The following is a 72,089-nucleotide window of genomic DNA, read 5'->3' as shown; positions in this document are numbered from 1 at the left end:
AAGTGGGAGTTAATCTTCCAGATAAGATAGTGATCGACAGAGTTCTCTAGTCACTATCGCCAAGTTACTAGAACTTCCTGATGATCTATAATATGCAAGGGATAACGGAAACGATTCCCAAGCTCTTCGTGATGCTAAAATCGACGAAGGTAGAAATCAAGAAAAGCATCAAGTGTTGATGGTTGGCAAGACCACTAGTTTCAAGAAAAGGGCAAAGGGAAGAAGGGGAACTTCAAGAAGAATGGCAAGCAAGTTGTTGCTCAAGTGAAGAAGCCCAAGTCTGGACCTAAGCCTGAGACTAAGTGCTTCTACTACAAAGGGACTGGTCACTGGAAGCAGAACTGCCCCAAGTATTTGGCGGATAAGAAGGATGGGAAAGTGAACAAAGGTATATTTGATATACATGTTATTGATGTGTACTTTACTAGTGTTTATAGAAACCCCTCATTATTTGATACTAGTTCAGTTGCTAAGATTAGTAACTCAAAACGGGAGTTGCAGAATGAACAGAGACTAGTTAAGGGTGAAGTGATGATGTGTGTTGGAAGTGGTTCCAAGATTGATATAATCATCATCGCACACTCCCTATACTTTTGAGATTAGTGTTGAACCTAAATAAATGTTATTTGGTGTTTGCGTTAAGCATGAATATGATTTGATCATGTTTATTGCAATATCTTATTCATTTAAAGTCAGAGAATAATTGTTGTTCTGTTTACATGAATAAAACCTTCAATGGTCATACACCCAAGGTGAATGGTTTACTGAATCTCAATCGTACTAATACACATATTCATAATATTGAAGCCAAAAGATGCAAAGTTAATAATGATAGTGCAAATTATTTGTGCACTGTCGTTTAGGTCATATTGGTGTAAAGCGCATGAAGAAAATCCATGTTGATGGGCTTTTGGAATCACTTGATTATGAATTAGTTGATGCTTGCGAACCATGCCTCATGGGCAAGATGACTAAGACTCCGTTCTCCGGAACAATGGAGCGAGCAACAGACTTGTTGGAAATAATACATACTGATGTATGCAGTCCGATGATTGTTGAGGCTCGCGGCGGGTATCGTTATTTTCTGACCTTCACAGATGATTTGAGTAAGATATGGATATATCTTCTTGATGAAACATAAATCTGAAACATTTGAAAAGTTCAAATAATTTCAGAGTAAAGTGGAAAGTCATCGTAACAAGAAAATAAAGTTTCTACGATCTGATCATGAAGGAGAATATTTGAGTTACAAGTTTGGTCTTCATTTGAAACAATGCGGAATAGTTTCGCAACTCACGTCACCTGGAACACCACAGCGTAATGTTGTGTCCGAACATCGTAACCGTACTTTATTAGATATGGTGCAATCTATGATGTCTCTTATCGATTTACCACTATCGTTTTGGGGTTATGCATTAGAGACAACTGCATTCACGTTAAATAGGGCACCATCTAAATCCGTTGAGACGACGCTATATGAACCGTGGTTTGGCAAGAAACCAAAATTGTCGTTTCTTGAAGTTTGGAGTTGCAATGCTTATGTGAAAAAGTTTCATCCCGATAAGCTCAAACACAAATCGGAGAAATATGTCTTCATAGGATACCCAAAGGAGATAGTTGATTACACCTTCTATCACAGATCCGAAGGCAAGACATTTGCTGCTAAGAATGGATCCTTTCTAGAGAAGGAATTTCTCTCGAAAGAAGTGAGTGGGAGGAAAGTAGAACTTGATGAGGTAACTGTACCTGCTCCCTTATTGGAGAGTAGTACATCACAGAAACCGGTTCTTGTGACACCTACACCAATTAGTGAGGAAGCTAATGATGATGATCATGAAACTTCAGATCAAGTTACTACCGAACCTCGTAGGTCAACCAGAGTGAGATCCGCACCGGAGTGGTACGGTAATCCTGTTCTGGATGTCATGTTACTCGACCATGATGAACCTGCGAACTATGAGGAAGCGATGATGCGCCCAGATTCTGTGAAATGGCTTGAGGACATGAAATCTGAGATGGGATCCATGTATGAGAACAAACTATGGACATTGATTGACTTGCCCGATGATCGGTGAGTCATTAAGAATAAATGGATCTTCAAGAGGAAGACGGACGCTGATAGTAGTGTTACTATCTACAAAGCTCGAATTGTCGCAAAATGTTTTCGACAAGTTCAAGGTGTTGACTACGATGAGATTTTCTCACTCATATTGATGCTTAAAAGTCTGTCCGAATCATGTTAGCAGTTGCCGTATTTTATGAAATCTGGCAAATGGATGTCAAAACTGTATTCCTTCATGGATTTCTTAAAGAAGAGTTGTATATGATGCAACCAGAAGGTTTTGTCGATCCAAAAAGGTGCTAACAAAGTGAGAAAGCTCCAGTGATCCATCTAGGGACTAGTGCAAGCATCTCGGAGTTGGAATATATGCTTTGATAAAGTGATCAAAGCATATGGTTTTATACAGACTTGCGGTGAAGCCTGTATTCACAAGAAACTGAGTGGGAGAACTACAGCATTTCTGATAAGTATATGTGAATGACATATTGTTGATCGGAAATAATGTAGAATTTCCTGGAAAGCATAAAGGAGTGTTTGAAAGGAGTTTTTCAAAGAAAGACATCGATGAAGCTGCTTACACATTAAGCATCAAGATCTATAGAGATAGATAAAGACGCTTGATAAGTTTTTTCAATGAGTACATACCTTGACAAGATTTTGAAGTAGTTCAAAATGGAACAGTCAAAGAAGGAGTTCTTGCCTGTGTTGCAAGGTGTGAAGTTGAGTAAAGACTCAAAACCCGACCACAGCAGAAAATAGAAAAATAATGAAAAGTCATTACCTATGCCTCAGTCATAGGTTCTATAAAGTATGCTATGCTGTTTACCAGTCCTATTGTATACCTTAGCATCTTTCTGGCAAGGGAGTACAATAGTGATCTAGGAGTAGATCACTAGACAGCGGTCAAAATTATCCTTAGAGGACTAAGGAAATATTTCTCGGTTATGGAGGTGATAAAAGAGTTCGTCATAAAGAGTTACGTCGATGCAAGATTTTTACATCGATCTAGATGACTCTAAGTCTCGATCTGGATACATATTGAAAGTGGGAGCAATTAGCTAGAGTAGCTCCATGCAGAGTATTATAGACATAGAAATTTGCGAAATAAATACGAATCTGAATGTTGCAGACCCGTAGACTAAACTTCTCTCACAAGAAAAACATGATCACTCTTTGGGTTTTAATCACATAAGCCATCTGAACTAGATTATTCACTCTAGCAAACCCTTTGGGTGTTAGTCACATGGAGATGTGAACTATTGGTGTTAAATCACATGACGACATGAACTAGATTATTGACTCTAGTGGAAGTGGGAGACTGAAGGAAATATGCCCTAGAGGCAATAATAAAGTTGTTATTTATATTTCCTTACATCATGATAAATGTTTATTATTCATGCTAGAATTGTATTAACCGGAAACATAATACATGTGTGAATACATAGACAAACAAAGTGTCACTAGTATGCCTCTACTTGACTAGCTCATTGATCAAAGATGGTTATGTTTCCTAACCATAGACATGAGTTGTCATTTGATAAACGGGATCACATCATTAGGAGAATGATGTGATTGACTTGACCCATTCCATTATCTTAGCACTTGGTCATTTTAGTTTACTGCTATTGCTTTCTTCATGACTTATACATGTTCCTATGACTATGAGATTATGCAACTCCCGGTTACCGGAGGAACACTTTGTGTGCTACCAAACGTCACAACATAACTAGGTGATTATAAAGGTGCTCTACAGGTGTCTCTGATGGTACTTGTTGAGTTGGCATAGATCGAGATTAGGATTTGTCACTCCGATTGTCGGAGAGGTATCTCTGGGCCCTCTCTGTAATGCAGATCACTATAAGCCTTGCAAGCAATGCAACTAATGAGTTAGTTGCGGGATAGTGCATTACAGAACGAGTAAAGAGACTTGCCGGTAACGAGATTGAACTAGGTACTGAGATACCGATGATCGAATCTCGGGCAAGTAACATACCGATGACAAAGCGAACAACGTATGTTGTTATGCGGTTTAACCGATAAAGATCTTCGTAGAATATGTAGGAGCCAATATGAACATCCAGGTTCCGCTATTGGTTATTGACCGGAGACGTGTCTCGGTCATGTCTACATAGTTCTCGAACCCGTAAGGTCCGCACGCTTAACATTCGGTGATGATCATATTATGAGTTTATGTGATTTGATATACCTAAGGTAGTTTGAAGTCCCGGATGAGATCAGGGACATGACAAGGAGTCTCGAAATGGTCGAGACGTAAAGATCGATATATTGGACGACTATATTCGGACATCGGAAAGGTTCTGAGTGATTCGGGTATTTTTCGAAGTACCGGGGAGTTACGGGAATACGGGGAAGAAGTATTGGGCCTCATGGGCCAAGTGGTGGAAGAGAGGAGGCAGAGCGCACGCCCCCCTAGCCCAAACCGAATTGGACTAGGGGGGCGGCCCCCCTTTCCTCATTTCCTCCCTCTCCTTCCTTCTCCCCTTCCCCCCTTCCTTTCATCCTCCTAGTAGGAGTAGGAAACGGGAGTCCTACTCCTACTAGGAGGAGGACTCCTCCTCCTGGCACGCCCTAGGAGGGCCGGCCGGCCTCCCCCCTTGCTCCTTTATATACGGGGGCAGGGGGCACCCTAGAACACACAAGTTGATCATTGATCCCATAGCCGTGTGCGGCGCCCCCCTCCACCATAATCCACCTCGATCATATCGTAGCGGTGCTTAGGTGAAGCCCTGCGTCGGAAGCAACATCATCACCGTCATCACGCCATCATGCTGACGGAAGTCTCTCGTGAAGCTCTGCAGGATTGGAGCTCGTGGGACGTCATCAAGCTGAACGTGTGGTGAACTCGGAGGTGTCGTGCGTTCGGTACTTGGATCGGTCAGATCGTGAAGACGTTCGACTACATCAATCGTGTTCTTATAACGCTTTCGCTTACGGTCTTCGAGGGTACACGGACAATACTCTTCCCTCTCGTTGCTATGCATCACTATGATCTTGCGTGTGCGTAGGATTTTTTTTTAAATTACTATGTTCCCCAACAACCCCTTCTCCCCGTTCCTCTTCAACATGGTTGTCGATGCCCTGGCATCCATCTTAGATAAAGCTAAGGCCGCGGGGCATATCAAGGGCATAGTACCGCACCTGGTTGGCGGGAATGGGCTCTCCCTCCTCCAATATGCGGATGACACCATTATAATGGTAGAAGGCTAGCGACATCACGAACTTGAAGGTTCTCCTATTCTGCTTTCAGCAGATGTCTGGTCTCAGGATTAACTTCGATAAGAGTGCGGTGATGGTCTTAGGCTAACCCCAAGATGAACGCGAGAGCATCGCGGACCAGCTTAACTGTCAGCTTGGGAGCTTCCCCACGACTTATTTGGGGATCCCCATTAGTGACACGCGGCTCACGGTGTCCGAGCTGCGCCCTACGGTGGGCAAGCTCCAACACCGCATCGAGCCTTGGCAGGGACGGTGGCTTTCTAAAGTTTCCCGGATGGTGCTCATTAACTCATCCTTATCTAGCGCTCCTATTCATTATGAGCTTCTACAGCCTGCTTGAGATGCTACACCATGAGATTGCTAGAGTCCATGGATGCTTCTTTTGGGCTGGCGAGGGTGATAAGCAGAAGTACCACATGGTTCGGTGGACTGAGATCTGCAAGCCTCGTGATCAGGGCGGCCTTGGGATCATGTCCTCCAAACGCATGAACATTTCTCTACTTACTAGGTGGCTCTGGCGAATTGCCAATGAAGAGGGTGGCTTTGTTGGGGAACATAGTAATCTCAAAAGACTTCCTACGCAGATGCAAGATCATGGTGATGCATAGCAACGAGAGCGGAGAATGCCGTCTACGTGCCCTCATAGACCGTAAGCGGAACCGTTATGACAACGCGGTTGTGTAGTCGTATGTCTCCATGATCGACAGATCCTTAGTACCGAACGTACGGCACCTCCGTGTTCAGCACACGTTCAGCTCGATGACGTCCCGCGAACTCACGATCCAGTAGAGCTTCCAGGAAGAGCTTCGTCAGCACGATGGTGTGGTGACGGTGTTGATGAAGCTACCGACGCAGGGCTTCGCCTAAGCACCGCTATGATATGACCAAGGTGGATTATGATGGAGGGGGGCACCGCACAGGGCTAAGGGATCAATGATCAACTTGTGTTTATGAGGTGCCCCTTGCCTCAGTATATAAAGGAGGATAGGAGGGGAGGCCGGCCGGCCCTAGAGGCGCGCCCAAGTGTGGAGTCCTACTAGGACTCCAAGTCCTAGTAGGAGTCCACCAAGAGGAAGGGGGAAGAAGGAAGGAGAAGGAGGAAAGGGGGAAAGGGGGCCGGCCCCCTAGTCCAATTCGGTTTGGGCTAGGGGGGGCGCGTGCCCTGCCTTGTGCTGCCTCCTCTCTTCCACCACTTGGCCCATGAGGCCCAATACTTCTTCCCCCGTATTCCCGTAACTACCCGGTACTCTGAAAAATACCCGAATCACTCAGAACATTTTCGATGTTCGAATATAGTCGTCCAATATATCGATCTTTATGTCTCGACCATTTCGAGACTCCTTGTCATGTCCCCGATCTCATCTGGGACTCCGAACTACCTTTGTATATCAAAACACATAAACTCATATTACCAATCGTCACCGAACTTTAAGCGTGCGGACCCTACGCGTTCGAGAACTATGTAGACATGAACGAGACACGTCTCCGGTCAATAACCAATAGCAGAACCTAGATGCTCATATTGGTTCCTACATATTCAACGAATATCTTTATTGATCAAACCACATAACAACATACGCTGTTCCTTTTGTCATCGGTATGTTACTTTCCCGAGATTCGATCGTGGTATCTCAATAATTAGTTCAATCTCATTACCGACAAGTCTCTTTAATCGTTCCGTAATGCACTATCCCGCAACTAACTCATTAGTTTCATTGCTTGCAAGGCTTATAGTGATGTGCATTACCGAGAGGGCCCAGAGATACCTCTCCTACAATCGGAGTGACAAATCCTAATCTTGATCTATGCCAACTCAACAAGTACCATCAGAGACACCTATAGAGCACCTTTATAATCACCCAGTTACGTTGTGACGTTTGGTAGCACACAAAGTGTTCCTCCGGTAATCGGGAGTTGCATAATCTCATAGTCATAGGAACATGTATAAGTCATGAAGAAAGCAATAGCAGTAAACTAAAACGATCAACTGCTAAGCTAACGGAATGGGTCAAGTCAATCACATCATTCTCCTAATGATGTGATCCCGTTTATCAAATGACAACTCATGTCTATGGTTAGGAAACATAACCATCTTTGATCAACGAGCTAGTCAAGTAGAGGCATACTAGTGACACTTTGTTTGTCTATGTATTCACACATGTATTATGTTTCCGGTTAATACAATTCTAGCATGAATAATAAACATTTATCATGAAATAAGGAAATAAATAATAACTTTATTATTGCCTCTAGGGCATATTTCCTTCAGGCTTGTGGTGCCGGATCATCCAACAGAAATACCTATGTGGCCAGCCACTCGCCTTCTGTCAGCGGTCCGGGGGCTCCCAGTTCTGACAATCCATCATACAACTCCTCCCAGTCCTCCGCATAGGGACCTCGATTGCGGTTGGATCTGGCACCGTTACACTGTTTTGGTTCGATTGTTAGGCTGGGAATGCTCCCTTCGCGGCTCGCTTTCCTAGCTTGTTCGCCATTGCGGAAGAGCCGCGGATATCTGTCGCGGTGGCCCTTATTGACTTAGGGCAACTAGTGTTCCGGCGACCGTTCGGACCCGCAGAGACCGCCGATTGGCATGACTTGCTTGACTGCATCGCACTGCACGAGCCTGATTTGGATATGGGAGATGACTGCAGCAGGTGGCTGCTACCTCTTGAGCACTCGCGTTGGTTTTCCCTTGAAGAGGAAAGGGTGGTGCAGCAAGGTAGTGTAAGTATTTCCCTCAGTTTTTTAGAACCAAGGTATCAATCCAGTAGGAGGCTACGCGTGAGTCCCTCGCACCTACACAAAACAAATAAATCCTCGCAACCAATGCGATAAGGGGTTGTCAATCCCTACACGGTCATTTACGAGAGTGAGATCTGATAGATATGATAAGATAATATTTTTGGTATTTTTATGATAAAGATGCAAAGTAAAATAAAAGGCAATGAAAATAACTAAGTATTGGAAGATTTAATATGATGAAGATAGACCCGGGGGCCATAGGTTTCACTAGTGGCTTCTCTCAAGAGCATAGGTATTTTACGGTGGGTGAACAAATTACTGTTGAGCAATTGACAGAATTGAGCATAGTTATGAGAATATCTAGGTATGATCATGTATATAGGCATCACGTCCAAGACAAGTAGACTGACTCCTGCCTGCATCTACTACTATTACTCCACACATCGACCGCTATCCAGCATGCATCTAGAGTATTAAGTTCATAAGAACAGAGTAACGCCTTAAGAAAGATGACATGATGTAGAGGGATAAACTCATGCAATATGATGAAAACCCCATCTTGTTATCCTCGATGGCAACAATATAATACGTGCCTTGCTGCCCCTACTGTCATTGGGAAAGGACACCGCAAGATTGAACCCAAAGCTAAGCACTTCTCCCATTGCAAGAAAGATCAATCTAGTAGGCCAAACCAAACTGATAATTCGAAGAGACTTGCAAAGATAGCCAATCATACATAAAAGAATTCAGAGAAGATTCAAATGTTGTTCATAGATAAACTTGATCATAAACCCACAATTCATCGGTCTCAAAAACACACCGCAAAAGAAGATTACATGGAATAGATCTCCACAAGAGAGGGGGAGAACTTTGTATTGAGATCCAAAAAAAGAGAAGAAGCCATCTAGCTAATAACTATGGACCCGAAGGTCTGAGGTAAACTACTCACACTTCATCGGAGAGGCTATGGTGTTAATGTAGAAGCCCTCCGTGATCGATGCCCCCTCTGGCGGAGCTCCGGAACAGGCCCCAAGATGGGATCTCGTGGATACAGAAAGTTATGGCGGTGGAATTAGGGTTTTGGCTCCGTATCTGATCGTTTGGGGGTACGTAGGTATGTATAGGAGGAAGAAGTACGTCGGTGGAGCAACAGGGGCCCCACGGGGGTGGAGGGCATGCCGTGGGGGTAGGCGCGCCCCCCTACCTCATGGCCTCCCTGTTGGTTGCTTGACGTAGGGTCCAAGTCTCCTGGATCTTGTTCGTTCCAAAAATCACGTTCCCGAAGGTTTCATTCCGTTTGGACTCCGTTTGATATTCCTTTTCTTCGAAACCCTAAAATATGCAAAAAAAGCAGCAATTCTGGGCTGGGCCTCCGGTTAATAGGTTAGTCTCAAAAATAATATAAAAGTGGATAATAAAGCCCAATAATGTCCAAAGCAGAAGATAATATAGCATGGAGCAATAAAAGATTATAGATACGTTGGAGACGTATCAAGCATCCCCAAGCGTAATTCCTGCTCGTCCTCGAGTAGGTAAATGATAAAAACAGAATTTTTGATGTGGAATGCTACTTGGCATATTTTCAATGTAATTCTTCTTAATTGTGGTATGAATATTCAGATCCGAAAGATTCAAGACAATAGTTCAATATTGACATAAAAATAATAATACTTCAAGCATACTAACTAAGCAATTATGTCTTCTCAAAATAACATGGCCAAAGAAAGTTATCCCTACAAAATCATATAGTCTGTCTATGCTCTATCTTCACCACACAAAGTATTTAAATCATGCACAACCCCGATGACAAGCCAAGCAATTGTTTCATACTTTTGACATTCTCAAAACTCTTTCAATCTTCACACAATACATGAGCGTGAGCCATGGACATAGCACTTTAGGTGGAATAGAATGGTGGTTGTGGAGAAGACAAAAAGGGGGAAGATAGTCTCACATCAACTAGGCGTATCAACAGGCTATGGAGATGCCCATTAATAGATATCAATGTGAGTGAGTAGGGATTGCCATGCAACGGATGCACTAGAGCAATAAGTATATGAAAGCTCAAAAAGAAACTAAGTGGGTGTGCATCCAACTTGCTTGCTCACGAAGACCTAGGGCATTTTGAGGAAGCCCATCATTGGAATATGCAAGCCAAGTTCTATAATGAAAAATTCCCACTAGTATATGGAAGTGATAACAAAGGAGACTCTCTAATATGAAGATCATGGTGCTATTTTGAAGCACAAGTGTGGTAAAAGGATAGTAGCATTGTTCCTTCTCTCTTTTATTCTCATATATATATATATATGTATGTATATATTTATTTATTTATTTGGGCCTTTTCTCTTTTTTATTGCCTCTTTTTTTTCGTTCGGAGTCTCATCCCGACTTGTGGGGGAATCATAGTATCCATCATCCTTTCCTCACTGGGACAATGCTCTAATAATGATGATTTTTGATGTGGAATTCTACTTGGCATATTTTCAATGTAATTCTTCTTAATTGTGGTATGAATATTCAGATCCGAAAGATTCAAGACAAAAGTTCAATATTGACATAAAAATAATAATACTTCAAGCATACTAACTAAGTAATTATGTCTTCTCAAAATAACATGGCCAAAGAAAGTTATCCCTACAAAATCATATAGTCTGGCTATGCTCTATCTTCACCACACAAAGTATTTAAATCATGCACAACCCCGATGACAAGCCAAGCAATTGTTTCATACTTTTGACATTCTCAAAACTCTTTCAATCTTCACGCAATACATGAGCGTGAGCCATGGACATAGCACTTTAGGTGGAATATAATGGTGGTTGTGGAGAAGACAAAAAGGGGGAAGATAGTCTCACATCAACTAGGCGTATCAACGGGCTATGGAGATGCCCATTAATAGATATCAATGTGAGTGAGTAGGGATTGTCATGCAACGGATGCACTAGAGCAATAAGTATATGAAAGCTCAAAAAGAAACTAAGTGGGTGTGCATCCAACTTGCTTGCTCATGAAGACCTGGGGCATTTTAAGGATCCCATCATTGGAATATGCAAGCCAAGTTCTATAATGAAAAATTCCCACTAGTATATGAAAGTGATAACAAAGGAGACTCTCTAATATGAAGATCATGGTGCTACTTTGAAGCACAAGTGTGGTAAAAGAATAGTAGCATTGTTCCTTCTCTCTTTTATTCTCATATATATATATAGGACAGCACTATTCTAATCCCAGGACCTACCGAACTCCAGAGAAACAAAACGCGAAAAAAGACCCTGCATCCCCTACAACCCGCACTCTCCCACGATGCGCCGCTGCTCCCCGCCCCCAATCCCGCCTCCTCCGCTACGCTGCCGCGCACCCCTGCCCCAACCCCGCCTCCACCCATGCGCCGCCATGCAACCCCCCAACCACACCTCCTCCGCCGCGCCGCCGCGCATCGCCGCCCCCAACCCCGCCTCCTTTGCGGCACATCCCCGCGCCAAAATGCCGCCGACTCCGCCCTGCCACCATGCATATCCGCCGCCCGCCGCCTCCCCCAGTGCGCGGCCCACCTCCAGGCCACGCGGCCCGGTGAACTGCCGCCTATAGTCCCCTCCGCCTCTCCTACTCCGGCTCTGCCTGTTGATGCGTTCCACCACCAGCGACGCTCAGGTGCCTCCTGCGGTCCTGCCATCTTGCGATACGCGCCGCCCCTCCTTTTGTCCCTCCTTCCTGTGAAGCTCCACGTCACCATCGTCTGCCCACTCCGGCGACCAACACGCATCGGTTGTTCTTCTGGCGATGGCCACCTTGAACTTCCTGATGCAGGTTCTTCGTAGCGGCAACTCCTCACAAGAGCGACAAGGCCGACTATTCATTAGGAAATCCTCCATTTTTGGTGAAATTTCTTGCTATCTGGCATCGAGATCATGAACTTCCTTGGCGAGAAGAAGGTAGTTTCTTTTTTCTTGACCAGTCACACTCAGATCCACAAGCTTGACCAAACAAATCAGATCGTTGAGCTTGATTTAGGGGTTTTGTGATGCTTTGAGCTGGGCCTGTGCATAGAAAATGTCTTCTTCTGGCTTACTCCGCAGCAGAAATTTGCGGATAGATAGTCAAAATAGAAAATGACTTCTTCTGAGCTGGGCATGTGCATAGAAAATATCTGATAGTGTTGTATTTCATTCAAAAAAACGGAATGGACTTGTTTATAAATAGTTAAATATCTTCCACTGTCATGGCGAGATGTGCGTGTGCAGTGTGCACACATCTTACTTTCTGATTGATATGGCGGCACCGCATAATCAGTTGAGATTAGATGTAGCATCATTTGTGTAAAAAGCAGCGGATGGATAGGCTCGATGTGTGTGTGTGTGTGTGTTGTACATCGAGCCATGGATAGCAGATCGACGTCATCAACACACTCAACACCTGATGTATGTCATGTATGTCACTGTCGGCAAGCAGAAGCACATCGTCGCCATGGACATTTACCAAGGCAAGGTGATTGGGAGCTTTTCGCTTCAATACCAATACCATTCACTTACCATGTGTTCTTCCACCTTGGCCTGGATCAAGCCAGATCCCTACAGTGGGTAATCATTCACTTCCTTGTTATGTTTCAATTTTGCAATATCTTGGAGGCTTTGTGCTGTTGTGGATATATTTTCTTTGCAAGGTTGTACTTGTTAGGATTGTTGTTATTGATGTGCTTCCATAGTCTTGATGTAGATTGATAGTTCTCTGTTTGGTAGTCCAGTTCACTTAAGCAAGTGCAAAAATCATCTTTCCTTGGTACTTGCACCTGTTATTATTTTCACACATAATTTTGATTCTAGATTAGCACAATGGCACATTCTCTTCGTTTAAAATAATTCCCGTGCACACATGAACTAATTCATAGAGCAACATGTATGCATTATTTTAAAATCATATATATTTATGGTATTTCAACCATGTTGTGGCTGGAGCCTTCTGTATTTAGTTAAGTAGGAGCAGTCCCATACTATATGGTGTTTTTCTCTCTCATTTATGCTCAAAAGTTTTTGTCTCCAGGAACCTCCGCGCCACTCTACTGTTCCCTACCCATGTGAAGAGAGGAAGGAAGAAGGTCATCGTGTGGCAGGGGAGAAGGTCACACATGAGGTTCAGGGGACAAACTGTGTCTGAGTTGATGCCATCTACCTACTTGATGTTATACTTTTGACAACTGTGTGACCGTGCACGTGTGTTCTGTGTGTATGTTCATGCAAAAATTGGGTGGTTATATTTTCTTTTTGTGTATATAAGAGAAAGAAGTTCAAATATTAGAAATGGAAAAGTTTGGAACATGTAAAAGAATAAAAAAGTTCGTGTATGGAATTTGTGTGTAGAAATAAATGTAATTTCACAATGAAGTTCATATATATAAAAAGTTGAAGTTCACGTAGAGAAAAAATGTGCCTTTCTGAAAAGGCTGTATTGAAAAGTACATGTTCTCTAATTCCTGATGCTTATATGGTCGGTCCCCGAGGAGCAAAAATGCAAAGCTTCAGACACAACATAATGATAATTAAAAATATTGTTCAAGTATTGTCCTCCAGAAAAGTTCATGCATATAATAATATGAATTCGGGAGGTTAGAAAAAATCAAAACCGTCAATGAAAAATGTACCTAAAAAGGAAAAAGGTGAAAAAATATACCTAAAAGGGTTAAAAAAGTAGACCTTCAAATTTAAAAACAGAGTGGCTCGATGTTTAATAAAGCAACTTGGACCTTTTTTGTTATTAAAATAAATAAAGCAAGAAGTCCAAAAAAGGGGAGCAGTTCGATGATTATACAAAATGCGGATTTCCTTGTCATTAAAGAATGGAAACAAGAAGTTCAAAAAAATAATAATGTTGTTGTTCGATGTATAGAAGTCGGAAAATCCAAATCCACTTAACAGAAGATTATAGGAAGTTCAAACAAAAATAACAGAGCAGTTCAAAAAAGAGCACTTAAAAGCGGATATTTCACCGTTAGTAAAAATAAAAAAAGAAGTTCAAATATTAAAAATAGAGAAGTTCAAAAATCATAAAAAGGAACTTTCATTGTTTCTAAAATAAAAAACTCTAGAAGTTGAAATTAAAATAATGGACAATTCAATATTATCATAAAACTAGGATATTGTCTTTACTGAAATAAATAAACAAGGAAGTCCAAGTTACAAAAATATAGAAGTTTCATATTTATGACAAAACTCATATTTTCCTTATTACTAAAAATAAAATGAAGAAGTTCAAATTTAAAAAGGAGAAGTTCGATGGATATAGAAAAACTCAAATTCTTTCCGTTTCTTGAAAAAATAAAAGTACAAAGTCTATTTTTAAAAAAATGTTTGACGCTTATTTAAAAACATATTTGTTTCTACGAATAAGACTAAGAAGTTCAAATTAAAATAAAAAGAGAAGTCCAAAGTTTATGAAAAACTCAGATTTTTCTTGTTTCTAAAGTACAAAACAAAGAAGTTCAAATTAAAAAAGGGAACAACTAAAAAAAGTTTAAAACTAGATTTTCCCCATTTCTAAAAAAATAGAAGTTCAAATGAAAATAATGAAGTGGTTCGATGTTTATTTAGAAACTAAGATTTTACCGTTACTAAAATACTCGAATATCCCTTAGTATTGAAGAATCAACCATGACGTTCAAATTCAAAAAAGATTAAGAAATAAAACCAGGAAGTCCATATTAAAAAGATGGAGAAGTTCGATGATTATAGAAAACTCAGATTTTCCTCTTTATTAAATAATGGAAACAAGAAGTTCAAAAATAAAATAACAAGAAGTTCAGCTATTTAAAAATAGAGCGCTTCAAAATTTCGTAAAAAATATTAAGAAAAAACCTAGGAAGTCCATATTAAAAAAAATGGAGAAGTTCGATGATTATAGAAAATTCAGATTTCCCTCATTATTAAAGAATGGAAACAAGAAGTTCAAAAATAAAATAAAAAGAAGTTCAACTTTTTAAAAATAGAGCGCTTCAAAATTTCATAAAAAAGATTTAAGAAAAAGTAGATTAATATTAATAAACTCATATATTTTCACGTAACCGAGAGAAGTTCAGACTGATAGCTGCTAGAAGTTCACGTACTACACGGTGTGCATTTCGTATCAAAAAAAGAATGAAAAAGCAAAGGCTAAAACGTTTGTTGCTAGAAGTTCAAGTCCTCGGTCGGAGAAAGTTAAAAAAATTATTGTGAGAGGGGTTTGTACAAAAGGAATACCATTTGTGTAACACTAATAAATGGATGAGATAATTACAAACGAAAATATGTCACAGAAGTTCAACGTGAAAACAGCAGGAAGTTCAACTACTACACTGAATGAATTTCAGATGAAAAACTTTTAAAACCATCGTGAGTATGAGAAAATAATCAACACGGGAAAGTTGCATGTTTACAGCAGCTTTCCATCGGTATATCACTCATTGAATTTCGGGGAGTGGATGAAGAACTACGAGTAGTGGATGGAGATCTGCGAGCAAAAAAAAGCACGTCGAAAACAGAGTGAAGTTCAGGTAGATATGCTGAGAAGTTTATGTTCTTCACGCGGTGCATTTTCGAAGAATCTGTTTCACGATAGAGGCAGAACGAATGATCCCGCCGTTTTCGAAATTACTTGAAAACGGCTAAGAATCGGAGAAAACCATCAACATGAAAAAGTTTTGCATTTTCCGTAGCTTTTCAAAGGTATATTATTTGCCCAATTTTGATAAAGTTTGTAGAAATTACGGCGAAAATACGTTTTTCTCCATTTTCGAAACTGACTTAAAACCATAGAGAATTGGGAGAAACAATACATACCAAAAAGTTTCGCATTTGTTCAAGCTTTCCAACGCCATATCATTTGCTGCATTCGGACGCATGGTTAAAAAATTAGCTCGAAAATACGAACTCGGTAGGACTTGGACCATTTTCTAAATTACTCTTAAACCATTCAAAATTAGAAAAAAACTTTCAAGATGAAAAAGTAGCGCATTTTCATAAGCTTTCCAACGCCATATTATATGCCTCCATTGGATTAGCCGTTTAGAATGACATCGAAAAAACCAACTCAGCTGTTCGATTTACAAAATTTTACATTTTTTCAAATTACTCTTTAACCATAGGGAATTAGAGAAAACTTTCAACATGTGGAAGGAGCGGTTTTGCAGCAGCTTTCCAACGCCATATTATATGCCTCATTCCGATAAACGGTTTAGAAATGCGATCGAAAATACGATTCATGTTTTTTGTGCGAAGAAAAACGGTTTTCAAAACTGCTCTTAAACCACTTATATTTTGCCAAAAAATTAAGTTGGGTCATGACATTGGTGTCCATAGCTTTCCAACGGTATATCGCAAGCCCCATTTGGGCAATGTTGGCGGAAGTTCAACCTAGTTCACAGGGAAGTTCAACGTACTACTACCGGGGCAGGTCAGGTCGTGATCAGAATATTATTCTGATCCCGTGATCAGAATAGTGTTTATGTATGTATATATTTATTTATTTATTTATTTGGGCCTTTTCTCTTTTTTATTGCCTCTTTTTTATTTTTTATTTTTGGTCCAGAGTCTCATCCCGATTTGTGGGGGAATCATAGTCTCCATCATCCTTTCCTCACTGGGACAATGCTCTAATAATGATGATCATCACACTTTTATTTTCTTACAACTCAAGAATTACAACTCGATACTTAGAATAAGATATGACTCTATATGAATGCCTCCGGCGATGTACCGGGATATGCAATGACTCATGAGTGACATGTATGAAAGAATTATGAACGGTGGCTTTGCCACAAATACAATGTTAACTACATGATCATGCAAAGCAATATGACAATGATGGAGCGTGTCATAGTAAACAGAACGGTGGAAAGTTGCATGGCAATACATCTCGGAATGGCTATGGAAATGCCATGATAGGTAGGTATGGTGGCTGTCTCGAGGAAGGTATATGGTGGGTGTATGATACCTGATACGTCTCCGTCGTATATATAATTTTTGATTGTTCCATGCCAATATTATTCAACTTTCATATACTTTTTGGCAACTTTTTATATTATTTTTGGGACTAACATATTGATCCAGTGCCCAGTGCCAGTTCCTGTCTATTGCATGTTTTTGGTTTCGCAGAATATGAATATCAAACGGAGTCCAAACGGGATAAAAACGGACGGAGCTTATTTTTGGAAAATATGGAAAATTTGGAAGGAAAATCAACGCGGACCGGTGCCCGAGGTGGTCACGAGGCAGGGCCCCCCCCTAGGGCGCGCCCCTACCCTCGTGAGCCCACCGTAAGGCGGTTGACACTCTTCTTTTGCCGTAAGAAAGCTAATATTCAGAAAAAACTCACGGCAAAGGTTTCAGGCCAATCAGAGTTACGGATCTCCATATATATATATACGAAATGGTGAAACAGAGCCAGGAGAGAACGCAGAAACAGAGAGAGACAGATAGACATATCCAATCTCGGAGGGGCTCTCGCCCCTCCCATGCCATGGGAGCCAAGTACCAGAGGGGAAACCCTTCTCCCATCTAGGGAGGAGGTCAAGGAAGAATAAGAAGAAGGGGGGCCCTCTCCCCCTTGCTTCCGGTGGCGCCGGAGCGCTACCGGGGCCATCATCATCACCGCCATCTTCACCAACAACTTCACCGCCATCATCACCAACTCTTCCCCCCTCTATGCAGCAGTGTAACCTCTCTCTTACCCGCTGAAATCTCTACTTAAACATGGTGCTCAATGCTATATATTATTTCCCAATGATGTATGGCTATCCTATGATGTTTGAGTAGATCCGTTTTGTCCTAATGGCTATTTGATGATCAAGATTGGTTTGAGTTGTATGTTTTATTATTGGTGTTGTCCTATGGTGCTCTCCGTGTCGCGCAAGCGTGAGGGATTCCCACTGGAGGGTTTGCAATATGCTTATAATTTGCTTATGGTGGGTGGCGTGAGTGATAGAAGCACAGACCCGAGTAAGTAGGTTGTTTGCATATGGGATAAAGGGGACTTGATACTTTAATGCTATGGTTGGGTTTTACCTTAATGAATATTTAGTAGTTGCGGATGCTTGCTAGAGTTCCAATCATAAGTGCATATGATCCAAGTAGAGAAAGTATGTTAGCTTATGCCTCTCCCTCAAATAAAATTGCAATAATGATTACCGGTCTAGTTATCGATTGCCTAGGGACAAATAACTTTCTTGTTGACAAAAGCTCTCTACTAAAACTAATTTAGTTGTGTCTTTATCTAAACAGCCCCTAGCTTTTATTTTCGTGTTCTCTACTTTCTTGCAAGCTTACCCAAAAACACCTACAAAGTACTTCTAGTTTCATACTTGTTCTAGGTAAAGCGAACGTCAAGCGTGCGCAGAGTTGTATCGGTGGTCGATAGAACTTGAGGAAATATTTGTTCTACCTTTAGCTCCTCGTTGGGTTCGACACTCTTACTTATCGAAAGAGGCTACAATTGATCCCCTATACTTGTGGGTTATCAAGACCTTTTTCTGGCACCGTTGCCGGGGAGCAATAGCATGGGGTGAATATTCTCGTGTGTGCTTGTTTGCTTTATCACTAAGTAATTTTTATTTGCTGTTCTTAGTTGTTTTCTATCTTTAGTTATGGGTAGGAAATGCAAAATACCAAAAAAATTAGTTGTACCTACTGAACCAATGGTTGAAGAACCACTCAAAATCTATCACACTGCTGAAGCTTATTACTTGGATCATCTTCGATCCCTATGTGCTCGTGCTGAAACCCCAACTAGCTTAGTTGAGGGAAAATCTTTAGATGAGCATGCTTGTTATGTGCGACACCGAATATCTGAAAAAGGGAAAACTTTACTGGATCAAATTCATCGTTTGCAATGCTATGCTTGGAATTTATGTGAAATATATGATTATACTTGTTGTTCTGAAGACCCTAAGAAAAACCTTCCCTACCAATGTTTGTTTAGTGATAATGGAATCGTATCCTCTTATGCTAAGGGTGTTTATAGTTACTTTGATGTTCAACAAATTGAAGAATTTGTTGCTTTTAAGGGTGCTTACGAAATTGCTTCTTTTATTGAAAAGTATGATGCTACTCTTTACAAATCTGAAAATTTTGCCATATTTAAATATTTCTATGATAATTATGCTTCTAATGCCTATGTTGAACTATATATTGAGGACTACTCCGCTGTCCAAGAAGAGACTAATATTTTGCAGGAGTCTATGGAAGAAGAAATTGATGAAACTGTGAGCTCATTGGATGAAAAAGATGGTGAGGAGAGCGAAGAACAAAAGGAGGAAGAGCGGATTAGCTACCCGTGCCCACCTTCTAATGAGAGTAACTCTTCAACGCATACATTGTTTAATTTCCCTTCATGCTTACCGAAGGATGATTGCTATGATGACTGTTATGATCCCTTGGATTCTTTTGAAATATCCCTTTTTGATGATGCTTGTGGCCAAGATGCCAATATGAATTATGCTTATGGAGATGAACTTGCTATAGTTCCTTATGTTAAACATGAAATTGTTGCTATTGCACCCACGCATGATAGTCCTATTATCTTTTTGAATTCTCCCAACTACACTATATCAGAGAAGTTTGCCCTTATTAAGGATTATATTGATGGGTTGCCTTTTACCGTTACACATGATGATTTTGATGAATATAATATGCATGTTCTTGCTGCTCCTACTTGCAATTATTATGAGAGAGGAACTATATCTCCACCTCTCTATGTTTCCAATACGATAAAATTGCAAGAAACTGTTTATACTATGCATTTGCCTTTACTATGTGTGCATGAATTGTTCTTTTATGACATGTCGATGCATAGGAAGAGAGTTAGACTTCGTAATTGTATGATATATGTTACTTTGTGCTCACTACTAAATTACAAATCATTGTTAATTAAAATTGGCTTTGATATACCTTGGGATCCGGGTGGATTCATTACTTGAGCACTATATGCCTAGCTTAATGGCTTTAAAGAAAGCGTTGCCAAGGAGACAACCCGGAAGTTTTAGAGAGTCATTTATTTCTGTTGAGTGCTTTCATATAGTTTAAAAACAAAAAAAATAAAGAGGGGAACCCAAAACTTTTTCTAAAAGAAAAGTGAAAGTGAGAGAGACGAGCATTGTGAATGTGGGGGACGTCCTTGAAATTTGTTCATGCCCATGGGAACTTTGCGAATCTCAATTACAGAAACCTTTCAACAAAAATAATTATCCCCTTGTACAATTCCATTGTATTATAAAAATAATGTGCCAAGGTTTGCCTTTAGGATGTTTACATTTGCTTAATGGTTTGTACGGTGCAGGACAGAAACTTTGGCTGTAGTGCGCGAATTTAAATTTTTAGATGGAACTTCAAATGGTTCTGATTCTTTTTTAACTGTCTTCCTACACAAATTTTTTATTTTCCCTAATTTTGGTAGAATTTTTCAGTTACCAGAAGTATGGTGAATATTCAGATTATTACAGACTGTTCTGTTTTAGACAGATTCTGTTTTTGATGCATAGTTTGCTTGTTTTGATGAAACTGTCAATTTATATTAGTGGATTAAGCCATGAACAGTAGACACAATGAAAAAACAAAATATGAATTGGTTTGCAACAGTACTTAGAGTAGTGATTTGCTTTATTATATTAACGGATCTTACCGAGTTTTCTGTTGAAGTTTTGTGTGGATGAAGTGTTCGATGATTGAGAAGGTTTCGATGTGAGAAGAAGGAAGAGAGGCAAGATCTCAAGCTTGGGGATGCCCGAGTCACCCCAAGTAAATATTCAAGGAGACTCAAGCGTCTAAGCTTGGGGATGCTGGGAATGCATCCCCTCTTTCTTCAACAAATATCGGTATGTTTTCAGATTTGTTTCGTTCATGCAATATGTGCAATCTTGGAGCGTCTTTTGCATTTAGGTTTTCATTTTTCCTTTATGCACCATGCTGGTATGATATGGTCCTTGGTTGATTTATATAATGCTCATTGCACTTCACTTATATCTTTTGAGTATGGCTTTATAGAATGCTTCATGTGCTTCACTTATATCATTTGAAGTTTGCATTACCTGTTTCTCTTCACTTAGACAACCGCCATTTGTAGAATGCTCTTTTGCTTCACCTATACTTGTTAGAGCATGGGTATATCTTTTGTAGAAAGAATTAAACTCTCTTGCTTCACTTATATCTGTTTAGAGAGATGACAGGAATTGGTCATTCATATGGTTAGTCATAAAATCCTACATAAAACTTGTAGATCACTGAATATGATATGTTTGATTCCTTGCAATAGTTTTGCAATATAAAGATGGTGATATTAGAGTCATGCTAGTGGGTAGTTGTGGATTGTAAAAATACTTGTGTTGAGGTTTGTGATTCCCGTAGCATGCACATATGGTGAACCGTTATGCAACAAAGTCGGAGCATGATTTATTTATTGATTGTCTTCCTTATGAGTGGCGGTCGGGGACGAGCGATGGTCTTTTCCTACCAATTTATCCCCCTAGGAGCATGCGCGTAGTACTTTATTTCGATGACTACTAGATTTTTGCAATAAGTATGTGATTTCTTTATGACTAATGTTGAGTCCATGGATTATACGCACTCTCACCCTCCACCATTGCTAGCCTCTCTAGTACTGCGCAACTTTCGCCGGTACCATAAACCCACCATATACCTTCCTCAAAACAGCCACCATACCTACCTATCATAGCATTTCCATAGCCATTCCGAGATATATTGCCATGCAACTTTCATCATCATCATATACATGACTTGAGCATTCATTGTCATATTGCTTTGCATGATCGTAAGATAGCTAGCATGATGTTTTCATGCTTGTCTGTTTTTTGATGTCATTGCTACGCTAGATCATTGCACATCCCGTTACACCGCCGGAGACATTCATATACAGTCATATATTTGTTCTAGATATCGAGTTGTAATATTGAGTTGTAAGTAAATAAAAGTGTGATGATCATCATTATTAGAACATTGTCCCATGTGAGGTTATCAAAATAAAAGTGGCCAAAGAAGCCCCCAAAAAAACAGAGAGAGGCCAAAGAAGCCTACAGAAAAAGAAAAAGGAAAAAAGAAAAAAAGAGAGAAAAAGAGAGAAGGGGCAATGTTACTATCCTTTTACCACACTTGTGCTTCAAAGTAGCACCATGTTCTTCATATAGAGAGTCTCTTGAGTTATCACTTTCATATATTAGTGGGAATTTTAATTATAGAACTTGGCTTGTATATTTCAATGATGGGCTTCCTCAAATGCCCTAGGTCTTCATGAGCAAGCAAGTTGGATGCACACCCACTTAGTTTCAGTTTGAGCTTTCATATACTTATAGCTCTAGTGCATCCGTTGCATGGCAATCCCTACTCCTCACATTGATATCTATTAATGGGCATCTCCATAGCCCGTTAATACGCCTAGTTGATGTGAGACTTTCTTCCTTTTTTTGTCTTCTCCACATAACCCCCATCATCATATTCTATTCCACCTATAGTGCTATGTCCATGGCTCACGCTCATGTATTGCGTGAAAGTTGAAAAGGTTTGAGAAAGTCAAAAGTATGAAACAATTGCTTGGCTTGTCATCGGGGTTGTGCATGATGTGAATATTTTGTGTGGTGAAGATGGAGCATAGCCAGACTATATGATTTTGTAGGGATGAGCTTTCTTTGGCTATGTTATTTCAATAAGACATAATTGCTTGGTTGGTATGCTTGAAGTACTATTATTTTTATGTGAAAGGATAGACTATTGCTTTGAATCACTCGTCTTAATATTCATGCCATGATTAGACATATGATCAAGATTATGCTAGGTAGCATTCCACATCAAAAATTATCTTTTTTATCATTTACCTACTCGAGGATGAGCAGGAATTAATCTTGGGGATTCTGATACGTCTCCGTCGTATCTATAATTTTTTATTGTTCCATGCCAATATTATTCAACTTTCATATACTTTTTAGCAACTTTCTATATTATTTTTGGGACTAACATATTGATTCAGTGCCCAGTGCCAGTTCCTGTCTGTTGCATGTTTTTGGTTTCGCAGAATATCCATATCAAATGGAGTCCAAACGGGATAAAAACGGATGGAGCTTATTTTTGGAAAATATGGAAAATTCGGAAGGAAAATCAACGCGAACCAGTGCCTGAGGTGGTCACGAGGCAGGGGGCACGCCCCTACCTTAGTGAGCCCACCGTAAGGCGGTTGATGCTCTTCTTTTGCCGCAAGAAAGCTAATATTCGGAAGAAAAATCACAGTGAAGGTTTCAGGCCAATGGAGTTACGGATCTCCATATATATACGAAACGGTGAAACAGAGCCAGGAGAGAACGCAGAAACAGAGAGAGACAGAGAGACATATCCAATCTCGGAGGGGCTCTTGCCCCTCCCACGCCATGGGAGCCAAGGACCAGAGGGGAAACCCTTCTCCCATCTAGGGAGGAGGTCAAGGAAGAAGAAGAAGAAGAAGGGGGCCCTCTCCCCTTGCTTCTGGTGGCGCCGGAGCACTGCCGGGGCCATCATCATCACCGCCATCTTCACCAACAACTTCACCGCCATCATCACCAACTCGTCCCCCCTCTATGCAGCGGTGTAACCTCTCTCTTACCCGCTGAAATCTCTACTTAAACATGGTGCTCAATGCTATATATTATTTCCCAATGATGTATGGCATCCTATGATGTTTGAGTAGATCTGTTTTGTCCTAATGACTATTTGATGATCAAGATTGGTTTGAGTTGTATGTTTTATTATTGGTGTTGTCCTATGGTGCTCTCTGTGTCGCGCAAGCGTGAGGGATTCCCGCTGTAGGGTTTGCAATATGCTTATGATTTGCTTATGGTGGGTGGCGTGAGTGACAGAAGCACAAACCCGAGTAAGTAGGTTGTTTGCGTATGGGATAAAGGGGACTTGATACTTTAATGCTATGGTTGGGTTTTACCTTAATGAATCTTTAGTAGTTGCGGATGCTTGCTAGAGTTCCAATCATAAGTGCATATGATCCAAGTAGAGAAAGTATGTTAGCTTATGCCTCTCCCTCAAATAAAATTGCAATAATGATTACCGGTCCAGTTATCGATTGCCTAGGGACAAATAACTTTCTTGTTGACAAAAGCTCTCTACTAAAACTAATTTAGTTGTGTCTTTATCTAAACAGACCCTAGCTTTTATTTTCGTGTTCTCTACTTTCTTGCAAGCTTATTTTCGTGTTCTCTACTTTCTTGCAAGCTTACCTCAAGTGTGCGCAGAGTTGTATCGGTGGTCGATAGAACTTGAGGGAATATTTGTTCTACCTTTAGCTCCTCGTTGGGTTCGACACTCTTACTTATCGAAAGAGGCTACAATTGATCCCCTATACTTGTGGGTTATCAAGACCTTTTTCTGGCACCGTTGCCGGGGAGCAATAGCGTAGGGTGAATATTCTTGTGTGTGCTTGTTTGCTTTATCACTAAGTAATTTTTATTTGCTGTTCTTAGTTGTTTTCTATCTTTAGTTATGGGTAGGAAACGCAAAATACCAAAAAATTAGTTGTACCTACTAAACCAATGGTTGAAGAACCACCCAAAATCTATCACACTACTGAAGCTTATTACTTGGATCATCTTTGATCCCTATGTGCTCGTCCTGAATCCTTGTCAAATCTTTGTTCCATAATCTTATCTTGCCACTCCTTGTTCCATAATCCATCAAATCTTTACCCAAAACTTGAAAACTTCACAAGACAAAACTTAAAGTAGAAAATCTCGTGAGCTCCGTTAGCGAAAGAAAACAAAACACAACTTCAAGGTACTATAATGAACTCATTCTTTATTTATATTGGTGTTAAACCTACTGTATTCCAACTTCTCTATGGTTTATAAACTATTTTACTAGCCATAGATTCATCAAAATAAGCAAACAACACACGAAAAATAGAATCTGTCAAAAACAGAACAATCTGTAGTAGTCTGTAGCTAGTGCAAGATCTGGAACCCCAAAAATTCTAAAATAAATTGCTGGATGTGATTAATTTATCTATTAATCATCTTCAAAAAGAATTAACTAAATAGCACTTTCTAAATAAAAATGGCAGCAGTTCTCGTGAGCGCTAAAGTTTCTGATTTTTACAGCAAGATTAACAAGACTTTCCCCAAGTCCTCTCAACGGTTCCACTTGGCACAAACACTAATTAAACACAAAAAACACAACCAAAACAGAGGCTAGATAAATTATTTATTGAATAACAGCAAGGAAAAAAATTGAGTTGTCTCCCAACAAGCGCTTTTCTTTAAAGCCTTATAGCTAGGCATAAGATTTCAACGATGCTCACATGAAAGACAAGAATTCAAGCACAAAGAGAGCATCATAAAACATGTGACAAACACATCTAAGTCTAACATACTTCCTATGCATAGGCATCTTATAGGCAAACAAATTATCAAGTTAAGCAAAAACTAGCACATGCAAGGAAGCGGAAAGAAACAATAGCAATCTCAACATACAAGAGGTAATTTAGTAACATGGAAATTTCTACCACCATATTTTCCTCTCTCATAATAATTACATGTAGGATCATAAGCAAATTCAACAAAATAGCTATCACATAAAATATTTTCAACATGATCCACATGCATGCAAAGTTGACACTCTTCCAAAATAGTGGGATTAACATTAACTAAAGTCATGACCTTTCCAAACCCACTTTCAATGTTATTGCAAACATTATAATCAATCTCATATTCATCATGGGGCTTAAATAAATTTTCAAGATCGTAAGAAGAATCACCCCAATCATGATCATTGCAACAAGTAGTAGACATAGCAAAAATAGCATCCCCAACCTTAGGGTTTTGCATATTATAAGCATAATTGGCATTAATAGAATTTATACTATCATCATTGCAATCATGCTTTCTATTCAAAGATCCATCATGAATCACACCATAAATTACTTCATCACAATTTCCAGATTCACGAATTTCAAGCAAAACTTCATAAAGATAATCTAGTGCACAAAACTCACTAGCAATTGGTTCATCATAATTGGATCTCTTAAAAAGATTAGCAAGCAGATGAGGACCCATAAATGTTTAGGTTATCTGTTTAGTAATAAATAAACAACTATTCCAACCAAACGAGTAAATGAGCCAAGTAAGACATCATAGCAAATGGAGATACGAGCAGAAGAAGGGCAAATAAAACGGCAAGGGTGAAGTGCGGGAGAGGAAAACGAGAGGCAAATGACAAATAATGTAATGCGGGAGATAAGGGTTTGTGATGGGTACTTGGTATGTTGACTTTTGCGTAGACTCCCCGGCAACGGCGCCAGAAATCCTTCTTGCTACCTCTTGAGCACTCGTGTTGGTTTTCCCTTGAAGAGGAAAGGGTGGTGAAGCAAAGTAGCATAAGTATTTCCCTCAGTTTTTTAGGACCAAGGTATCAATCCAGTTGGAGGCTACGCACGAGTCCCTCGCACCTACACAAAACAAATAAATCCTCGCAACCAACGCGATAAGGGGTTATCAATCCCTACATGGTCACTTACGAGAGTGAGATCTGATAGATATGATAAGATAATATTTTTGGTATTTTTATGATAAAGATGCAAAGTAAAATAAAAGGCAATGAAAATAACTAAGTATTGGAAGATTTAATATGATGAAGATAGACTCGGGGGCCGTAGGTTTCACTAGTGACTTCTCTCAAGAGCATAGGTATTTTACGGTGGGTGAACAATTGCTGTTGAGCAATTGATAGAATTGAGCATAGTTATGAGAATATCTAGGTATGATCATGTATATAGGCATCACATCCAAGACAAGTAGACCGACTCCTACCTGCATCTACTACTATTACTCCACACATCGACCGCTATCCAGCATGCATCTAGAGTATTAAGTTCATAAGAACAGAGTAACGCCTTAAGCAAGATGACATGATGTAGAGGGATAAACTCATGCAATATGATGAAAACCCCATATTGTTATCCTCGATGGCAACAATACAATACGTGCCTTGCTGCCCCTACTGTCACTGGGAAAGGACACCGCAAGATTGAACCCAAAGCTAAGCACTTCTCCCATTGCAAGAAAGATCAATCTAGTAGGCCAAACTAAACTGATAATTCGTAGAGACTTGCAAAGATAGCCAATCATACATAAAAGAATTCAGAGAAGATTCAAATATTGTTCATAGATAAACTTGATCATAAACCCACAATTCATCGGCCTCAACAAACACACCGCAAAAGAAGATTACATCGAATAGATCTCCACAAGAGAGGGGGAGAACTTTGTATTGAGATCCAAAAAGAGAGAAGAATCCATCTAGCTAATAACTATGGACCCGAAGGTCTGAGGTAAACTACTCACACTTCATCGGAGAGGCTATGGTGTTGATGTAGAAGCCCTCCGTGATCGATGCCCCATCCGCCGGTGCTCTGGAACAGGCCCCAAGATGGGATCTCGTGGATACAAAAAGTTACGGCGGTGGAATTAGGGTTTTGGCTCCGTATCTGATCGTTTGGGGGTACATAGGTATATATAGGAGGAAGAAGTACGTCGGTGGAGCAACAGGGGGCCCACGAGGGTCGAGGGTGCGCCTGGGGGGGTAGGCGCGCCCCCTACCTCGTGGCCTCCCTGTTGGTTGCTTGACATAGGTTCCAAGTCTCCTGGATCTTATTCGTTCCAAAAATCACGTTCCCGAAGGTTTCATTCCGTTTGGACTCCGTTTGATATTCCTTTTCTTCAAAACCCTAAAATAGGCAAAAAAAACAGCAATTATGGGCTGGGCCTCCGATTAATAGGTTAGTCCCAAAAATAATATAAAAGTGGATAATAAAGCCCAATAATGTCCAAAACAGAAGATAATATAGCATGGAGCAATCAAAAATTATAGATACGTTGGAGACGTATCAGTGGTGACTAGAGCCATCTGGCCAAAACTCCACCAAATCCCTTTACCAGGCGATCGCCCCCTCCCCGAGACCCGAGGCTCTCAGCACCATTTGGGAGATCCGACTCCCCCTGAGGATTAGAATTTTCTTGTGTCAATGGATCCGCGGCCGCCTTCCGTCCGGCGTGGAGGTCTTGAAGCGCAATGGCCCTGGCGACGGGCGTTGCCCGCTATGTGGGCCCGAAGAGGATTTAAACCATATCTTCTTCACATGTATGTCCGCGCAATTCTTCTGGAGCTGTTTCCACGAAATAGCGGGTGGCAATTGGGACCACAACAACTTCCCCGCTCTTTTTTGCCAAACTTCAGGCATTACTACCCTCGTCTTGCCACATTAGGTGGTTGACCATCGGTGTGCTAGCCTGGACGTTGTGGACTGTTAGGAATAGGCTCGTGATTCAGCGTATACCTCTTCGTTGCGGTACTGACACTCTGTTCAAATGGTCTGGTTACTTGCAGCTTTGGCGACCGCTTAGCCATCCAAGGAAGAGAGACGCCATCACCTCCATCATTACCCAGCTTCGCATGATGGCTCTCCGGATGGCTCCGCCACTTCCCCCACCACCACCGGAGCCAGATTAGATCTTCTCCGCATCGTCGTCACCACCGTTTGTGTTGTTCGTGCGTGTGTGCCGGTGTGTTAGGCTTGTTGTAATGTGCCAACAGCTGAACCCGTTTGTTGTGTGTGTGCTTGTCTGTTAGACCTTGCATGCGGTGGCATTGTGTGTGTATGTGTTCGCGGTTGGTACTTTGTTGACTTTGTGATCGGTGGTTGCTTTATTTATAAAGTGGGGCGAAAGTCTTTTTCGGTAACAAGAGGTGATAGCAAAAGTAACACATCCAAATACAAAAAGATTTTGTTAACCAAGGATTGTTGGAATAGCTAGAAGTTATCTTATCATTTAACACTATACTACTTGAATATTCAAACTCAACAACATATTATTTCAGTAAGAAACAGTGTGTATTTTATATCATGTACTGACATACTGATCATCCCATGTGTCCGTTACTAGAAAGGCATAACCTGTTAAAAGCGAGATACTTCCACTTTAATTTGTTTAAATCGGGTTCACTATATGCTTATGATGATTGCAGTGTATTGCCTCTTGATGAAGTTTCGGAGCGAAAGAAACTTCAGGCTTTTTCTCCTGCTACTTCAAGCAGGCTCAACTTCATTGCTTATCGCGATTTTCAACTGGACTAACTTTGGTAGGGTTTTCTTTCGTTGGTTATTATATCTCCGATGAAAGTTTTTGGTTCTAACGCGTTCTTTGTGCATGAAACTTATAGGAGACACTCTATTGGTTTCCTCCATTGAACTCTCTGTGATGTTTGTTTGCCTGGCCGTTTACACACTACGGAGCTTAGCGTAGACCAAGGGGGGCCATGCCCCCTTAGTTTTGGCATTCATTGAAGAGCATGCTAGCTTTTAGGCCTAATTAGTATTTCAACGAGTGATTAGCCCCTCCCGGCCTACTAATTTGTTCCCCTTTAGTCATGGCCCCCTCTTAAATTTTTCTCAAGATCTGCCATTGGGTTTACAGCTATTTTTTTTGTTGGTAAAGGCTATGCTTTCACCTACATGGCCCTATTTTTAGTCTCAACAATCCCCGCGATTCTCAGTCCTGATAGTCCAGGTAAACACTTATGCTTGATACTCTAAAATACTCAACAATAACAACATGTGGCGGTATTGTTTAATTGAGTACTCCTTTCATATGTTCATGCCCATGAAGATGCAAGTTTGGCTCTTTTCAGTCGCTGCAGGAATTTTTATCATTACCAGCACCCTAAGGAACGGCAAGAAAATGTTGATTAGGCATACCAGTGGCAAGGGGATTACATGAGGCATTCTATTATATGGATATGTTGTCCGCAGATTCTTTGGACACGTGTCCTTTCTTTTCTTCCAGTGGAACTAAAGTACATTTGCATTCTATAGACTTGTCAAGTCATTGTATAGTAACTGAGTGACTTACAAGTTACAACAGTGTGATGTACTTATCAACTTGGTGGTGGTTGCTTTGTAATTTACCATTTTTGTCAATGTAAACATAATGAGCATTCTATCCATTGCACAGGGTTAGGCTGTCCACACCTGATGCTTGTTCTGTTCTGCTGTGTCCGCATGCTAGATTGTTTTTCCATGTTAGTACAATCTTCTGTTTGCTGGGAGTGTGGTGGTTCTGCTGGTATGTGCCATTCTATGGAAGCTGCTGTTGTTCTGGTGCGGCGTGGGCTGGCTTATCGCATGTACCTGGGGAGTAAATTGCAGGAAACCACCACTTTGAAGGCTAGATTTGTAGAAAACACCACGTTACATTTTTTGACAGAAAACACCATGTCTTGCATAATCTTTTTGCAAAATGCACTGATCGGCGGATTTGGCTCGAGTGAGCATGTTTATGACAGATTGGGCCTGCTAGTCAGGCTGACATGTCACCGCCTAAGTAACGACGATGTTGACTAACGTTATCATCAATGTGTGGCCCTATGGGGTCCACCTATCATTGAAAGAAAAAATCTAGTGCTCGTCAACCTCCCACCACTGGACCAATTCGTCCAGATCCGCTGCTGCTCGATGCGTCCACCGAGCGCCGCGCCCGCTGCAGTCCACGAAGGAGTAGATGCGTGAGCTGCAGCCTCCGCTCCTCCCGACGATGCAGACACATGAACTTGACGGGCGGACAGCGGCCCGAGCAAGGCTGAGCCTCTCCTGGCAATGGAGGAGGAGGAGCTATGGGGAAGGGGCAGCGAGACAGAAAGGAATGCGAGCAGCTGGTTGCGGTTGATGCCGACGGTGGTGCCAACGACGGTGGCGGGAGAGAGAGAGATGTGCGGGATTGTGAGAGAGAATGAGAGGAAAGAGAGAGACCGAACCCTAGTGTCTCCCCTAATTGAGGATGGAGCAGCAAATAGATGTAAGGCACGTGGCACTGGCCATGGAAATACCACTGGTGCCCTCGGCGCGGCATGGAAATTACAGGTGGTGACACATGATATTTTCACTAAAGGGCGCACTATTCATTGCTACAACGTCGTTTTTTTATCCAACGGCTGAGCTCTTCCATGCGTGAGATCCAATGACCGAAAACGCATCAGGCAACTGAAACGGATGGCCGGAGTCGTCTAATCTCTATGGGCGTCCCGGAGCTCCCTTGATTCTTGTTTCTGGATAAGGGTATGCGTTTGTGCTGTGTTAAAAAAGTAGAAGAAACATCGTGGTGTAAGTGGAAACGCCTTTTATCGCTTCATCAAATCTCGAGTGCCATCTATTGGATTGGAGTACTAATATTCGTTCACCAAACCTCATGAAATGAAACTCCTAAAAGCAGCAACAACTTTCCCAAACGAGTGAACCAATACCAAACCACGGGAAACAAAAGCGCACGAGGTTGAGATTTTGGTTTCGTTCGGGCAACAAACAGCTTGGCCAGCAAAACTTCCTTACATTAGCCCCTTTCTTGGACAAATTCTTTAGGTTAACCCTAGCTCGGCGAAAGCACAGCCAACGCTGCCACAAATGTGATGTGAGGTCGTTTTCTTCTCCGGTTTTAAACGCCATCGCCGCGCCCCAACGGTCGTCTCGGCGCAGGACGCGTGGAGCAGCGCCCGCTTCTAGAAACCAATGGGGTGCCGTACCGAGCAACGGCGGGGGGGCCCATGGCCGTGACCCGTCAGTGCGCCGCAGCCCTGCGATCCTCCCATCGGGCGGTCCAGACCGCTGTACTCCGACCAGAGAGAGCGGCCGCGCCCACCGGCGGGCCTGCCGTGCATGTTTTAAAGAGGCACGCGTCTGAGCCAGGTGAAGCCATGCCCTGACCCGAGTGAGACGGGGACGGAGCAGACAGAGCCAAGTAAAAAAGCACCACCAGCTCTGCACCGCCGTGGAGCCGTCTCCCTCCGCCGCCGGTGAGTCCTGCTCCTTCTTCCTTTATCCCCTCCCTTCCTCGCCCGTCCGAATTCCGGACGGCATTGTTGTTTAAGCTTCAGCGAGCCGGTGACCTCATCGATCCATGGCTTGTGAATTCCGCAGAACTCGACTCGAGCTTAGTGAGAAGACCATTTTGCTTGCCGAGAGCAGCAGCGGCATTGGGTCTACGAGAGGGGATATGATCAAGATACAAGCGCCGGAGCTGTACAGAGACAGCGGCGCGTACGAGGCGAGGAAGGGGCAGTCGCTGAGGGCGCGCTACGTCTACGGGCTCATCTTCTTCGCCACCAACCTGCTGGCCTGGTTCATCAGGGACTACGGGGCCAAGCTGCTCGGCGGACTGCACCGTACGTTCACCCTCCGCATTTCCTTCCAAACCTTCTGCATTTGCCATCAACGATGGACGACACATTCTGAATCTGCTGTGCTCTGTACTGATCTGCTGTCTGCTGTGATCTTCAGATATCCCGGTCTGTGGAGCAGGGGACTCCAAATGCTTCCGCTCTGGAGGGGTGCTCCGGGTTAGCTTGGGTTGCTTCGTATCCTTGGTTTAAACTACAAAGTGGATAGGAATTCTTTTGTTTTGCACCTGAATTTCTGGCTGCAGTCTGCATACTGCCCTTTGAGTTTGTGTTCCTTTTGTTCACTTCCTTACATCAAGCGGCAGATATTTTTCTGGGTGATGTTTGCCACAACATTTGGAACACGCAAGCTCCAGGGAGTTCGTAATTCGTGGCATTCTGGATGCTGGACCCTCAAGTTTCTGGTGTATGCCGTGTCAATCGTCACCCCGTTTATCATCCCTAACATCTTCATCCAGCTCTATGGTAAGTTTCTTTTCGGCCCATAACTGTCACTTAGTTAACAGTAGTCACTTCTCTGCTCACTTGCGTGGTATGCCACATTGTAGTTGCTGCAAAGAGTGAATGGCATGGTTACCTTAATAGATGTGCACCAATGATACACTAAAAAATGTTGCCTCTCCTTCAGATGATAATCATCATATCTGCTACATTTCACCCAAAATAAGTTCATTTCGTTTTCAGTGTACCATTGCAAAGGTGTTGTATTTGGAAACTGTAAATTTCTTACAAAGAGAGAAATAGTCAAACTTCCAATGGTACGTAGCCTTTTTTAGAACAAATTACCCAAACTAACCTCAAGGTGGAAATACAAAAAACGGGTTAAAACTTAAAAAGACGCTTGCATTTTTTTAAGAAGACTGAAATTCTATATGTAGATCATTTGGTGAATGGTGAGCTTACAAATTTTGGGCAGGTAAAAGCGTCAATATGATATTTTATAAGAGAAAATAGGAGACATTCGGTGAAAAGCAACACCTTGTTGCCTTTTGAATTTATTATATCAAGTCACATGTTGTTATTGTAAGGACGGTATAGTCATTTTACTATGGTCAAACCCATTAACCCTAGTCAGAGACTCAGAGTGTTATAATGACCCCATTTCACTTTTTTTCAATGATAGTGCAGTAATTAGCATGTTTGCAATGATACATTGGCAATTCTCCCTTTTCTCTCAGCAATATATAAGAGAGGCTATGATTCAAGTGTCAGGGCCAAACCGGCAACTTCAGATCCTTTATTTGGAAACAAAAAAAATGAAAACATGACATGAAAACCAAGTTTAATTGATTCAGTAGCACTAGTTCCATTATAACTTTGCATCTGAGTAACAAGCCTAAACATTAGTGGGCTGAAGAAATCTACTCCATATCCTTTGCAGGTGAAATTGCTCGAATGGGTGCCGGGTAATTTTAATGATTCTTGTTTATATTACTGAGATTTGAGAAGTTTCAACCATTGCATATTGCAATTGTATTGAAATTTCCACTAAACTCACGTTGCATTACAGGTTATAGTTAATTTATGTTTCGTATTCCTCCAGGATATTTCTCATTCTCCAGCTTATAAGCATGCTCCACCTCATATCATGGTGCAATAAACGTTGGATGCCAGCTCCTGGATCAAATCAATGGTACATAATTATTGAACGCTCGGACATTTAATTAGCTGTATTCTGGTGTCTCAATACTTCAACACAATGTTAAAACTATTTCAGGCCATGACAAGGATGATGTTTTGTGTGCTTTTCAGCGGCCTGTTCGGATTGTTCTTGTCAACTGTCTCCTTCATTGCCTCATTTGCCGGAATCCTCGTGCTATATATTATGTATGTTCCAAACTCATCATGTGTGTTCAACATCTTCACTATTATATGGACGGCAGTCCTTGTGAAGATAATGATGGCGGTGTCACTGCACTCAAAGGTACGAGAATATTGCAGCTCCAGGCCTCAACTTAGTTATAGAGTAGTTAGCAATACAGTATTCAACCGGGAACTTTTAAATTGAGATAAATGTTGACAAAAGAGAGGATTCAGAAAAAACATTGAAGTAGTATTAAGCATAACTAATAGGCAAATTTCAAATAAATGGCAAATGGTTGAAGTTACATGAACTTTGGGGCAAATGATCAGATGTCTCCCCTATCCCATCTCTTCCCATTACCACTCTAGAAACCTACTAAGTTCAGAACAACAGATCATTCCAATTGTATACTCTCTCCGTTCTAAAATAGATGACTCAACTTTGTACTAACTTTAGTACAAAGTTAGTATAAAGTTGGGTCATCTATTCTGGAACAGAGGGAGTACATTGGTGTGCCTGTGCTACTGTTCTACAACTGCAATCAATACTAGTGCCCTATTGCTGCAGTGCTGCACCTCTATGTTTAACCGATACCCAAAACTGTCCGTGCTCACTTGCTTTGCATTGCTTCAACCTTCATAATGTATATGATTTTAATTTACTTTGTTTGCTAAAAAGGTTAATGCGGGTCTTCTATCCTCTGGAATAATGGGCTCATATATTGTGTTCCTTTGTTGGTCTGCACTACACAGGTATTATCTTATTCTTAGATTTATATTCCCCATTTGCCCTTCTACTTAACATTGCATTTACGACTCATTTTCATGAATTGCAATGTGCAGCGAACCACGAACTGGAAAGTGCTACACTGAGATGAAAATTGGCAAGGATGGTAATTGGGCTACTATAATTGTAAGTGAAAAATGTTAGTTTCTAAACTATCACCTTGTTGCACTCTTGGGAGATTATTGTACCCTGAAATTAGCACCGAAATTTCACTGTACATTTTCTTGGTGTCAAGATTGAAGATTCCGAGCCTGCTCCACTAAGAAACAAAGATTCCCAGCCTGCAAAACTAGACCACCTCCTTTTCCAAAAAAAAAAAACTAGACCACCTAGCGCCTCACCTGAACTAATGAGAGGATCCTATTTGTTCAGCTTTATTAAGGGCCTACCGCAACTATGTCGGTGGTTCAGTCATACACATATCTTAGTGATGCGCATCATGTAGCATTGTAGGGGGTGGTGGGGTTCGCAACATATTTCCGATAGAGTGCACTCGCAATATATGTTAAGCAAGCATTTCACTGTTTTTTCTGGATGGGCATATCTTTTCTTTTAGTTCGTGCGAGTAAATGCAGTCTTGATGTTCTAATTAATCGCTTTGTGCTTTGCTAGAGCTTCATTATTGCGATTTGCTCCATTGTGTCGGCCACATTTTCTACTGGAATCAATAACAGATCCTTTCAAGTAAGTTCTAACTATGAGTTTTCTGCATATAGTATTCAAGTTCTCAGTTGGTATGCAAATGATCGTTTCTTGGCACCTTATTTCATGCAAACAATCAGTTGTTCCACGCATCCATAGGTGGAGGGACCAACCTGGGCTTTGCCATTTTTCTTGATTATAAGCACCACTATGTGGAGCTCTTTTGCTAATTGCATCAAAAATACAGTTAGTTCATCAAGCAACCAATGTTGGGCTATTGGAACCTCCTTAATCAGTTATTCCAAGAATCAGAATTATAGTCTAGTACATAATACTCGTACTAAAGAAGAACCCACTCCCGTTCAAGGTCATGCAAATCTATGTTAGTAAAAAAAAATCTGAAAGAGAATTTTATTTAATACTAACTGTCATGAATCCCCTTAGTGTTGTACACATTACCCACGATACTAACAAAATGTTATATTTCCAGTTTCGAAGTGATGAGACCCGGTTGGAAGAGGATGTCCCCTACAGCTACGAGATTTTCCACATTGTGTTTGCGGTGGGGGCTATGTATTTTGCAATGCTATTCATAAGCTGGGAGCTTAACCATCCAATAACAAGAAAGTAAGTCACATTGTGCAGAAATTTACCTATTGTCGATGCTTAATCATCGATGCTCCATCTGTTACGAGATTTTCCTAATTTGAAGTGACAACATGCTTAATCGTCGATGCGGTTCTAATATAGTTGAGTTCTTGCCTTCAGTGGCATACTGCTTCATTGCCACATTCCATCTAGTAACATCCTCCCATTTCTCAAACAGATGGAGCATAGATGTTGGATGGGCAAGCACATGGGTAAAGATCATGAATGAATGGCTGGCATTTTGCATATACGGTAAGTCGCCATTTCCTGTTGTTTCCATGCAGCTCTGTTAACTGAAACATTTGCTTCCGCTTCACAAAACAGCTATCCCCTCTGTTCACTTTCAGTTTCAGTACACTACAAGCCAAGTTTTAGTGTGTTTGTTCACTCATTTCAGTTCGTATGTAGTCCATATTGAAATATCCAAAACATCTTATATTTGTGAACGGAGGGAGTAATTCTAAGGAATGTGGATCCTGTTTTTTTCGGAAACTGTCTGTCGCATTTGCAAATCCTCCTTCACTGTGAATTATTTACTTATTGTGCATGTGGTTGCAGAGGACATAGTCCGGGCTAGCATTGTTGCTGCAGTAAAACTGACGTTTTGTCCTCTGCACTCTGCAGTTTGGAGACTGATCTCCCCAGCCCTGTCGAGGAAACAACCTGCCAATGATGAAGAGTCTCCCTCCACAATATAGTATTGATGATAGCTAATTCTTTCTAACCAATTTTTTTGTAAGTCAATTCATATCTTCCGCATATATACGACAAAAAAAATGTCCGAGCATATTCTGTATGTTCTGTAAGTAACTAAAGTGACGTATTGTAGCCACACAATAGTGTGAAGTTTTGTATGAGTACTCAGACGTGTACTGCTAACCATAATCAAGGCCTGTGACTCCATCCAACTGCTCCCGAAATCAAATTCTTATTCCGATGGAGAATATTTAAAGAGTAGTACGTATATCTGTATAATGTTCTCACCCGCACCAACTACTTTGTTTTTTTAAGAACCCACACCAAGTACTGAAAGCAGAGAACGTTTCGAAAAGAAAATTTGAGGGGCAGAGAACGTTTCAAATGCTTGAATGGGTCTTGCTCAGGCCGAATTGTTCCATGGGCTCGTTGTGCGAAATGAGGGCCCATCTCAAGATGTTCCATTTTTCTCTCAACCGGCATAGCCATAATACGAGTAAATTGCACAAAACCACCACTTTGAAGGCAAGGTTTGCGAAAACCACTACAATACATTTTTTTTTCTTCAGAAAACACCATCTCTTCCGTAATCTTTTTGCAGAAAGCACTGATCGGCGGATCGGGGTCAGTTAAGCTTGTTTATGATAGGTGGGGCCCCTTTTTTGCGTACGTGGCATCGTCGGCCGTCCCGACAGCCGTTAGACGGCGTTTGACGGCGTCGTATGCCTCTGTTTGATGGACCAGTCAAAAGACCGGTCGGTGCTGCCCCCACTCCCCACTCCCCACTCTGTCTCGCTGCTCTCTCGCTCACTCCTCCTCTGTCTTGCTCCTCTGCTTTGCTCGCCGCACCTGCAGCCGCGTCGCCGCGCCCCCGCCGCGTCGCCATGGTGTCCTGGAGCGATGGGTCCGATAGCAGCGAGCACACCGTGGAGTACGTTAGCTCTGGTTCTGACGACGGCAGAATTAAGGTAAGTTCAGATTTTTAGGGTTAGGGTTTGTGATTTGGGGGATTTCTTCAGTGAGCTTGTTTGCTGACATGTGGATCAAATCTCTGGTATTCCTATGCACTACAGATCCCTGCTACCACTGAAGACTCCGATTTCGCGGGACCTGAAACGGAGTTGCTTGTTCTCTGCAATGAACATGGGAAGGCCGCAGAAAGGCGTGTTGCTTTCGAAGGAATCCACACTGGCAGGAGGTTTCTTTGCTGTGCTGAGAAGGTATATTGTGTTTTGTTTTCTCTGGATCTGCCTTTGTTTGTGTTGTGCCTTTGTTTTCTCTAGATCTGTACTGTGGTGGCAGGCATTGCAGTTTAGTGTTAGGTTTAGTTGTATTGTTTAGTTAGGAAAGTGGATCAGAAGCAATTGCTTACTCTGGCAGCATCTTTTCCCCTTGGTCTGGCAACATTGTTAAGTTAGATCACTTTGTTTAGTGTAGCATGCTATAAATAATTTAAGACAGAATATGCATGGGTTACTGGAGCAGGACAGAGGATGCAACTTGTTTAGTATGACATGTTAGGTCATTTGATTGATTATGTTTACTTTATAGCAGGACAACATTGTTTAAGTAGCATGAGGACATGTTTAAGTAGCAAGCTCAAGCTCTGAATTTGATGATAGTAATCAAATAGTGTTGCTTGGAAGCATTCTAATGTTTTTGTTTATATTAATTCTGATTTTGTTCAGGAAGGTAGAAATTGTGGATTAGTTGAATGGATTGATCCAGTTTGGCCCAACACCCTTGAGAATGCATTAGCCAAGTTATGGTTTATGTATGAACAAAGTAGGAGAGACAGGACCGAGGAAAATCTTTTGCATTCATTTGCTGTTCATGACTTGATACGAGAGAAGAAGAAGCTACAAGAGAGCTATGAGAAGTTGGTTGAAGATGTGAATGGACTTTTGGATGCTCAGGAAAGGAGGGCAGAGGTAGAAAGGAAAGATCTTGAAACCAACAAGCTTCAGGAGAAGTATGACATGGTTAAGAACCTAGCAGTTGCTCAAGCAAATGTCATTAGGAACATGAAGCTCAAGCTAGCTGAAGAGAGGAAGAACTTGTAGAACCACATTGATGACTTGAAGAAGACAGTTGAAGAGAGCAATGTGAAGTTGCAGGGAGCGAAGGCCATCATAAATGGATAAGCAGGTGGTTCTGGAAGAGAAGAATGGGCAATATCATTTGGCATTTGCTGACCTTTTGCAGAGTGTCGTTTGGCATTTGCTGTAATGATGGTAGATTAAATTCTCTGGACTATGAGTACTTCTGAACTATGGTGATGTAATGTAGTAATCTTCAACTATGATTATGTATGGATTTGAACTATTGCGAAATGTGGTGGTATTTGGAGGTGCTGAATGTGATCTTAAGTAAGATGCTTGCAAATTGATGATTGTGATCTTAAGTATGTTTCTGTGCAACTGGTGTTTTTTATCGACCTCGAGGCATCAAGTAGGCTCACTTAGGTTTATTGGCTTTTTATCGACCCCGAGGCATCAACTAGGCTCAATTAGGTTTTTTGGCTTTTTATGGACCCCGAGGCATCAACTAGGCTCACTTATTGTTTTTTGGCTTTTTATCGACCTCGAGGCATCAAGTAGGCTCCCTTAGGGTTTTTTGGCTTTTTATCGACCTCGAGGCATCAAGTAGGCTCACTTAGGGTTTTTAGGCTTTTTATCGACCTCGAGGCATCAACTAGGCTCAATTAGGGTTTTTAGGCTTTTTATCGACCTCGAGGTATCAACTAGGCTCACTTAGGGTTTTTAGGCTTTTTATCGACCTCGAGGCATCAAGTAAGCTTTTTTGGCTTTTTATCGACGTCAAGGCATCAAGTAGGCTCACTTAGGTTTATTGGCTTTTTATCGACCCCGAGGCATCAACTAGGCTCAATTATTTTTTTTGGCTTTTTATGGACCCCGAGGCATCAACTAGGCTCACTTACTGGTTTTGGATTTTTATCGACCTCTAGGCATCAAGTAGGCTCACTTAGGGTTTTTTGGCTTTTTATCGACCTCGAGGCATCAACTAGGCTCACTTAGGGTTTTTTGGCTTTTTATCGACCTCGAGGCATCAACTAGGCTCACTTAGGGTTTTTTGGCTTTTTATCGACCTCGAGGCATCAAGTAAGCTTTTTGGCTTTTTATCGATGTTGAGGCATGAAGACTAGCATCACAAGGGTAAGTTATGGGTTTCTGGCTTCTTGGTCATTGGCACAAAATTATCATCACAAGAGTAGCACCATCATCATAACTAGAGTAGCACTAGATTAGTTCATCATCCCAGTTGATCATCACGGGACTACTAGAATGCCATAGTTTGACAGAAGGATCATAACAGTACCAGAACCTAAGTTGGCCATTATAGTACCAGAACATAACTTGATGATCCCTTGGTCATCAAAATAGAAGCAGTATCACTGTTGGGGAAAGTAGTAATTTAAAAAAATATCCTACGCACATGCAAGATCATGGTGATGCATAGCAACAAGAGGGGAGAGTGTTGTCTACGTACCCTCGTAGACCGAAGCGGAAGCGTTGACGCAACATAGAGGAAGTAGTCGTACGTCTTCCCGGTCCAACCGATCCAAGCACCGTTACTCCCGCACCTCCGAATTCTTGGCACACGTTCAGCTCGATGACACACCCCGGGCTCCGATCCAGCAAAGCTTCGAGGGGGAGTTCCGTCAGCACGATGGCGTGGTGACAATCTTGATGTTCAACCGTTGCAGGGCTTCGCCTAAGCACCGCTACAATATGACCGAGGTGGAATATGGTGGAGGGGGGCACCGCACACGGCTAAGGAACGATCACGAAGATCAACTTCTGTGTCCTAGGGTGCCCCCTTGCCCCCGTATATAAAGGAGCCAAGGGGAGGGGGCGGCCGGCCAAGGAGGGCGCGCCAAGGGGGAGTCCTATTCCCACAGGGAGTAGGACTCCCTTCTTTCCTAGTTGGAGAAGGAGAAGTGGGAAAGAGGAAGAAGAGGGAAAGGAAAGGGGGGGCGCCGCCCCCCTCTCCTTGTCCTATTCGGACTAGGGAGGGGAGGGGCGCGCGGCCACCTCTTGCCTCCTTTCCTCTTCTCCCTTAGGACCCATGTAGGCCCAATAACCCCAGGGGGGTTCCGGTAACCCCTCGGTACTCCGGTAAAATCCCGATTTTACCCGGAACGATTCCGATATCCAAATATAGGCTTCCAATATATCGACCATTATGTCTCAACCATTTCGAGACTCCTCGTCATGTCCATGATCACATCCGGGACTCCGAACAACCTTCGGTACATCAAAATACATAAACTCATAATGAAACTGTCATCGTAACTTTAAGCGTGCGGACCCTACGGTTCGAGAACAATGTAGACATGACCGAGACACGTCTTCGGTCAATAACCAATAGCGGAACCTGGATGTTCATATTGGTTCCTACATATTCTACGAAGATCTTTATCGGTCAGACCGCATAACAACATACATTGTTCCCTTTGTCATCGCGGTATGTTACTTGCCCGAGATTCGATCGTCGGTATCTCAATACCTAGTTCAATCTCGTTACCGGCAAGTCTCTTTACTCGTTCCGTAATACATCATCTCACAACTAACTCATTAGTTGTAATGCTTGCAAGGCTTATGTGATGTGCATTACCGAGAGGGCCCAGAGATACCTCTCCGACAATCGGAGTGACAAATCCTAATCTCGAAATACGCCAACCCAACATGTACCTTTGGAGACACCTGTAGAGCACCTTTATAATCACCCAGTTACGTTGTGACGTTTGGTAGCACACAAAGTGTTCCTCCGGCAAACGGGAGTTGCATAATCTCATAGTCATAGGAACATGTATAAGCCATGAAGAAAGCAATAGCAACATACTAAACGATCGGGTGCTAAGCTAATGGAATGGGTCATGTCAATCAGATCATTCACCTAATGATGTGATCCCGTTGATCAAATAACAACTCTTTGTCCATGGTTAGGAAACATAACCATCTTTGATTAATGAGCTAGTCAAGTAGAGGCATACTAGTGACACTTTGTTTGTCTATGTATTCACACATGTATTATGTTTCCGGTTAATACAATTCTAGCATGAATAATAAACATTTATCATGATATAAGGAAATAAATAATAACTTTATTATTGCCTCTAGGGCATATTTCCTTCAGTCTCCCACTTGCACTAGAGTCAATAATCTAGATTACACAGTAATGATTCTAACACCCATGGAGCCTTGGTGCTGATCATGTTTTGCTCGTGGAAGAGGCTTAGTCAACGGGTCTGCTACATTCAGATCCGTATGTATCTTGCGAATCTCTATGTCTCCCACCTGGACTAGATCCCGGATGGAATTGAAGCGTCTCTTGATGTGCTTGGTTCTCTTGTGAAATCTGGATTCCTTTGCCAAGGCAATTGCACCAGTATTGTCACAAAAGATTTTCATTGGACCCGATGCACTAGGTATGACACCTAGATCGGATATGAACTCCTTCATCCAGACTCCTTCATTTGCTGCTTCCGAAGTAGCTATGTATTCCGCTTCACACGTAGATCCCGCCACGACGCTTTGTTTAGAACTGCACCAACTGACAGCTCCACCGTTTAATGTAAACATGTATCCGGTTTGCGATTTAGAATCTTCCGGATCAGTGTCAAAGCTTGCATCAATGTAACCATTTACGATGAGCTCTTTGTCACCTCCATAAACGAGAAACATATCCTTAGTCCTTTTCAGGTATTTTAGGATGTTCTTGACCGCTGTCCAGTGATCCACTCCTGGATTACTTTGGTACCTCCCTGCTAGACTTATAGCAAGGCACACATCAGGTCTGGTACATAGCATTGCATACATGATAGAGCCTATGGCTGAAGCATAGGGAACATCTTTCATTTTCTCTCCATCTTCTGTAGTGGTCGGGCATTGAGTCTTACTCAACTTCACACCTTGTAACACAGGCAAGAACCCTTTCTTTGCTTGATCCATTTTGAACTTCTTCAAAACTTTGTCAAGGTATGTGCTTTGTGAAAGTCCAATTAAGCGTTTTGATCTATCTCTATAGATCTTAATGCCTAATATGTAAGCAGCTTCACCGAGGTCTTTCATTGAAAAACTCTTATTCAAGTATCCCTTTATGCTATCCAGAAATTCTATATCATTTCCAATTAATAATATGTCATCCACATATAATATCAGAAATGCTACAGAGCTCCCACTCACTTTCTTGTAAATACAGGCTTCTCCAAAAGTATGTATAAAACCAAATGCTTTGATCACACTATCAAAGCGTTTATTCCAACTCCGAGAGGCTTGCACCAGTCCATAAATGGATTGCTGGAGCTTACACACTTTGTTAGCTCCTTTTGGATCAACAAAACCTTTTGGTTGCATCATATACAACTCTTCTTCCAGAAATCCATTCAGGAATGCAATTTTGACATCCATTTGCCAAATTTCATAATCATAAAATGCGGCAATTGCTAACATGATTCGGACAGACTTAAGCATCTCTACGGGTGAGAAGGTCTCATCGTAGTCAACCCCTTGAACTTGTCAAAAACCTTTTGCAACAAGTCGAGCTTTGTAGACAGTAATATTACTATCAGCGTCAGTCTTCTTCTTGAAGATCCACTTATTCTCAATTGCTTTCCGATCATCGGGCAAGTCAACCAAAGTCCACACTTTGTTCTCATACATGGATCCCATCTCAGATTTCATGGCTTCAAGCCATTTCGCGGAATCTGGGCTCACCATCGCTTCTTCATAGTTCGTAGGTTCATCATGATCTAGTAGCATGACTTCCAGAACAGGATTACCGTACCACTCTGGTGCGGATCTTACTCTGTTTGATCTACGAGGTTCAGTAGTAACTTGATCTGAAGTTCTATGATCATCATATTTAACTTCCTCACTAATTGGTTTAGGTGTCACAGAAACCAGTTTCTGTGATGTACTACTTTCCAATAAGGGAGCAGGTACAGTTACCTCATCAAGTTCTACTTTTCTCCCACTCACTTCTTTCGAGAGAAACTCCTTCTATAGAAAGGATCCATTTTTAGCAACGAATGTCTTGCCTTCGGATCTGTGATAGAAGGTATACCCAACAGTCTCCTTTGGGTATCCTATGAAGACACATTTCTCCGATTTGGGTTCGAGCTTATCAGGTTGAAGCTTTTTCACATAAGCATCACATCCCCAAACTTTAAGAAACGACAACTTTGGTTTATTGCCAAACCATAGTTCATAAGGCGTCGTCTCAACGGATTTTGATGGTGCACTATTTAACGTGAATGTGGCCGTCTCTAAAGCATAACCCCAAAACGATAGCGGTAAATCTGTAAGAGACATCATAGATCGCACCATATCAAGTAAAGTACGATTACAACGTTCGGACACACCATTACGCTGTGGTGTTCCGGGTGGCGTGAGTTGCGAAACTATTCCACATTGTTTCAAATGTACACCAAACTCGTAACTCAAATATTCTCCTCCACGATCAGATCATAGGAATTTTATTTTCTTGTTACGATGATTTTCAACTTCACTCTGAAATTCTTTGAACTTTTCAAATGTTTCAGACTTGTGTTTCATTAAGTAGATATACCCATATCTGCTTAAGTCATCTGTGAAGGTGAGAAAATAACGATATCCGCCACGAGCCTCAACATTCATCGGACCACATACATCTGTATGTATGATTTCCAACAAATCTGTTGCTCTCTCCATAGTACCGGAGAACGGCGTTTTAGTCATTTTGCCCATGAGGCACGGTTCGCAAGTACCAAGTGATTCATAATCAAGTGGTTCCAAAAGTCCATCGGTATGGAGTTTCTTCATGCGCTTTACACCGATATGACCTAAACGGCAGTGCCAAAAATAAGTTGCACTATCATTATCAACTCTGCATCTTTTGGCTTCAGCATTATGAATATGTGTATCACTACTATCGAGATTCATCAAGAATAGACCACTCTTCAAGGGTGCATGACCATAAAAGATATTACTCATATAAATAGAACAACCATTACTATCTGATTTAAATGAATAACTGTCTCGCATCAAACAAGATCCAGATATAATGTTCATGCTCAACGCTGGCACCAAATAACAATTATTTAGGTCTAATACTAATCCCGAAGGTAGATGTAGAGGTAGCGTGCGGACCGTGATCACATCGACTTTGGAACCATTTCCCACGCGCATCGTCACCTCGTCCTTTGCCAGTGTTCGCTTAATCCGTAGTCCCTGTTTCAAGTTGCAAATATTAGCAACAGAACCAGTATCAAATACCCAGGTGCTACTGCAAGCTCTAGTAAGGTACACATCAATAACATGTATATCACATATACCTTTGTTCACCTTGCCATCCTTCTTATCCGCCAAATACTTGGGGCAGTTCTGCTTCCAATGACCAGTCTGCTTGCAGTAGAAGCACTCAGTTTCAAGCTTAGGTCCAGACTTGGGTTTCTTCTCCTGAGCAGAAACTTGCTTGCTGTTCTTCTTGAAGTTCCCCTTCTTCTTCCCTTTGCCCTTTTTCTTAAAACTAGTGGTCTTGTTAACCATCAACACTTGATGCTCCTTCTTGATTTCTACCTCCGCAGCTTTCAGCATTGCGAAGAGCTCGGGAATAGTCTTGTTCATCCCTTGCATATTATAGTTCATCACGAAGCTCTTGTAGCTAGGTGGTAGTGATTGGAGAATTCTGTCAATGACGCAATCATCTGGAAGTTTAACTCCCATTTGAATTAAGTGATTATTATACCCAGACATTTTGAGTATATGCTCACTGACAGAACTGTTCTCCTCCATCTTGCAGCTATAGAACTTATTGGAGACTTCATATCTCTCAATCCGGGCATTTGCTTGAAATATTAACTTCAACTCCTGGAACATCTCATATGCTCCATGACGTTCAAAACGTCGTTGAAGTCCCGATTCTAAGCCGTAAAGCATGGCACATTGAACTATCGAGTAGTCATCAGCTTTGCTCTGCCAGAAGTTCATAACATCTGGTGTTGCTCCAGCAGCAGGCCTGGCACCCAGCGGTGCTTCCAGGACGTAATTCTTCTGTGCAGCAATGAGGATAATCCTCAAGTTACGGACCCAGTCCGTGTAATTGCTACCATCATCTTTCAACTTTGCTTTCTCAAGGAACGCATTAAAATTCAATGGAACAACAGCACGGGCCATCTATCTACAATCAAACATAAACAAGCAAGATTCTATTAGGTACTAAGTTCATGATAAATTTAGGTTCAATTACTTAAGAACTCCCACTTAGATAGACATCCCTCTAATCATCTAAGTGATCACGTGATCCAAATCAACTAAACCATAACCGATCATCACGTGAAATGGAGTAGTTTTCAATGGTGAACATCGCTATGTTGATCATATCTACTATATGATTCACGCTCGACCTTTCGGTCTCAGTGTTCCGAGGCCATATCTGCATATGCTAGGCTCGTCAAGTTTAACCTGAGTATTCTGCGTGTGCAAAACTGGCTTGCACCCGTTGTAGATGGACGTAGAGCTTATCACACCCGATCATCACGTGGTGTCTGGGCACGACAAACTTTGGCAACGGTGCATACTCAGGGAGAACACTTTTTATCTTGAAATTTAGTGAGAGATCATCTTATAATGCTACCGTCACTCAAAGCAAGATAAGATGCATAAAAGATAAACATCACATGCAATCAATATAAGTGATATGATATGGCCATCATCATCTTGTGCTTGTGATCTTCATCTCCGAAGCACCGTCATGATCACCATCGTCACCGGCGTGACACCTTGATCTCCATCGTAGCATCGTTGTCGTCTCGCCAATCTTATGCTTCTACGACTATCGCTACCACTTAGTGATAAAGTAAAGCATTACAGGGCGATTGCATTGCATACAATAAAGCGACAACCATATGGCTCCTGCCAGTTGCCGATAACTTGGTTACAAAACATGATCATCTCATACAATCAAATTTAGCATCATGCCTTGACCATATCACATCACAACATGCCCTGCAAAAACAAGTTAGACGTCCTCTACTTTGTTGTTGCAAGTTTTACGTGGCTGCTACGGGCTTAAGCAAGAACCAATCTTACCTACGCATCAAAACCACAACGATAGTTTGTCAAGTTGGTGCTGTTTTAACCTTCGCAAGGACCGGGCGTAGCCACACTCGGTTCAACTAAAGTTGGAGAAACTGACACCCGCCAGCCACCTGTGTGCAAAGCACGGCGGTAGAACCAGTCTCGCGTAAGCGTACGCGTAATGTCGGTCCGGGCCGCTTCATCCAACAATACCGCCGAACCAAAGTATGACATGCTGTTAAGCAGTATGACTTATATCGCCCACAACTCACTTGTGTTCTACTCGTGCATATAACATCAAACCATAAAACCTAGGCTCGGATGCCACTGTTGGGGAACGTAGTAATTTCAAAAAAATTCCTACGCACATGCAAGATCATGGTGATGCATAGCAACGAGAGGGGAGAGTGTTGTCTATGTACCCTCGTAGACCGAAGCGGAAGCGTTGACGCAACATAGAGGAAGTAGTCATACGTCTTCCCGGTCCAACCGATCCAAGCACCGTTACTCCGGCATCTCCGAGTTCTTGGCACACGTTCAACTCGATGACGCACCCCGGGCTCCGATCCAGCAAAGCTTCGGGGAGGAGTTCCATCAGCACGACGGCGTGGTGACAATCTTGATGTTAAATCGTCGCAGGGCTTCTCCTAAGCACCGCTACAATATGACCGAGGTGGAATATGGTGGAGGGGGGCACCGCACACGGCTAAGGAACGATCACGAAGATCAACTTTTGTGTCCTAGAGTGCCCCCTTGCCCCCGTATATAAAGGAGCCAAGGGGAGGGGGCGGACGGCCAAGGAGGGCGAGCCAAGGGGGAGTCCTACTCCCACCGGGAGTAGGACTCCCTTCTTTCCTAGTTGGAGAAGGAGAAGTGGGAAAGAGGAAGAAGAGGGAAAGGAAAGGGGGGGCGCCGCCCCCCTCTCCTTGTCCTATTCAGACTAGGGAAGGGAGGGGCGCGCGGACACCTCTTGCCTCCTTTCCTCTTCTCCCTTAGGGCCCATGTAGGCCCAATAACCCCGGGGGGGGGGGGGTTCCGGTAACCCCTCGGTACTCCGGTAAAATCCTGATTTTACCCGGAACAATTCCGATATCCAAATATAGGCTTCCAATATATCGATCTTTATGTCTCGACCATTTCGAGACTCCTCGTCATGTCCATGATCACATCCGGGACTCTGAACAACCTTTGGTACATCAAAATACATAAACTCATAATGAAACTGTCATCGTAATGTTAAGCGTGCGGACCCTACAGTTCGAGAACAATGTAGACATGACCGAGACACGTCTCCGGTCAATAACCAATAGCGGAACCTGGATGTTTATATTGGTTCCTACATATTCTACGAAGATCTTTATCGGTCAGACCGCATAACAACATACGTTGTTCCCTTTTTCATCGGTATGTTACTTACCCGAGATTCGATCGTCGGTATCTCAATACCTAGTTCAATCTCGTTACCGGCAAGTCTCTTTACTCGTTCCGTAATACATCATCTCACAACTAACTCATTAGTTGCAATGCTTGCAAGGCTTATGTGATGTGCATTACCGAGAGGGCCCAGAGATACCTCTCCGACAATCGGAGTGACAAATCCTAATCTCGAAATACGCCAACCCAACATGTACCTTTGGAGACACCTGTAGAGCACCTTTATAATCACCCAGTTACATTGTGACGTTTGGTAGCACACAAAGTGTTCCTCCGGCAAACGGGAGTTGCATAATCTCATAGTCATAGGAACATGTATAAGTCATGAAGAAAGCAATAGCAACATACTAAACGATCGGGTGCTAAGCTAATGGAATGGTTCATGTCAATCAGATCATTCACCTAATGATGTGATCCCGTTGATCAAATAACAACTCTTTGTCCATGGTTAGGAAACATAACCATCTTTGATTAACGAGCTAGTCAAATAGAGGCATACTAGTGACACTTTGTTTTTCTATGTATTCACACATGTATTATGTTTCCGGTTAATACAATTCTAGCATGAATAATAAACATTTATCATGATATAAGGAAATAAATAATAACTTTATTATTGCCTATAGGACATATTTCCTTCAATCACAACATGATAAAGCATAGTTTGGATCACAACATCAATCCCATGCTGCACCAGAAGCAGTCAGGTAGTCCTTTATCTTCTGGGTTGGCTTTCTGACTCTCTGGGAACCACTGTTTGGTCTTGGAGGCAAGAAAGCTGCCCCTGCTCCCTTTGCAGCAATTGAAGCTCTAGTTTGTGGAGCCTTACCCTTTGCAGCAGCAGTAGCAGTTCTTGTTGATGGTGTAGTGGCAGTAGAAGCAGTCCTCCTTGCTGGTGCTGATGCAGTGGCAGTAGAAGCAGTCCTTCTTGCTGGTGTTGGTGCAGTGGCAGTAGAAGCAGTCCTCCTTGCTGGTGTTGGTGCAGTGGCAGTAGAAGCAGTCCTCCTTGCTGGTGCTGGTGTAGTGGCAGTAGATGCAGCCCTTCTTGCTGGTGCAGCAGAGGAGGCAGCAGTAGAAGCATCAGGTGGGTAAGAAGAGTTGCTTGGCTGCAAAAAGAACACAAGTAATTCAGCATTTTTGATACAAGCATAGAGAACACAAGTAAGTTAGCATGTTTTGCATTGTTTGTACCTCATGTCTGTTCTTTCTCATGGCTAGTGCAGGCTTCAAAGGAACATGGCAGTTTGTGTACCTATGGCCAACTTTGCTGCAATTGGAACAAGTGATTGAGGCCATCCTTGAAGTGTCCTTTGGAGCTGGCTTCTCATGTCTGCCCTTTCTTCTCTTAGTTTGTGCTCTACCTTTGTGTTCTTTGAAGACTGGAGGGTCAATGTCCCTACTGTCTATCTTTGGCCACATGTCAGGCCAGGTACTGGATAGATTATGGGATTGTATGCAGCCTTGTACATTGGTTTTTAAAAAAAAATCATGAACAAAGTCCTCTGGCTGTAGCTTAGCTTTGTGAATGGCAGAGACAGCATGATGGCAAGGCACTATTGTCATATCCCACTTCCTACACCCACAAGTCTTTTTCTGAAGGTTAACAACATATGTTTTCTCTGCACTTGTCACTTGGTAAAGATGTGGTCCAACCATCAAGGATTGGCAGTTCCTAGACCACTCCTTTGCTTCTTCTAGTTTCTCTGCATATGTAGGACAAATCTCCCATTTGACAGTATCAACTTTTGTTCTATTTGCATTGAATTTGACCATCAACTTTGTCCTAATTCCATCAACCATGGTCCTTATTGGCTTAGCCCTAACATCTAGGACCCACCTATTGAAAACCTCACTTAGATTGTTAACAACTAAGTCAGTCTTGCAGTTCACAACCATGGCATGTCTGGCCCAAGTGTGTTTGGGTATTTTGCTAAGCCACACCCAAGCTGCTTCACACTTTGACTTTAAGTCATCCATTGCAACTTGAAAACCATGTTCAGTATATGAGTAACTTGCTGCATCCATGTATTTTTTTAATTCTGGCCCTCTAAACCCAGCAATCTGAAAGTTCTGCTAGATATGCCTAAGGCAAAACCTTTGTGGGCAATTGGGGAAGACTCTATTTATGGCTTTCAAAAGACCCTGTATGAAACAAGTACAACTAAGTGACTACAACTACATGAAAGTAACTACAACTACATGAAAGTAACTAAATATATTACCTTTTGCCTATCTGAAATGATTGTGTACTGTCCAAACTGGCCAGATTGCCCACCTATTGCCTCCCTCAGCTGGTATAGAAACCAGGTCGAGGAATTAGTGTCCTCCTTGTCTACAATTCCAAAAGCAATGGGAAAAATGTTGTTGTTCCCATCTCTTCCAGTAGCAGCTAGGATTTGTTGACCAGTAGTGAGCTTTATGAAGCATCCATCTAAACCTACAAGTTAAGCACAAATGATTAGTACTTCAAAGAACATACAAGTGGCATAAAGAACAATACAAGGCAATTACCTATGAATGGTCTGCAGCCATTGAGGAACCCTTCTTTGCATCCATTCAGGCAGATGAAAAGTCCATGAAACCTAGGGTTCTTGCTAGGATGCTCCCTAATATGTTTTGTTGTCACAATACATCTAGAACCTGGATTGGTGTCTAGGACAGCCTCTAAATAATCCCTAATCCTGGTGTATTGGGCATTTTGATCTCCTAAAACAACATTCTTTGCTGCCTTCCTAGCCCTGTAGGCCATGTGGGTTGAAATATCCACTCCATACTTGCTCTTTGCAGTGTTAATTATTGTTGTTATTGTTGTGTTAGGGTCATTCCTCACTGCCTCCTCACAATGTTTTGCAACCCACTTGGCAGTGACTTTGGTGCTCTCTGACACAGAAGGGCATGTGTGCACCAAATACAGTTTTCTAATGGTAAATGTCTTCTCATTTGCAATCTGAGAAGCTGCTATATAAAAAGGGCATTGCTCATCTATGCACTGTGCTATAACCCTGTCACTGCAGTTTCTGTGGTACTCATAGTTCCTGTTCTGTGATATGTGCAGGGTTTGGAGTGCAGTTCTGAACTGATACACATCAATGAAGCAAAGATGCTTCACAAATTGGTCTTGTGGGTCAGCTCTGTCCTCAGCATACCATAACCTTGGCTTCATTTTCTTTGCTCTGCTCTTCCTACCATTGGGCAACACATAAGCCATTGCCTCAGCACCATCATCATCTTCCAAACCCAGGTCTAATGGTTTTTTGTCCTCATCATCTGATGGTATCCAGTCATCCTCAAACATTTGCTCTACACTTCCATGTGATCTGCTAGTTGGCCCTTTTCTGTCTCTCTTGGCCTTATTCTTCTTCTGAATATGTTGACCACTCTCTTGCTCCTCTTCATTGTGTTGCTCCTGTTGCACCACTTCCTCCACTTCCTCCAATTCCTCCAATTCCTCCTCCTCTTGAGCATCATCATCCTCTTCTTCACCTGATGGCTCATACAGTTCCTCCTCCTCATCTGTATCCCACATCTCCTCAACATCTGTGTCCCCTTCATAATGCAGTAATGGATCATCCCTCTGTTTTTTCATTTCCTCAAGCCTAGCAAGGATATCCCCATATTCTGACCAATTATCATCATCACTATCCTCTTCATTATCCATAACTGCAGCTTTCCTTTTCAAATGAGTGGCCTTCTCTTTTTCTTTCTCATTCTTCCTAAAAATTGCAATTTTCTTTCTCCTTCTCTTCTCCATAACTTTTTCTATTTGCAGTTGCTCCTCTGAATTGTTTGTGCTCTGCTGTGTTTGAAACTGTATTGGTCTTGGTTCTTCTACTGGTACTACTGCTGCTGTGTTTGAAACTGAACTAGGATGTGCATTGAACAACACTCCTTCTTCATCTACCTGATACAGTTGGGACTCTCCAATTTCCTGTAGAGGTATCTGCTGCTCAATAACATTAGCACTGCAATTTATATGTGCATGTTTGGGGGAACTGGCCCTGACAACTGTCACATTGAAAATCTTCTGCTTCTGCTGTACTATGTGGTCTAGAATTTCCTCCAGCATGTCATCATCCACTATTTCTTACATTCCTTCTATCCCTAGGCCAGGATCCTTCACATAGTACATGTAATCCCTCACCCCATATCCTTCAGTCTCTATCAGTGCAACTAGATTGTAAAAAGTGATGTTTGACAACATCATAGTTCTCTCAAGACTATCTCTGTCATGAAAATGCATCCTCAATTCCCAAACCTCATCATCCAGACTGCAAATTTATAAAGAAAGATAGTGTTGTATAAGTGTTCAATTATAACACTTATGAAAAAGCAGGGCAACATCAATACATAGCTTTGGGTTGCTTAAGTAACCAATGTAGTACAAAGCAAAAAAACTGCAATAACCCTAGCTTTGGTTAATTAAGATCTACTGCAATACAGATCAACACATCAAATAATTCCAACTATATAACCATAGCTTATTTCAACTAAATAAGACACACAGAACGGCTAATTTAAACAGAATCAGTTAATTTCAGAAAGAAATCATCGCAATAACAATCATAGGGCCAACAATATGCAATGGAGATGGGGAAGGGGATATCACTACACACTAGCCCTAGCCCTAGCCCTAGAAACGGATCAGATAAGTTCACAGAATAATGGATAAGGGAAGGGGATCTCACTATACACCGCCGAAGGATGAGGCGATGTGGTGGCTTCCATTGGGATTCGCCTTCACCGCCGCGGTGAAAGATCTAGCCGCCGCGTATTCCACCGAATACTGCACCTCTGCATCTCGCGTCGCCTTGCTAGGGTTCGAGCTCCCGCAGAGCTCGCCGCCTGGGTCGGGATCCGCGTCGCCTGCGCCACTGCCGGGAGGACCGCCGCCGCCAACACCGCCTGCTTTCGCTGGAGTAGCCATCTGCCTACGCGACGAGAGGAGGGGAGAGAGCGACGGGAGAGTGGGGAAGAAGGCAGATGCGAGGAGGGAGAGAGCGGCGTCACCAGAAGAGGGGGAGAAACGAACGGATGGGGGATGGAGGCATACGGCGCCGTCAAACGCCGTCTAACGGCTGTCGGGACGGCCGACGGTGTCACGTACGCAAAAAAAGGGGCCCCACCTGTCATAAACAAGCTTAACTGACCCCGATCCGCCGATCAGTGCTTTCTGCAAAAAAATTACGGAAGAGATGGTGTTTTCTGCAAAAAAAATGTATTGTAGTGGTTTTCGCAAACTTTGCTTTCAAAGTGGTGGTTTTGTGCAATTTACTCCCATAATACAAAATGGGAAATAAAATCCTACCAGTGTCTTGCAAGGCATGCAAAGCAACCGGGTAGAAAAGAGAGGAAATTCAGTGAGTTCCAGTCTCAATCGCCTGAACTGAAGTCCAAATGCAAAGCCGGTTTTACGCGTCCGCCTCCGCGCTGCTGTCCCGTCACCGCACGCCCTGGTTTCCACCACTACGCCCGTTGTTGTCGATCCAGATCCCGATCCAAAAAAGGTGGAAGAATCGCATCGGTTCATTAACCAGATGGCACGTTTCTCTTCTCTTCACTTGTCTTGCGTAAACGTCTCGAGATGAGATGGCAGTACCCATCATCGATCCATCGTTAGTCCAGAAGGATCGCGTATAGATAATGGGCGGCTCGGACTGGCGTGAAGCAAGCAACAACACAATAGTTCTTGACTTACTAGTGCCATAATATTCCAGTGTGGCCTGGTCGCCATTTCAAAGTTCAAATCAAAGTAACTCACCGCGTCACTATCGACGTCGTACTTTCTTCGTCTGAAAATATTTATCATCAAAATGAATAAAAGAGGATGTATCTAGATGAATTCGGACGGAGGGAGTACGTACGTACTAGCGGTGCTGGTCAATTTACTACTCCCTTCATTCCAAAATATAGTGTGAGCAAAAATTATATCAGTGAATTCGTATTTAAAAGAAGTTTCAATTATATAATTTTTTCTCCCACCGCAGTTGGTCTCGTTGGTTAAATTTACGGTCAAAGTTTAAGCACGTAGATAGAGAAAACACTACATTGTGGAACGGAGGCCCGATCAGCCGGCTGCGCCGGAACGCGCGGCGGTGACTATTCTATAGCGTGCACTGCTTCAGAGTCTCGTAGATCTGCACAGCCCACGTGTGCGGTGCGTATACAGGTGTACAGCTAGCTAGCATTCAGCACATGCAGTGTCGAGCAAGACCTTGAGCGTGGCCTTCATTTTTCTTTGTTGGTGATAAAACGGAACCGCCGCCGGCCGGTGATCGCCGGAGACGAAGTGGGAGAGGTGGAGATGGACACAGGAAGTTTTGCCGGGCGCTCGAACACCCGCCGCCGCAGGTACGACGCTGTTTTCTTTCCTGAGCACGAACTCAAAAAAAAAAAAACCATCCAGCGATACACAGAGGCCAGCGAGACTTTTGCTTGGCTTCTAGTGTACCGAAACTGAATGATGTGTGCAGTTTCAGGGTGGCTGATGCAAGCAGGCTTGGCCGTTTGGCTACCTGAATTCAAGATATGAAATATGCTAGTGCATGATGCCGAGTGTTCCAGGAAGCTGTCATGCATCTTCAGAGAGATATCATGTGTGGCTTCCTGCATTTCTTATTTCCCGCCGACTATCCTTATACCTGGTCTAATCTTCTTCAAAAGAAATGCATTGTTATGTATATCTTGACTATACCGACCTCACATTGCCATCTGTCGACCGACTATCCTATCACCACCTGCCGGGGTACTGGTCCACGGGCACCTATGGGACCGGCGGACCGAATCCCTTTCGGTTCGGCGGGGGCGGAGATCGTGCAAAGAGCAAATCGAGGCGATACACGCGAGCGATTTACCCAGGTTCGGGCCGCACGGATGCGTAAAACTCTACTCCTGCTTTGTGGTTTGTATTGAGTTCTTGCTCGGGAGCGCGGAGTGCTACAGTACACACCAGCGGCTAACGAGACCGAGCGTGAGTGTTCTCTGAACTAGCTAACAGCTAACCCCCTCTACGTTGCGCATGGGTCTCCTTTTATATGCTCAAGGGGTCTCCGACAGGTGGCAACGTAGACAAGGGTAAAAATGGAAAGGTGTTGCGGTAGGTACATCTACCTGCTACAGTGTATCATACCTAACCCTGACGGCAGGGGACAAGGGTATTAAATGCCCGTCTGTGTCGCCTAAACAGTGCAAAAAGGGACCGCCAGGGACGCCACCGTTCGCCACGATGGCGATCTTGTCAGCGCCGCTTGCCACCGCATGCCGCTGGCTGCACAGCCTCCCGCCACGTACGCCTGGAAGGGCCCCAGAGCGACACGTTGGTGGATGTGCTGGAGCGCGGGCCCAGAAAGGTGGCTTGCCGCGGCAAGCGCCTTGCCGTTGTCGTTGTCTTGTCGCATCCGGGAGCTTGTCGCTCACCGGGCCTTACCGGGACGCGTGGTGTGCCGCGGCAAGTTCCTTGAAATGCCTTGGGTGGCCTTCCCGGCAAGCTCCTCTTGCCAGGGTCTTGGGATGCTTTTGTTAGCTTTCCCGGCAAGCTCCTCTTGCCGGGGTCTTGTCTTCTTGGCTTGGACACTTTGTTCTTGAATGGCTCCAAAGGAGCCACGGAGGACCTTGGCGGTCACCCGGCAAGCCTTGCCGCGGGATGCTGTGACTGCCCGTGCACAAGTTCGGGATACTAGGGTACCCCTACTCTAGTACACCGACAGGAGCCCCCGGGCTGGGCCATACACGGTGCCGAGCGCTGTTGGGCCAAGCCCAAAACAGGGCACGGGCACGCGCGGCCTAGGTTACGCCGTATCTCACTCCGTATCCGCCGCGCCCTCCCCGAACGGCACGCGTTGAACGCGGCGTCGTGGGAGAGATCGTGGGTGGTTTCTTTATTCGGAAATGCGGAACGTCCGCCCCCTCCCTCTTTATAAGCAGGGGAAACAGGGGCAGTTCGCCCACTTGCCCGTTGCTGCTTCCAATCTCAGAAATCTCCGCCGCTCCCTCGCCTTCCCAAAGCTGAGAGAGAGAGTAGCGCTCCGCCCCCCATCACCACCAGCACCACCAACGCCGTCGACCTCCTCCACTGCTTCCGCCATGGCTCCAAAAGCCGACAAGGGGAAGGTCGTGAAGTCGACCGAGGCGCAGCGGCTCGCGGCGCTGCGGAAGGAGCGGGTCGTCTTCCCCCCCAAGCTTGGCGCGAAGGAGCTGAGGGAGAACTACTACCTTTTCTGGTCGGCGGAGACACGAGCGCATCCGCGCACGAAGGTACTCCCCGCCACCACTTGGAAGAAAGCCCCAAACGGATACCCTTTCTTCGCTCTGTTCTTCTACTGCGGGCTCTGCCCGCCTTTCTTTGAATTCTTCTGCGACATCATGAATACCTACGGATTCCACCTCCTTGACTTCACCCCCAATGCCGTTCTGACCATGGCAGTTTTCGCACATCTCTGCGAAAACTTTGTCGGAGTCCTTCCCAACGTAGCCCTCTTTCGCCACTTCTTCATACCCCGAGTAGAGAGAGGAGAATCTTTATCCGGCGGAATCGCCTGGATCTCAAGGGCCGGCAAGAAAGAAACCTATCTAGAGGGAGAGTTCCGCGGCAAGTGGGAGGAGTGGAGAGCAGATTGGTGCTGGATTAACGATGAGAACCCGCAGCCGTTCACCACCCGGCGCCGAACCCTAGTAGCACGCGGTAGCGATTGGAGTGACGTGGCCCCGGAAGACGACAGGCTGAAGATTGCCGTCACCAGGATCCTACGCCTCAGGCTTGCCGGGCTTACTGTTGGCGCTGTTGGCGCAGACTTCCTTCGCCGCCGCATCGCCCCCCTGCAGGAGCGGGGGAGGCCCACTTGGGAGTTCAAGAACGCGGCAGACATCATGAGGCTGCGGCCGGGCCTCAATTTCAACTTCACAGTTCTGGAGCTCAACGCGATGCTCCAGGAGCTCTTCAAGTATGACCCCCAACATCCCGAAGTTTTTAGGTTCCCGGGGGGCGTCGTTCCGCTGTGCAACAATTCCTCGCTCGACCGCATCCGTGCAATGATGCCGGAGTGCGACTCGCATGGAATTGTGCCAACTTGGCAGGAGCCTGCAGACGACGTCGTGCAGCAGTTCTTCGATGACTTGGTGGAAGTGCCGATCCGCTCCGACGAGAAGGACAGCCTCACCCGCGACACCACGGATGCGGAGATGGCGCTCATCGCCACTAGGCTGGAAGAGGCGGCGGTAGCCGCGGCCGCGGGCGAGTTTGGGTTCACCGTGGAGGAGGCAGATGCAGCAGAGGCGGCAAGCCGTGCCGAGCGAGGGGAGCCCGCCGGCAAGAAGGAGCTTGCCGGGCGTGACGCCGAGCCGAGCGAACCCGCCAAGGACACGAGCGGCTCGCTGGAAATCAACTCCTCTTCCTCCTCATCTTCGGGCAGCTCGCCGCAAGCAGAGCCTCCATCCCCACCAAGAAGGCGTCTCCGCAAGGCCGGTGACGTGGCGGAGCGGCAAGCGGGTCAACAATCGCCATGCCGTGTGACACGCTCCACCGCGGCAAACACCATTGCCGCGGGAGCGCCTCATGCTGCGACGGCAACTGGAGCGGAGTCTAGCCGGACCACCGCTTCAGTTCCTGCCGCTGCTCACGCCGCGCCGACAGCCGGAGCGGGATCGTCTCAGACCACCGCCACTGCTCCCGCCAAGCGGCCAAGGGAAGCTACCCCTCCGCCTCCTCGCGCCGGGCGCACGCCGGACTTCGACTTCTCCGCGTTCATCTCCGATGAGGAAGAAGAAGAAGAGTAAGCTTCTCTTGCTGTACTTGTAGTTCTTCAATCCTTGCTGTTTGTCTTGTATCTAACTTGCTTTTCTCTGAACTTGTTCCTCTTTAGGACTCCGGCCTAGAGAGCGGCAAAGAGAGCTAAGGTCCCGGTGATCGTCATCGAGGACGAGCCTACTGCGACAGCAGGTGGCGCGCCCGAGACAACCTTGCCGGACCCGGCGACTTTTCTCCAGGGCAGCCCCCAGCGTAAGTGTATGATTTGCTTTCCGCTGCGAGGCGTGCATGGGTACTTGTCTTTGCTGATATCTGCTTGTTGACTTGTTATAGGAACCGAGCAGCCCCACCAGGAGCCAAGGGAGAATCCCCCGACAAGGGAGAACTCTCCGGCAAGGGAGGGCTTTCCGGTAAGGGAGAAGTCTCCGGCAAGGGAGGGTTCTCCGGCAAGGGACAACACCAGTGGCCCCCCGACGGCGGAGACCACGACTGCAGAATCTGGTGCAGGTACTCCTCTTGCTTCAAAACTTCCCTTGGGTTCTTCTTCTTTTGATCTTCTTGGGTTTTTGCCGGATTTTGCTTGACTCTTCTCCCCTTGCCGGCCGTCAGAACCATCTGCTGCGGAGCAGATGGAGACCGAGGTTGCCGCCGATGAAGCAGCCGGTGCTGGCGATCCCGCCGGCGCAGAGGCCGCCAAGGCTGCCACCGCGGCAACTGGCGAGGGATCTGGCGATCGTACTGACGGCCCAGAGGCTGCAGGAGCGCCAGGCGCTACGCCGACCGCCGACCCGTCCGCCGAAGCCGCAGCGCCAAGCTCCGAGGAGCCCCAGTCGGGCGTCTACTTGAAGGCCGGCGAGGGCGTCTTCATTAACCTCCCCTGGGCGTCAAGCTCCAGGGCGCCGGTCGAGGGGGAGATCTTCGACGGAGAAGTGCTCGCCTCCGCGGGGTTGACGCTGGTTGACGCGCCAAGCAGCAGCAGCAACGAGCCCGAAGAAGAGCGGCTGCTGCCGAAGTTGATGTCGCTCTACCACGCGCGGCAAGCTAAGCTGGAATCCCGTGAGGCGCTTGTCGCGAAGGCGGGAGCTGATATCGAGAAGCGGGCGGAGGAGCTCGGGGGTTTCCACCGGGAAGCCCTCCGGTCCCTGGCGGAGGAGCGGGAGCAGCTCGCTGAAGCACAGAAGGCCTTCCTCCTCGAGAAGGCTGAAGTCGAAGAGCAGCAGTGACTTGCCGCTGTGAAGCTATCCGCGGAGGAAGGCGAGCTGGCGCAGCGAAAGGTCAATCTTGACGCCCACGAGGAGGAGCTTGCCGCACGCGAGGAAAAACTCGGCGAAGCCCTCAAGCAAGCAGAGGACGCTGCCGCCGCCGCCGAGGCCGCCAAGAAGGAGTTGGAGATGAAGGTGGTGCAGCAGGAGGCCGATCTTGCCGAGAAGGGCAAAGAACTCAGCTCCGCCAAGGACTCCAACGCGAATCTTGAGTTGAAGCTGACTGCTTTGACCAAGACACTGGACGGTGCCAAGAAGCAGGAGGCGGCCTTGAAGGAGGAGATCAAGGCCGACAAGGCGCTGCTGGAGAGCATTGCCGCCACCCAAAATGCCTTCAGGAAAAATGTGGAGCACTGGACGGAAAGTCTTGTGGATGCTGCCACAGATATTGACAGGGAGTTGGCGCAGCTGGGGATGGAGGATCTCGGGTATCCCTCCGACGAGAACCTCCAACCCAGTGCCAAGCTCGTCTTGTTCTTCAAGGGCGTGGCGACAGCCCTCCAGCGACTCTGGGAGAGGATCCCCAAGCAGCTGGCCGACGAGTCGCGCAAGATCTGCGTGAGAGCTCTTCAGAAAGTGTTGGTGAAGGTGGCCTTCCGCAATCCGGGCCTTAACCTCACCAACGTCCTCAGGACCCTGCCGCCGGATGCTGATCTGGAGGCTCTCAAGGCCCTTGTCGCACCCATTGTGGACAAGGTGAGCGGGATCAAGAGGATCGAAGGCGATCGCGTAGATTAGGCCGCCCATTTCTTCTTCTCTTGTCGCTGTTTGCCATGTTATGAAAACAATCTATTAGGATCGCGACAAGCTATCTTTGTAATATAACGCTATTCTGGGTAATGATTGCAACGTTATTCCCTTTACTTGATTCCTCCCTTTGTATGTTTTTGCCCTACGCTTTTAGGGAACTTGCCGGTGCAGGCACCTGAGCCGCGAGCGCTGAGTGCGAAACGTCAGCAGCCTGCTGGCGGTGCCGCTACCGGCAAGAAACCTTGTCGCAACCATTTGCAGCTCACTTAAGTTGTTGAGCGGACTCGAAACAAAATAAGGACGCAACTAGCTACGAGTTGGTTCCTCCGCGCACAGGTTTTCCATACAAAATGGGGTCGTTCAAGGGAGATAACTTAAAATTTAAAAAATTTGATTGCTCAAATTTTGGCAACTTAGCTTTTCTGTTGTTTGCTTCCCGGCAAGGTGAAACTTTCTTGAACGACGCCTGGTCCATACCATTATCTTCTCCTTTCCCCCCCGGCAAACTTGTGGGCGAGGGGACCTTCCTTCTTTTGAGAAAAAAGAAAGAAGAGAAAATAGAGACATGGAGCCTTTCGGCTCGTTATTGCTTACCCTGGAATAGGTGCTGCACAAAGTGTAAGTTCATATATGCCAAAAAATAGAAAGCATGAAAATGACAAAATGTGCGGAGCACATGAGCTTTACTTATGCACGGGGTCTGCGCCTGGCTTTGTACAAAGGGTTACATGCAATAGCGGCAAGACTTGTACAAAAAGTGGTTGGCAGAATAGGTTCCGGCAACCGCGCCTTACGGGTAAAACTTACGAAGATGCTCAATGTTCCAGGAGTTGCTCACCGGAATGCCATCTTCGGTCTCAAGGCGGACAGCGCCAGGCCTAGTGACTCGTTTCACCCGGTAAGGGCCTTCCCACTTCGGCGTCAACTTGTTGGAATTCTTGGCGGACTGAACATGCCGAAGAACAAGGTCGCCTTCCTCGAGACTTCTGGCATTAACTTTGCGGCTATGGTAGCGGCGCAAAGCTTGCTGGTAGCGAGCAGCTCGCACAGCAGCCTGAAGACGGTCTTCCTCAAGGAGCAGCGTGTCATCTTGTCGCAGCTGCTCTTGCTCGAGCTCATCATAAGCGAGCACTCGAGGTGACTCGTATACGAGTTCCGTGGGGATAACTGCCTCTGCTCCATAGACTAGAGCGAAAGGTGTCTGGCTAGTGGCTCGATTTGGCGTCGTCCTGATCGACCAAAGAACCACCGGCAGCTCCTCGATCCAGTTTCTTCCGCACTTGTGCAGCCTGTCGAAAGTTCTGGTCTTGAGCCCGCGTAGCACTTTAGCATTTGCCCTCTCCGCTTGACCGTTGCTTCTCGGGTGAGCAACAGAAGCGAAGCAGACCTTGGCGTCAAGGTCTTGGACGTACTGCATGAAGGTGCGGCTCGTGAATTGTGTACCGTTGTCGGTGATTATCCTGTTAGGGATCCCGAAGCGGCAAACAATCGACCTGAAGAACTTGACTGCTGACTGTGCTGTCACCTTCCTTACTGGTTCCACTTCCGGCCACTTTGTGAACTTGTCGATTGCAACGTACAAGTACTCAAAGCCCCCGGCAGCTCGGGGAAAGGGGCCGAGGATGTCGAGCCCCCAGACCGAAAATGGCCAGGATAAAGGGATCGTCTGGAGAGCTTGAGCTGGTTGGTGTATCTGCTTGGAATGGAACTGGCACGCTTCACACTTGGTTACTTGTGCAGTTGCATCCTGGAGGGTTGTTGGCCAGAAGAAACCTTGCCGGAATGCTTTGCCGACAAGTGCTCTTGCGCCAATGTGGTGTCCACATATGCCTCCATGTATCTCTGCCAACAGCTTTTGTCCGTCTTCCCGGTGAATACACTTCAATTTCACACCTTTGAGTCTTCTTCTGTACAGTGTCTTGTCAACAAACTGGTACATACTTGACTGCCGGGCTACTCTTTCCGCTTCTTCTTGCTCTTCGGGAAGTTCTCCTGTCTGAAGGAAACGGACAATCTGCTGCGCCCATGCTGGAGCTTGTGGCTCGACAACAAGGACTAAAGGCAAATCTGCGGCTGCGGGAACGTCCGCTTCTACGGCAAGAACCTGTGGGTCTGCCGGAGCTTGACCTTCCCCGGCAAGCTTGCCGGAGCAAAACTTGTCGGGAGCTTCTGCTTCAACGGAACAAACCCTAGGGCTTGCCGGAGCAGACTGCTCCTCAGCGCTCTTGGCGTTGATATAGGGAACTGCTGCGGGAACATCCGCTTCTACGGCGAGAACCTGCGGTTCTGCCGGAGCGTGACGTTCCTCGGCAAGCTTGCCGGAGCAAAACTTGCCGGAAGCCTCTGCTTCAACGGAACAAACCCTAGGGCTTGCCGGAGCAGATTGCTCTGCAGCGCTCTTGGCGTTGATCTTGGGGACCTTCTTGGCGGCGGCTTCGGGAAGCTCTGCCGGCAAATAGTCACCAGAAACCAACTTCCTCTTCTTGCTCTGTCCTGTTGATGGCGTTACGGATGGTTGAGTCAGCTTGAGCACAAAGGTCCCTGGTTCCACAGGTAACTTAAGTGCGGCGCACTTTGACAGGCCATCTGCAATGGCGTTCTGAGCTCTTGGAATATGCTCCATCTGTAGGCCGTCAAAGTGTTCTTCTAGCTTTCTCACTTCGTCGACGTAAGCTTCCATCAATGGACTCTGATAACTCTTGTTTACTTGGCGGGCGACAAGCTGTGAGTCACCCCTGACAATGAGCCTTTTGATCCCAAGGTCTGCCGCGATCCTGAGACCGACAAGCAAGCCTTCATACTCTGCAGCATTGTTTGTTGCTTGCTCCTTGGGAAAGTGCATCTGGACTACGTACTTGAGGTGCTCTCCGGCGGGTGCGACAAGCAGCACGCTAGCGCCGGCGCCTTGCAGCGAAAAGGCACCATCAAAGTACATCAGCCACTCTTTGCCTGCTTCCTTGTCGGGGATGCTCATTTCTGGAATTTCTTCATCTGGTGTTGGCGTCCATTCTGCTATAAATTCTGCCAATGCTCTGCTCTGGATAGTTGAAGTGCTCTCAAACTTGAGGCCAAAGCTTGATAGTTCCAGTGCCCACTCAACAATCCTGCATGTCGCTTCTGGATTCTGTAGTATCCTCTTCAGCGGAAAGCGAGTGACAACTGTTATCTCATGTGCTTGAAAGTAATGGCGCAGCTTTCTCGAGGCCATGAGAAGGCTGAAAAGCAATTTCTGCACGCCAGAGTACCTTGACCTAGCCCCCTGCAGAAGGGAGCTGACAAAGTAAACTGGGCGCTGCATCATTTTCTTCTGTATTTCCTCGTGCATCTACGCAGATTCATCTTTGTCGGGACCAGAGCTTGTCGGGGAAGCCCCCTTCTTGTCACTGGATGTGCTTGCAGTGGTTGCGGGCTCGTCATATGCCTCCCTCTCTGCTACTAACGCAGCACTAACCACTTGATTGGTTGCCGCTATATACAACAGCAACTTCTCTTGTGGCTTAGGTGCGACAAGTATTGGAGGGGAGGACAGGTATCTCTTCAAGTCTTGCAGCGCCGCCTCCGCTTCCGGAGTCCATTTCATTGGACCTGCCTTTTTTAATAATTTGAAAAATGGCAGGGCGCGCTCAGCAGACTTAGAGATAAACCTGCTGAGAGCAGCCACGCAGCCGGCAAGTCTTTGTACATCCTTGACGCGCTTGGGTGCTTCAATCTGCTCAATGGCCTTGATCTTGTCGGGATTGGCTTCAATTCCCCGCTGAGACACGAAGAACCCGAGAAGCTTGTCGGAGGGGACTCCAAACACACACTTCTCGGGGTTGAGCTTGAGGCTGATCTTGCGCAGATTTGCAAAGGTCTCGTCTAAATCTTGAATCAGAGTTGCCTTGTCCTTGCTCTTGACCACTATATCATCCATATAGGCTTCCACATTTCTGTGTATTTGTGGCTCAAGAGCGACATGGACTACTCTTGCAAATGTTGAACCAGCATTTTTTAATCCGAAAGGCATTCGTACGAAACAGTACGTGCCACATGGAGTAATAAATGCGGTCTTCTCCTCATCCTCTTCTGCCATGAAGATTTGATGGTATCCTGAGTATGCGTCAAGAAATGAAAGCAAATCACACCCGGCTGTGGAGTCAACAATCTGGTCAATGCGCGGCAAAGGAAACGGGTCTTTGGGACAAGCTTTGTTAACATCAGTAAAGTCAATACAAAGTCTCCATTTCCCATTCGCCTTGCGCACGACTACAGGATTGGCCAACCACGTAGGATGGAGCACTCCTCTGACAAGGCCTGCTGCTTCTAATTTCTTGATCTCTTCTGCTATGAATTCTTGGCACTCCACTGCCTGCTTCCTGACCTTCTGCTTGACGGGCCGCGCATGAGGACAAACGGCAAGATGGTGCTCAATTACTTTCTTGGGAACACCGGGGATGTCAGACGGTTGCCACGCAAACACGTCGAAGTTCGCCCGCAGGAAAGCAATGAGCGCGCTTTCCTATTTAGGGCCGAGAGTGGCACTGATGGTGAAGGTACCACCAGTGCCGTCCTCCTTGGCGGACATCTTCTTCGTCTCTGGCGGAGCTGCCATCGTCTTCTTACACTTGCCGGTGGAGCTCGATGGTGCGTCCTCGACGGCAGCGCAGCACTCCGAAGAGGTGCGCTTGCCGGAGTGGGCATCAGAACTCTTGCCGGACTTGGTCTTCTCCCCCCCGGGAGCTTCAGCGGCAAGTGACTCGCGATCTGCTGCGGCTGCTGCTTCCCAGTAGATCTTGTCGGCACAGATAAGAGCATCCTTCTTGTCACCGGGGACAGAGATGACGCTTATCGGGCCTGGCATCTTCAGCATGTTATATGCATAATGAGAGGCTGCCATGAACTTGGCGAGTGCTGGACGGCCAAGTATCCCATTGTGAGGCAATGGAATATTGGCAACGTCAAATGTGACCCTCTCAGTCCTGAAGTTCAGCTCGCTGCCAAATGTTACTGGCAACGTGACCTTCCCCTTCGGCTTGCTCCTTCCCGGGTTGATTCCTTGGAATGTGCCGGTCTCTTCGAGCTCGCTGTCAGGGATCTGGAGTTTTTGGAGTACAGCGGAGGAGATTAGGTTCAAGCCGGCCCCGCTGTCAACTAACATCTTAGTGACCTTGATGTTGCGGATAGTTGGTGAAACCAACATCGGCAAGCACCCGACCGCAGTTGTGCGATCAGGGTGGTCCTCAATGTCAAAGATGATAGGCGTGCTGGACCATTTCAGAAGTTTGCGCGATTCGACAGGTGGTTCCGCTGCATTGACTTCCCGCACCCACTGCTTGAGTTGGCGGTGTGAAGTATGCAAAGAAGCACCGCCGTCAACGCACAAGACCTCTATGGCTTTCTGAAACTCCTGCTCACTGGTCTCAACATCATCCATGTCTTCGTCGTCGTCATTGTCTTCATCGTTGTCGCGGCCGCGGGGAGGTCTGTCTCCTTGCCGCTGCTTGGCCTTGCCGCGGCGTCCTCCCCGGCCGGCGCGCTTCTTGCCGGATTCTCCAGTACCTCCTTGGGCCCTCTCCTTGTCGCGTCGCTTGTATTCAGCCTTTTGCTGCTGAACAAGCTGCTCAACTTTCTTGCAGCTCTGGAGGTCATGGCCCTTGGTGCGGTGAATCTTGCAGTACTGCTTGTCGGTGCCTTCCTGCTTGTCGGCGACCGCCACAGCCTGGCAGTTGGTGCATGCGGCAACCTCCTTGCCGGAGCTACCAACTTTGGCCTTCTTGGCGCCACCTTCGTTGCCGGACTGCTCAACGGCTAGCAATTCTTTGCCTTTCTTCTTCCTGTTCCGCCGCCGGTTTCTCTTTGTCGGGGCAGTATCTTCGCTGTCAGATCCTTCTGCTCCGATATTCTCTGCGGGGAGTTTCCTCCCTTCCTCAGCACGTGCACACTTATCAGCCAGGGCATACAGCTCACTGACGTCTCTGATCCTGCACATCGCCATCTCCTCCCGCATCCTGCGGTTACGCACGTTCTGATGGAACACACTGATGACCGCGGCGGGGTGGACGTCTGGGATGTTGTACTGTACACGGCTGAATCTCTGAATGTACTTGCGTAGGGGCTCTCCTTCCTTTTGGGCGAGCAGATGAAGGTCACTCTCTTGGCCATGAGGTTTGTGGCCGCCTGTAAAGGCGCCGACAAACTGATGACATAGATCTACCCAAGAGGATATGGAGTTGTCCGGCAAGTGCATGAGCCAGGACCTGACGTTGGGCTTGAGCACCAGCGGGAAGTAGTTGGCAAGGATCTTGTCGTCCCGCCCCCCGGCAGCCTGCACCGCGATGGTGTACATGCTGAGGAACTCCGACGGATGCGTCTTGCCGTTGTACTTCTCTGGTACGTCTGGTTTGAAATTCTTCGTGCTGGGCCACTGGACTTGCCGCAGCTCACGAGTGAACGCAAGGCAACCTACCACGTACGGCAAGTCGCCTGGTTCCCCTGGCGCATGCATGTCGACAGAGGGCCCAGCGCTGGTCTGATTGACGTCGCGCTTCTCTTCAGCGCTCGATACGAGTACGAGCGTCCTCTTGTTGTCGTTCTTGAAGAACTTGGCGCTGATCGCGACGAGCTCGCGGATCTGATGACGCGGTGGAGTCGCTGTCGAGGTGGATCCGGCGAGTCGGCGATCTTGGCCTTCGGGGTGGAGAGTGCACAGAGGTTGCACCCCCACCGGTCTTGTCGCCACCGGCTCGTGCCTGGCTGACTAGCTGCGGCTGCGACGTGCTCGGCTGCCGTTGAGTGTCGCCGTTGGCGAAGCCGATGAGACTCTGGATGGTAGCCCTCCAGTCGTCGATCTTGTCTGCTGTTGGAGGGTAGTCTAGGAGCAGTTGAGCTCGCGCCAAAGCTTCTGCTGCAGTGGCGGGTGGCGGTGGCGAACGGTGCGAGGAGCGGGATATGCTCGGACTTCTAACCACGTTAGAAGGAGCAGTATCCCGTCCAGGCGACCGTGTCTCGCTCGCGCCAGCATGTTGGTGTGCATGGTGGTCCTGAGCGCTCCGAGATCCACCAGCTCGACCTTGGTCTAGCAAACGCATGGTACCGTGAGTACCATGACGCTGCCGGTCCCGCGCCTCCTGAGACGGGCGCGGTGCATGTACGGACGCCGAGGTCTTGGAGTGCGCCCGGTCGTTGTGGGAACCGGCTACGCCGCCGATGGGCAGCGCAGCCTTGTCCTTGGACCTGGCAGCACCGTGAGCTCCCTCATCGACGCCCGTTCTTCCGCCGACGTCTGCTCCACCAACCGTTTGCTCCGGCGGTGGTGGGCTCGGTGCGGACGGAGCAGCTGCCTCCAAAACCTTCTTCTTCGGCGGCATGTCGATGAAGATGATGAAGATCTAGCTCGCGAGAACGCCGGATCTGGTTCACACAACTTCGACGCACCCTACCTGGCGCGCCAAAGATGCCGGGGTACTGGTCCACGGGCAACTATGGGACCGGCGGACCGAGTCCCTTTCGGTTCGGCGGGGGCGGAGATCGTGCAAAGAGCAAATCGAGGCGATACACGCGAGCGATTTACCCAGGTTCGGGCCGCACGGATGCGTAAAACCCTACTCCTGCTTTGTGGTTTGTATTGAGTTCTTGCTCGGGAGCGCGGAGTGCTACAGTACACACCAGCGGCTAACGAGACCGAGCGTGAGTGTTCTCTGAACTAGCTAACAGCTAACCCCCTCTACGTTGCGCTTGGGCCTCCTTTTATATGCTCAAGGGGTCTCCGACAGGTGACAACGTAGACAAGGGTAAAAATGAAAAGGTGCTGCGGTAGGTACAGCTACCTGCTACAGTGTATCATACCTAACCCTGACGGCAGGGGACAAGGGTATTAAATGCCCGTCTGTGTCGCCTGAACAGTGCAAAAAGGGACCGCCAGGGACGCCACCGTTCGCCACGATGGCGATCTTGTCAGCGCCGCTTGCCACCGCATGCCGCTGGCTGCACTGCCTCCCGCCACGTACGCCTGGAAGGGCCCCAGAGCGACACATTGGTGGATGTGCTGGAGCGCGGGCCCAGAGAGGTGGCTTGCCGCGGCAAGCGCCTTGCCGCTGTCGTTGTCTTGTCGCGTCCGGGAGCTTGTCGCTCACCGGGCCTTGCCGGGACGCATGGTGTGCCGCGGCAAGTTCTTTGAAATGCCTTGGGTGGCCTTCCCGGCAAGCTCCTCTTGCCGGGGTCTTGGGATGCTTTTGTTAGCCTTCCCGGCAAGCTCCTCTTGCCGGGGTCTTGTCTTCTTGGCTTGGACACTTTGTTCTTGAATGGCTCCAAAGGAGCCACGAAGGACCTTGGCGGTCACCCGGCAAGCCTTGCCGCGGGATGCTGCGACTGCCCGTGCACAAGTTCGGGATACTAGGGTACCCCTACTTTAGTATACCGACACCACCTCTAGATTCTTTTTCTCTCTTAGCGTTGTATATTTATTTATTTATTTATTTATGAGATCTGTTGGACTGTTTCTTCAGCTGTCTAGGATCCTGACACTCTCAACGCTCCTGCAGCACTTAACAAGGACGATTTAATCAAAACGTGCCGTACAAATGGCAGGTACAGTGGCACTCCACATTGTGTTAAGCACAGCTATGTGAAAATTCAAAAAGTTGAGCCACATGTTAGATCACAGATGTCACCGGGGCGAAATGAACCGCCGAACTCATCATCGCAAGTGGCGGCAGCACAAGCCACCATCTGAAAGAAAGAACCCTTGCCGGGACATCGTGTCCCATCTGAAATGCCACCACTTCAGCGATTGCCGCAAATCAGAATCATTATCACAGGGGTGTTCAAAAGAAAGAATCATTACGGGACAGCACTGACATTTGACAAGATGAGTGGCAAATGGGAGCGACGAAAAGCAGAAGGCGAGAGGACAAACGCATGACAAGATCATCGTGTCGCCTCCTTCGACCACCACGTCGCCGGCCGGCCGGCGAGGATTCTGGTGTCGCCGGTTGGTTCTTGCACTGCCTCGCACACGCACGAGCTAGCCAGCTTCCCCAATCTTCTGGTGGCAGGTTTAGCCTTGCTAGTGGTGGTAGTGTGCTGGGAACATTGTGGTGGTGTAGTTTCTCAATGAAAAGCGAGGGAAAACTCCTTTTCCTCAAGAAAGAAAAAGGCCAGCTTCGTCAAAAGCTATCGATGAAAGGCGGGCAATTGATTTTGTTCTTGCTTTGAACCGAGAAAGCAGCTGAGCTAGCTCGCAACCTCCAATAGTTACCCGATCCAGAAAGAAAGGCCGGGAGTTGTTCTTTACGAGTGTGGCTTTAGATCGCCCTCCTTTCTTGTAGCAGCAGATCAATCATGCTTAGGAGTCACTTTGAAAATGAAAAATAACTAGTTTGAGTTAAGATAAGTGGAGTAGCTTTAGTTGCTATATTTTCCACAGGACGTGCGCCAAACCCTATGCATTCTTTTCTAAATTTCTAGAGCGGAAGGAAGAAACAAAGGAAGGGAAAGCTGAACGCATGGCCATAGAGGCCTGACGTGTCCAATCATTTGGTTAGGACAGACAAAGTGTGTTGGGATCATGATGCAATGGTGGTAGGTAAAGGCCTAGAGAAAAACTAATCAACTGTTTCGGCACTAGGAGCAGTACCACGTATGATTTGGGAAAGGACAGAAAGTTTTGCTCCGTCAGGCCAGGCCGTGCATGCATGATTCGTTCCTAACAACATGTTCCCTTCTCTCGGCTTAGCACGATTGATGCATGCCACAGGTGCTGTCAACTGATCATCTACCGATGAAACCTGGGCATGATTCCATCAAGATTTCTCAGCAGTTTCATAATTTGAGTTTACATACAGTGCGTGCTTGTGGTTGTGTTCCTTTGTACATTCGCACTTGTGTCATGTCAAGAGATATTCTTTCCGGATACTTTAGGCGCCTTTTGAGCTGATCGCTAAGGCACACGGCCATCCACAACCTTGGCCCATGCGTGTAATCCATATCCAATATCTATGGGAGTATCAAGCCACTTTTAGACCAGTAACATCGCGTAGATACACACACATACACAGGAGTAGATAACTACTCGGGCCATCTCTCTTCACCCAATCATAGGCTCGCTTTCCTCAGCCGAATAATAATAATGCACTGCCCAAGTCACGCGCAACTGAGAGCTATAACTACTAACAGTATCTTGAACATATTATTTGCACTCCTCTATGTAAAACATATACTACTTCCACTTGCATGTAGTACAGGCCAGGGGCCGGCCATGTTATGTTATTTTCGCCCGTGTTCTTGCGTGTGCTAGCTACAACGGAGTAGTAGTATAATTTTTGTAGGGCGTGATGTGTCGAGCGCGCGCTTATTACGGCCGAACACGCTTTGGATCACGTTTGCCGACGGCGCTGTGTTTATTTCTGCACGTTCGATCGACATATCTCTATCCCACGGATTCTTTTATCTGTCGATCTTGGAGGCGTCGCTTTTGAGCGTGACCGCCACTCCACTCGAGCTGCATGAGTGCGATCACACCGTGTCGCTTTGCATTCTTGCGGTACACGCACGCGTGGCTCTTGACGTATCGGCCGCCTCCATGAAGCCCGTCTCTCATCTCTGCGTGCGTGGATAATTGCTTCCACGAACTGCTCGGGATAGGCTCGACAAGTTAAGCAGCGCATGGGAGATATGTAATTAGATCATGCGAACTTGTCGTTTCTTTCTGATAAAAAGTTGGGATATGATGCTCGATCTGCGTGTGTTGACGGGACGGGCTTGATTTGGGTTTGGCGTACACATTGCTTTGCGAGAAACTCATGAATTGATCGCGAGCACTGTTGCAGTACAGAAGTGGCAGCGCCAGTGGCAAATAGCAAATGGACTTTGCCATGTGGAAAAGGCCGAAAGAGAGATGGTTTGTGGCAAAACCACTAGCACTAGGGTTTCAATCTCAGTGAGTTGGAAAGCAGCTCGGTCGACCAAGCGTCCAAACCAACAATTGAATAATGCACACAAATTGGTTACGTACTTTCACATCTTGATTATTGATTCTAAACAGATTACTTGTTTCAATATGTTGGTTTTTTTATATAACTTGCCACATATGCCATGTGGTAACAGATAACTCGTTGAGATGTTAACCAAACGTGGGATAAAAAAGAACCCTAAAATATCTACTTCGTCTGTCCTATTTGTGTGAAATTCGCGTATGTACAGATACTAATTATAATTGTATTAAAACTAATTTTAAATGTATATTGTTATATGGCACATGACTTATTTTATATTTGTCAAATTGTTGATCAAGGGGGAACCAACAAGTGGTTCGATGGTTAAGAAGGCGGTGTTCTTCTCAACCCATTAGTACCTTAAGTTTTGATGTTTTGATGTCTCATTACTGTGATTAATCCTTTCAATGGGAGACGACATTCTCGTCGACAGTGAGGCATCTATAGTGTCTTTCATCAATTTTGAAGTTGCGTGATCCAGTAATTAAGAAGGAGTTTAGAGTTGCTTTTACAAACAAAAGCGAAAGCAAAATACAAAGTCTCTATTCTCACAGCATGATGTTTCCTAAGTGCTTCGCGCTGGCGGTGAACCAAAGCCTAGCGTTATTCTTGATGTTGGAGAGGATGATGGAGGGGACCGTGGATTTATGTTGGAAGACCCTTAGGGTTTCGCTCATATCAAATTGTCCAACAACTAAGCATGATGACCGACGACTGATGAGTCTATGTACCTAGGGTAGGGTCATAGGCCTGACCTAGACACATTCCCCTAGGACATCACCCTAAAGCCAGAATCATTCAAAGGGTACCATCATCCACTCGACCAGAGACGTTCCACTCGGAAGAATCAATGTCACTCGACCGTCCCAGAAGCCACTCGACGAGCAGAAGATCTAAAGCCACTCTGCACGAACAACGGACGAGCATTTACTTATAGGCTTAATTGTCATTTATAGCACTTAATTGCTAGCGTTACCAGTAACATTCCACTCTTAATGTACATTG

General features: G+C 45.1%; 1 protein-coding gene across 2 annotated transcripts; it reads left to right on the top strand.

Moving 5' to 3' along the window:
* Positions 1-31,729: 31,729 nt before the first annotated feature.
* Positions 31,730-37,054, top strand: LOC123189711 (probable serine incorporator). 2 transcript variants are annotated; one of them, XM_044602191.1, is made up of 13 exons: positions 31,730-31,887; positions 32,012-32,256; positions 32,372-32,448; positions 32,577-32,736; positions 33,653-33,677; positions 33,815-33,904; positions 34,024-34,195; positions 34,754-34,827; positions 34,918-34,987; positions 35,474-35,545; positions 35,994-36,130; positions 36,330-36,403; positions 36,776-37,054. In XM_044602191.1, exons 2-13 carry the CDS (start codon positions 32,088-32,090, stop codon positions 36,847-36,849), a joined length of 1,194 nt encoding a protein of 397 aa, XP_044458126.1. In that variant the 5' UTR covers positions 31,730-31,887; positions 32,012-32,087; the 3' UTR covers positions 36,850-37,054. The 2 variants fall into 2 exon arrangements, with proteins under 2 accessions (XP_044458126.1, XP_044458125.1); XM_044602190.1 differs by lacking the exon at positions 31,730-31,887 and having other exon boundaries at positions 31,992-32,256.
* The last annotated feature ends 35,035 nt before the right edge of the window (positions 37,055-72,089 follow it).

The sequence above is a fragment of the Triticum aestivum genome, chromosome 2A (assembly GCF_018294505.1).
Source record: "Triticum aestivum cultivar Chinese Spring chromosome 2A, IWGSC CS RefSeq v2.1, whole genome shotgun sequence".
NCBI lineage: Eukaryota > Viridiplantae > Streptophyta > Magnoliopsida > Poales > Poaceae > Triticum > Triticum aestivum.
This window is presented reverse-complemented; position numbering and strand designations above follow the sequence as displayed.

What these genes read in the sequence shown, in the direction of transcription:
- LOC123189711 (XM_044602190.1), top strand. Translation starts at nt 31,992, where the DNA reads ATGGCTTGTGAATTCCGCAGAACTCGACTCGAGCTTAGTGAGAAGACC. An exon ending in CGGTGTCACTGCACTCAAAG is followed by an intron (nt 34,196 to 34,753) that starts GTACGAGAATAT and finishes TTTGCTAAAAAG; the next exon opens with GTTAATGCGGGTCTTCTATC. An exon ending in AACCATCCAATAACAAGAAA is followed by an intron (nt 36,131 to 36,329) that starts GTAAGTCACATT and finishes TTTCTCAAACAG; the next exon opens with ATGGAGCATAGATGTTGGAT.